We start from the raw sequence: 69,720 nt of genomic DNA, 5'->3' as shown, positions 1-69,720 counted from the left end.
TAAACCTTGATATTTAGGTTAATCTGGTTTTGCTTTGTTTTTGCTTATAATGATAAAGAACCTGTATTCCTCAGAGTATGTGCCTGCCCAGGACTTTTCAGTTACTATTTGATGGCAGTTTCTGTGCTCCCACCCCCAAATATGCTTCATCCTTCTGTGACCACACCCTCCTTCGGAGGGCTACCAGCACTGGCTAAAAAGTATATGGGTTTAATCGTTGTCTTAGGCTTCTTTTTCCCATTTGTTCTCTCAGAATCCTTTAGGCTATATAAATACAGTGGAAAGATTTTGGTGAGTTTGAAGCCCAAAATTCCAAAATTTGTGCTTTTAGTTGGCTCTACTAGTTCCTTGTTTGTTTTGCGGCAGGCTACTTAATTTCTGTCTGAGCCTTTGTTCATTTGTACAATTCAGAAGAGATAGTCATAATGTTTTTGTCAAGTTAAAAGATTATGAATCCGCAAGGAAAAATAAGTCATTATTCAAATTCTTGTGGGCAATAATGGTAGGTTTAAATGCATTTTTGTACTTATAGTGATTGTCCATGGGCTAGCTCACTATAGTGTTTGTCTTTTTGTAGGGAAAGACCAAAGGTTACGGGTTAAGACAGGGTTTGCCATATAGCCTAGGCTGACCTCTTCCAAGTGCTGGGATTACCAGTGCGTGCCACCACTCCCAGTTCTGGGCTTGTCTCCTGAGACTGTCTGATGTAGTGAGAAATTTCTTTTACTTTGCCAACTTTAGAGTTTCTTGTGAAATTGTTTCTAAGCCTGAGTAAACCTCTCTGTGCTTGCCCAAGGAGCATATGAACACTTTAGAAGCTATAGTCTAAGTGTTTGTTTCACGGAATTCATTTAGACTTGAAACCTGGTGGACGATGTGTGCCAGTGGTGAACGACCGGCTTTTTATTTGGAAGAGATGGTGGAGGAATTACAGCTCTGCTGAGAGTTGGCTGAAACAGAGTTTACCTTGTTCCTAGGGGTGTGTGTGTGTGTGTGTGTGTGTGTGTGTGTGTGTGTGTGTAAATAGGCTTTGGGTGATATACAAAAGAAAAACGTACATAAATCTTTACAGTAATACAGCCGACTTAGCAAGACTGGAGATGTTGTGTGTGTCAGGTCCTAGGTTCTATATAGACTTTTATTAGCCAGATCCCTAGAGGAGAAGTTCTGATCTCCTGATCAAATTACTGAAGTTTCAGCATTGTGTAAATTGTGCAACATTTAGATGTTGACTTTACAAATTTAACTTCTAATTATTAGATGTTATCCTAGTGTGTTAAACAGATCTGATGCAAACTAAAGTTTAAAATGCTGTTTTGAACTTAGTTATCCTGAAACTTCAGGCTTTTAACACTGGATCTGCAGATAGTGAATCTTTGTTGGGTTCCTGCTTTAAAACTTAATGCTGAGCCAGGCGGTGGTGGTGCATACCATTAATCCCAGCACTTGGGAGACAGAGGCTGGCGGATCTCTGTGAGTTCAAGGCCATCCTGGTCTACAGAGTGAGTACAGGACAGGCTCCAAAACTACACAGAGAAACCCCGTCTCAAATAGCCAAAAAGAGAGAGGGTGGGGGAGGGGGGAAGGGAGATGATTGTTAAATCCTTCTGCCTTCGAGGACTTGAGACTGAGTAGTTATGGATGTGTTTAGTATATCTGTTCCTATTTTACAACCTAAAAGTGTATTGGCTGCAGTGGACTCCACAATGCAACCTGTTATATCCCTTCAGTTATTAAGTAAAGAAAGTTTTAGGGTTTCTGTGGTTTATAAGTGATAATAAGGTCATCTTTCTCCCCCTTCCTCTGTTTTTAGCCCCTGGCGAATCGTGGACGACTGTGGTGGTGCCTTTACCATGGGTACCATAGGTGGTGGTATCTTTCAAGCCTTCAAAGGCTTTCGAAATTCTCCAGTGGTGAGTGGGTGACTGGTCTTATTTTATCTTCACTGGAAGCCAGGGCTGGTTGATGTTTATGGGTGCATTGGTGGGTTAGAAATATAGCACACTTATTATATATGATTTTATTATTTTGTGTGGGGGGTGGGGGTTGTTTTGCCTGCATGTATGTCTATGCATTGCTTGGTGCCTGATGCCATTGGATAAAATCCCTAGGACTGGAATTACATACAGACAGTTGTGAGCTACCATGTGGGTGCTAAGAATTGAACCTGGGTCCTCTGAAAGAGCAGTAAGTACTCGTAACCACTGAGCCATCTCTCCAGCCCTAATTTATTTTATGAATGTGGATGTTTTGTCTGCATGTATGTCTGCATACCATGTGCATGCCTGGTGCCCAAAGAGGCTGGAAGGTAGCATTGGATCTTCTGGAACTGGAGTTACAGACTATTGTGAATTACCATGTAAGACCTGGGTTCTCTGGAAGAGCAGCAAGTGTTCTCAACCACTGAACTATCTCTCCAGTCCCCAGTTTATTACATTTTAGACCATTTCCTTTTGTTTTTGTTATAGGGAGTAAACCACAGACTCCGAGGGAGTTTGACAGCTATTAAAACCAGAGCTCCACAATTGGGAGGTAAGAAGAATGTTTTCATTTATTCAGACTTTTTCTGCTTACTTGAACTTGAGGCTGGCTATACCTGTTTGCCCTCCTGTCCTGTCTGACTTCCCTTTCTTCATTTGTCCCCATACTGAACTCAAACTCAAGGTCCTGTGTGCCAAGATTACAGGAGTTCGGTCAGCAAATTATTTTTTTTCTCTTTCTTTTTTTATATTAATGATTTTCATTTACTCTGCTTGTCTTAGTATCTCTGTAAGGTTTTTTGTTTTTGTTTTTGGATTGATGCTTTGTTTGGAAAGTTAAGTTGAATTATTATGTTTTTTAAAATCTTATTTGTGTCATTCAGATATTCAATGTTTGTTCTGTTTTAACTTGTCTTGGGGGTTCTTTTTTTGTTTTTTTAAGACAGGGTTTCTGTAGCCCTGGCTGTCCTGGAACTAGCTCTGTAGACTAGACTGGCCTTGAACTCACAGAGATCTGCCTGCCTCTGCCTCCCGAGTGCTGGGATTCAAGGCACGCACCACCACCACCCAACTCAAACCTGTTTTCTTATAGAACCCAGGACCACCGGCCCAGGGGTGGGACCATCCACAGTGGGCTGGGTCCTCCCCATCAATCACTAGTTAAGAAAACACATTATATCTGAGTCTTATGAAGGCCTTTTTCTCAATTGAGGTTTCCTCGTGTCAAGTTGCCATAAGACTAGCCAGCACAACCCCCACAGAAGGGCTGTGTAGCTCAGATTTCTAGTGACAGAAATGATAGTTTCTAGGATAGCATAATGCTGAAGAAAAATGTGATGTAAAGGTCAGAGAGACCAGTTTAACTGTTTGGGTTCTCCAAGGATAACATTAAGAATTGTGTAAAAATCAGGCAAAATATCAGAAGATTATAAAAACACAGCAATTATAAAACTTGGTTACTCGGTAACTAGTAGAAAGGAAATGGCCAAAAATATGTATGGAAATTATGTTCACATAAGATATGACATCAAATCAGAGTTGACTATTTTTCTTAAGTCGTGGTAAAGACTTATTACTTGGGCTAGAGAGATGGTTTGGGGGTTAAGAGCATTGGCTGCTCTTTCAGAGGACTCGGGTTCCATTACCAGCACGCACATGATATCCATACACCAGTCTCTTTCCAGCTCTAGGGGATCTAGGCCCACTTCTGGCCTTGGGCACCAGGCACAAAAGTGGCCTGTATAATTTCTTTCTTGTATTACATTATTACTTACTTGGCAAGGAGGGGGAGGGTGCGTGCGTGTGTGCGTGCATATGTGTGTGTTGCTCAGAGAGCAACTTGTAAGAGTCTGTTCTCTTTCCGTCATGTGGGTTCCCAGGTCATTATGCTTGGTATTCTTACCCCTGGGCCATCTCACTGGTCCTGTTTCTTGGGAATAAGTGCTGTCTTAGCAAGCACTCTGACCCTGGATGACAAGTTTTGAGGTTTCGGGGTTTTTAATTTTGTGGTTTGCTTGTATGTGTACATATACCAACTGTGTGCCTGGTACCCACAGAGGCCAGAAGCATGTCTGGATCCCCTAGAGCTGGAAATACAGATGGGTGTGAGCTGCCATGTGGGTGCTGGGAAGGGAATCCGAGTCCTGGAAGAGCAGCCAGTCCTCTTAAACCCTAAACCATCTCTCTGATGGAGGAAGGTCATTGGCTAATAAAGGAACTGCCTTGGCCCATTTTATTGGTTAGAGGATAGGTGGGAGGAGTAGACAGAACAGAACGCTGGGAGGAAGAGGAAGTGAGGTCAGACGCCACAGCTCTCCTCTCCAGAGCAGACGCCTGAGAGAGACGCCATGCCCCGCTCCCAGGATGAAGCTCTGACCCAGGATGGACATAGGCTAGAATCTTCCTGGTAAGCGCACCTTGGGGTGCCATACACAGATGATTAGAAATGGGCTAAATTAATATGTGAGAATTAGTCTAGAAGAGAATGGGCCAAGCAGTTCCTTTATTAGCCAATGACCTTCCTCCATCATCTCTCCATTCCAAGGATGAGATCCCTAATATTGGACCAAAGATGAGGGGCTCCTGCTGTACTCAGCTGGTCCTGAACACATGAGATCTGGAGGAAGCCTGCGGAGTGATGTGTTTCAGACGTTTGTTGGAGCCCAGTTTGTTCTTGTTAGCATCCTGTTTCCCTCCGTACTGAGATTTTAGAGCAGCGACTCTCAACCTTCCTAATGCTTCAACACTTTAGTTTAGTAACTGTAATTTTGCTGCTATCTGATGCACAGCCACCAAAGGAGACTCGATCCCCAGTTGAGAACCACTGATTTAAAGGATAAATAAAAAGTGACTAGGCCTCCTAAGTCTAACTCCCCGGCATTCCCTGGCTCCAACTAGGTTGTTCATTTGCCTCCGCAGCATGTGCGTAATATGGTCCAGAGCACTGGCTTTCTCTGTGCTCTGTGGTGATTGTCAGAGTAGGTGCCCCGTGACATTGATGAAGAAAGGGAAGGTGAGAAGGCTGAGTTAGGAGAGAGAGGAAGCAGGAGCCTTTGGTTTGAAATAGTGAAACATTGTTTAAACAAAGGTGCTCTATTCTAAAGGAGTGATTTCTGTGATTTTAACCATTTGCAGCTTCTTTTAGGCTTATGTATGTTGGTTTAACTTGTTTATGGTGCTGGAGATTGAAGCCAGGCCTTTGTACATGCTGGGCAAGAGCTCCACCACTGACCTAATCCAGCTCCTTGCCATCCCTTCCCCCAGAAGAGTTGAAGATCTTAGTTAAATTTTTCTCAAGATTAATTTTTATTTATGTTTATTATGTTTATGAATTTCTGTGTCTGCCACATGTATGTAGGTCCTGTGGAGGCCAGAAGAAGGCATCAGGTCCCTGGAGCTGAGGTTAAAGATGATTGTGAGCTAACAGATGTGGGTGATGGGACCCGAACTCCAGTCTTCTGCAAGAGCAGCTAGCACTTTTCATTACTCAGTTATTTCTCAGAGCCCCAAGATTCTTTAATATAAACTTGAGCACAATGGTTATTAGAAAGAGAGGCATACTGAGAGCGTGGGTGTAGACTCTCTAGGAGGCGAATCGTCTTCTCTCTCCTAGATTTAATATACTCGTTAAATAACCAGGGCTGGCTTCAAAGCAAACATACTTGACTGTGATATTAATAATAATATAACAGTAAGGCACAAAAGAAATCTGAACTAGTTGTTTTGTGTGTTTTGTTTTTACAAAACAGGTAGCTTTGCAGTTTGGGGAGGACTGTTTTCCATGATTGACTGTAGTATGGTTCAGATAAGAGGCAAAGAAGATCCCTGGAACTCCATCACTAGCGGTGCCTTAACAGGAGCCATCCTGGCAGCAAGAAGTAAGTGAACATTGCTTCACTGTTTGTCTTCTGCAGCACTGAGGATTGGACCTGGGCCTTGGACATGGTAGGCAGGTGCCTTACATTGAACTACTCAGTCTATTAAATAAACCATCATTTGGACATACCAGTGGGAGTCGGGTTTTTGGAGCAACCTCATCTGCCTTTAATTAATGAAACTTGTCTTTAGTTCCAGCACTCAGGAAGCAGAGGCAGGCAGATTGCTGAATTCAAGGCAGGTGTGTTCTACAGCGTGCGTTCCAAACTGCACAGAGAATTCCTGTCTCAAAAAAACAAAACAAAATCATTCAAATCTGCAATGCATGAAATTGAGAATTGCCTGATTTGGTATAGAATAAATATTTATGGTGATTTGAAAGTAAGAGTAAAGGAATAAAGGACTGGGTTTTTTTAATTTATTATTACTACATTATTTACTGGTGTGTGGGTGGGCACATTGCTAAATGAGGTCAAAGGACAATTTGCAGGAGTTACTTCTCTGCTACCACTTGGGTTCCAGGAATTGAATTCAGTGCCTATACCTACTGATTCCAGCTCACCAGCCCCCTGCTTGTTTGTTTGGTGACAGGGTCTCGTGAGATCCAGAGTGGCCTCGAACTCCCTCCCTAGCTCAGAATGACCTTGAGTACCTTATCTCCTTGCCCCTGCTCCTCAAGTTCGGGGATTACAGGTGTGTGGCCCTAGGGGTATAAATTCTTGCTGGTGTAATACAGTGGTTAAGAACACACTGACCATTTATTACTTGTGTCGCTGGTAGAACGCCAGAGTCTCCGTGCTGTAGTTTCCTAAGTTATCTTGAATTAGCACGGTCTGCCACACACAACTGTGAGGCATAAAGATCATCCTCTGGGCCTTGAGGAAAGAGCAAGTGAATTCCTAAGACTAGATATTTTAAACTTTTTCTTGAAAAAGTCCAGGCATTAATATTAAATCAATTTTCTCTATTGCATTAATTTAATTTGTGTGTGTGCGCGCACATGAGTACGAGAGTTCGTACACGCTACATGTAGAAGTCAGAGAACGATTTGTAGAACGATTCTTTCCTTCTGCCTTGTGGGTTCCAGAAATAAATATTTTATACTTACGGACTACATGATCTTGTTGTTTTGTTGCTGTTTTGTTTTGAGACAGGGTCTTACTATTTAACTTTGTCTTGCCTAGAACTTACTAGGCTGTCCTCAGATTCATGGAGGCCTGCCTGCCTCTGCTTCTTGGTGTTGAAATTAAAGGCGTGAGCCACCCACCAATGCACTATGTGAGCTGATGTTATTAAGGCATGCAAGCAAGAACATGGCTTTGTCCAATATAGCTTTTAAGTTGGTTCCTTTTCTGTTGCTGTGATAAGACACCAGAAGAAAGTTTATTTGGGGCTCACAGTTTCCGCGGGTTGGAATACTTGATGGTGGAGCAGGGGTAGCAGATAGCAGGTGACTGGAGCAGCATCCCGGAGCTTACATCTCAGTCCGCAAGCAGGAGGCAGGGGATGGTGCAAGTCTTTTGAAATCTTAAAGCCCACCCTCAGTGATACCTCCAACAAGAGCACACCACCTAATCCTTTCCAAAGGGTTCTACTACCTGGGGACGGAGTTTTCAAACATATGAGCCTATGGGGCCATGTCATTCAAACCATCACAGCTTTGTTTAAAAAGCAGGCTGTGGGCCGGAGCTGACCTCTCTGCTGTTGTTTGCTGACTGTAGGTCTTGGGCAGTGGAAGAGTTTGAGAATGAGAGAAACATAAGTATATGGATAGCCCTTTCCCTTAAAGTAGTCTTTGTTATTAATGTCTGCAGATGGACCCGTCGCCATGGTGGGGTCGGCTGCCATGGGAGGCATTCTCCTAGCTTTAATTGAAGGAGCTGGTATCTTGTTGACAAGGTTTGCCTCTGCACAGTTTCCCAATGGTAAGTTCTTTCTCTCCTTAATGCTCTAGGTTCATACGCATGGGAATGGCTTCCTGACATTAAGGAAGAATGTTTTTGTTTGGTAAAATGGAGGAGTTTGTGATTTCTACTGTGTTATTAACATGCTATGCTTGAACTTATGATAAGCCCAAATGACATAATGGGTGAGCTGGGTGGTGGTGGCACACACCTTTAATTCCAGCATCTGGGAGGCAGAGGCAGGCGGATCTCTGTGAGTTAGAGGCCAGCCTGGGCTACAAGAGCTAGTTCCAGGACAGGAACCAAAAGCTACAGAGAAACCCTGTCTCGGGAAAAAAAGAAAGAAAGAAAAGAAAAAGAAGAGAGACATAATGGATGGAGGCTAGAGAGATGACTCAGGAGTTACCAGCACTTGCTGCATTTGCAGAGGATCCAGGTTCTGTTCCCTATATCCACTCATTCATTCACAGTTGCCTGTAACTCCTCTAGTTCCAAGCAGATCTGATGACCTCTTCTGGCCTCCACAGGCTCTATACATACGTGGTTAACATACAAGCAGGTTCATGCATATACACATAGACAAAAACTAAAAGTGTTTTAAAGTAGTAGGCCTATAATCATCATGTTTATAGACAACTTGTGACAAAATGCTTTGGCTACTTGATTTTTTGGTGTTCGTCTTTCTTTGTAGACTTCAAGATTTATTAGTGTTCATTTATTTATTTTGAGAAGTTTCTGATCATTTGAAAGCTACGTGGTGATGATGGTAGCTGACCAGACACTGTTGTAGCTGACAGTAGAAGAGGAAGGTAGACAATTTCTGACCTCAAGGACTTACATTCTAGGGATCTAAGACCGACAACAGACTTGGAAGATTATTTTACTCAAAAAATATTACTTGCTTTCAAGAATATAAAATAGGCCAAGCATGGTGACAAATGCCTTAAATTCCAGCACTCAGGAGATAGAGGCAGGCAGATGTCTTAAATTCCAGGATTGCCAGAACTACACAGAGAAACCCTGTCCTAAAAAACTAAAGTAAAAGAAAAGATTATAAACTAGATTCAGAGTTTGGGTGGGGATCAGATTAGAGTTCTGGGAAAGTGAGAGGCAGAATTGTGGATTTGCATAACCACTTGATGGGCGTGAGTGACTGTCTGCTCATGAATGTTCAGGGTTTTTATCTCAGCGTTCAGTGAGTAAATGGAAATGAAATAACCATTGGCCATTAGAAGGAAGCATACAGACAGAAGGATTCTGGTGCTGGCACAATAAAGAGTTTAGTCATGCTGTTACCTCACGTTCACATGAGCTTGGTCCCCAGAACACATTTCAGGCGTGGTGACACATGCCTGTAATCCCAGCACTCTGGATCTCATGGTAGGATAACAAGTTCTAGGCCATTGGAGGACCTTTTAAGGGCTGAAGGGATCAACACAATTGTTATGAGTTCCTCCTATTCTTATAGAAGACATGACTCAGTTGTCAGCATTCACACCAGGCAGCTCTAACTCCAGCTCCAGGGGCTCCAAAAGCCTCATCTGGACCCTGGAGGGCACGTGCGTGCACATACACTCTTAAATAAAAATAAGGCTGGGCGGTGGTGGCACACACACTTGGGAGGCAGAGGTAGGCGGATCTCTGTGGGTTCAAGGCCAGCCTGCTCAGGCTCCAAAGCTATGCAGAGAAATCCTGTTAAGAAATAAAATCTTAAAACTGGTCATGATGGCACATACCTTTAATCCTAGCACTTGGAAGGTAGGCAGATATCTGAGTTTGAGGTCACCCTGCTCTATCTAGTGAGTTCCAGGACAAACAGGACCACACAATGAGACCATGTCTCAAAAAATACATAACAGGGGCTGGAGAGATATCTCAGCAGTTGAGATCACTGGTTGCTCTTCCAGAGGTTCTGAGTTCAATTCCCAGCAACCACATGGTGGCTCACAACTATCTGTAATGAGATCTGGTGGCCTGTAGAAAAACATACAGGCAGAACACTGTATACATAATTAATAAATAAATCTTTAAAAAACAGTAATAATGAAACGAGTCTTAAAGTGAAGGAGAGGGCTCCTGAGAAGCCACCCAAGGACACATACATACATACATACATACATACATACACACACTTATAGACCCACACACATACTAAACGTTGACTTGGCATTTGGGGAAGGGAATAGGAAGAATAATAAGACATGTTGAAAATTATTTGGAGCATGGATAAGATTCAGTTGCAGAGCAAGAAATAGACCATACTGCTAGATTTGATTTCCCTGAGGCACCAAGGGAAAGCTATGATCTTTGCACGATTTATGAGCACACTCTGTAGATTTCAGTTGGTTGATAGATATCTTACTTTACATTGTTTTTTAATCATTTCTTTTGAGTTTGCACTATAATGGTGGTCACATTCTAATTACTTAGTTTTGATCATGTTAGTATATAATAACAGTTTCATATTTTCAGACATTCAGAACTATATGTAACAAAAACTTAATCTTATTCCAATGAGTCTCCTTTCTAGTAATCAAATCTCACCATTTATATAGACGTCGCCTAAAAATGGTATATCTTATTTTTAGACAGGAGTTGTACTTTTGTCCAGGCATGGTACAAGCTAGTAATCTCAGCACAGGTTCAAGGCTAGCCTCTGCTACATAACAAATTTAAAACCAGCTAGGGCTACATGAGACTATAAGACAGTTGTGGGGTGGTTGGGTTTGCTTTTAAGAGTTAAGCAAGGGGCACTGGAGACATGGTTCAACTTCTAAGAATATTGGCTGCTTTTCCAGAGGATTGGAGTTCAATTCCCTGCATCCACATGGCAGCTCACAACTGTTCCATAGGATCCGTGCCCTCTTCTGGCCTTGGAGGGCATGAGACATACATATAATACACAGACATATAAGCAAAACACTCATACACATAATAATAAGTAAATAATTTAAAACAAAGTTCAAGGTCATCTTTCTTTGGCTATTGTCTTAATTAAGATTGCTATTGCTGTGATGAAACACCTTAACCAAAGCTTATACTTTCAAATCACTGTAGGAAGTCAGGACAGGAACTCAAACAAGGCAGGAACCTGGAGGCAGGTGCTGATGCAGAGCCCTTCACCCTCAATCATTAATTAGGAATTGCATTACAGCTGAGTCTTAAGGAAGCATTTTCCCCACTTTTGTCAAAAAAAAGCTTTTCAGATATTCTTTCATTGGGTTTTCTTTGTCTCTTTTAAATTTATTTGGTTTTTTAGATGGTCCTCAACACATTTGTTATTATTTAAGTTGGATTGATGAGTTCTGTTAAACATAACTAAGGGGTTGTAACTTAGTGGTAAGGGGTTGAGCTTTACAGAGGCCCTGGTTTTACCCCTAGTGCTGCCAGAACAACAGCAGAAACAGAAACATACCTAGGGTCATTTAAGTTTTGTCATTAGCTCTGGCTGTCCTGGAACTCACTTTGTAGACCAGACTGGCCTGGAACTCAAAAAGATCCATCTGCTTCTGCCTCCCAAGTGCTGGGATTCTAGGCGTGTGCCACCACCACCTGGCTTGTCCACATAATTTTAAATGGCTACTAAAATGTGTGTCAGGAGGGGCAGGAGAGTTAGTTCAGTGGTTAAGAGTACTTGCTATTCTTTCAGAGGACCCAAGTTCAATTCCTAGCATTCACATTGCGGGGCTCACAACATTCTCTCCAGTTCCAGGGGATCCAGCCCCCTCCTCTGACTTCCATGGTACCCGCATATGTGTACATCGACACACATACAGATATATAAAGCAATTTTAAATTTTAAACTTTTTTAGAATTGTATACAGTGGGACTGGAGAGATGGCTCAGTGATTAAGAGCCCTTTCCTGCTTTTACAGAAGACCAAGGATCAGCTCTCAGTGTGCTCACAGCTGCCTGGAACTCCAGCCTTTCTACTTCCTTAGGTTTCTGCACTCTGGTGTGCACACATACTCATTTTTTTTTTATTAGCTGTATTAAGAAACAGTAGATTTTTTCCCCCCTTCCAGTCTTGACCCAGGGAAACTTACTATAGCATTTGCTTTAAACTGAGGCTGAGGACATAACTCAGTTGGTAGAATATTTGAGTAGCATACACAGAACCCTGGGTTCGCTCTTCAGCAGCACATAAACTGGGGTGGTGTGCATAGCTGTAATCCTATGTAGCAAGTTGAAGGCCTGCCTTCTCTAAGGGAGACCACATGGCAATCAAAACAACAACAAAACCCACTAATTTTTATTTTATTTTATTTTTGTTATGAATCCATCTGACTTTCCTGGCTGTCCTTTCTAGAACACCGGGAAGTCAGTCTGTCCTGTGATAAATCTAAAGGGTCTGCAGACCTCTTGTAGGAACTATGAGATTACAAGGAAACTCCAACTACAGTTGTGGTGTAGCAGCAGCTTTTAAGTTGATCCATTTCTTTTCTACTTCCTAATCGGATGCCTTTTGCATCTCAATTGCAGGCCCTCAGTTTGCAGAAGACCACTCGCAGCTGCCGCCGTCAAGCCAGCTGCCACCCTCACCCTTCGGAGACTACCGACAGTATCAGTAGGACATCCTTCCCAGGAGTCCTGTGCCTGACTGGACTGGAGTTCAGTAGGGTTTCAGAAGATCAAGTTACAGTCTCTTTAAAGCCGTGGGTGGGGCAGTGGTGGCCGAGCGGGCCATGAAGAGACATTTAGCACATTTTTCTATTTAAAAGAGACTCAGAGGGGAGAAAAGATACTGAGTTTATTTATTCACACGTGGATTGCATTTGTGATCAGAATAAATGTCTAATGCATTTAAAGAGCATATATATACACATGCTTAGAAGATAAAGGACCAATGGGCAAATAACAGTGAAACTCGGACATCATTTCCTTCAGGACTCCTCTGCCTGGTATTTTGTGTACAGTTATTCAGACAATAAAAGGTTCCTGGGACTTAACATTTCCTTTTAAAGTTACAGAGTTCTGCCTTTCATGCTGTGCATACTTCAGATAATGCATGTTTATGCCAACCCCTCATCTCACTTGAACTATATATGAGAAGGATTGTGTAATCAGCATGAATCATTTCACAGGGCAAGAATTGAAAGATATGGCCACGTGATCATCCTTTGCTTTGAAAACAAAATGTTGTCTTGGTTTAGCAGATGCTGGATAGCTGGGCATAGTACACACCTTTAATCCCAGAGGCAGGTGGATCTCTGAGTTCCAGGCCGGCCTAGGGTACATGGAGAGTCCCATCTTAAAAAACAGTGATATACTAGACATAAAACTCTTTAGGGCTGCCATCTCTTGATTCCTGGTCATCAAAACAACTTATACCCTATATACCCAGCTCTGTATGGGAATAATTCTTAGAAGGGGGTAGGGTATAGTGCATGCTTGAAAAGAGAGAGGGCAGGTATGATGGCTCACACCTGTAATCCCGTCACTGTGGAAGCTGAGGCAGGAGCATCCAAATTCGAGGCCAAATTTGACAGCAGTCTCAAAAAATCAGAGAAAGAAGAAAATACTTGTTTTAATTGTTTCAAGTCCCCTGCAGCTGGTTTTTCAAACTGTGCTGTGGGGTCTGGTGGAGCTAGAACTTACCCCAGCCTACAGAGTAGTTTCCTGCTTGTGTTGTGAGCACATCTGCCTTTCGGCTCAAGGCTGTACACATAGTAAGTGCTTAGCTACTCCTTTGATTATTTATGGATTATGTGTGTGTGAGAGAGAGACGGAGACAACATATAAAACAGTATTTATCACTGTAGACATTTGTACATGTGTTTCAGTGGCTTGGAATTACAAGCACAGTGTTTAGCCCCTAGCATTAGCTCAGAGTGTTACCGGCCTGATGGTGGCTTTTTGTTTGGTTGGTTTTTTGGGGGTTTTGTTGTTGTTGTTGTTGTTTTTTTGAGACGGTTTCTCTGTGGCTTTGGAGCCTGTCCTGGAACTAACTCTTGTCAACCAGGCTGGCTTTGAACTCCTAGAGATCCGCCTGCCTCTGCCTCCCGAGTGCAGGTGTGCGCCACCACCACCCAGCCTGTTGGCCTGCTGGTTGTAATCTCAGCACTTGGAAGGCAGAGACAGGAGGATGGTGAGTTCAATGCCAGCCTGTCTCAAAACAGTGAAACACTGATATAAACTCTATACCATTAAACAGTAGCTTCTTCCCTTCACCCCTACCCTCGACCCCTGTAATCTGCTGTCTGAATTTGCCTATCCGAGGTCCCTCGTATGCATGGAATCACACAGACTCATTTTGTGCCTGCCTTGATTCACTTAGCAGAATGTTTGCAGGTCCATTCATCCTGGGAATTCTAATTCTTTAATTCTGTGTCTGAGTGTTTCTTGTGTTACTCGTTTGACTATTGATGGTAACAAGCTGTTCCAACTTCCAGCTATGCTGAATTATACCCTGGAGTGCAAATAGCTATTTGAGTCCCTACTTTGAGTTCTCTTGGATATTTACCTAAGCCTAAGATTGCTGGTCACGTAATCGTTCTATCTTTAACTCTGAGGAGCTGCCAAACTGTTTTCCACAAGGGCTGCACCATTTTACTATTCCCAGGAGCAATGCAAGAGGATTCTCTTTCTCTGCTTCCTTGCCAAATGACGCTTGTTATCCTCCCACCCCGTGCTAGGGATTAAACCCCAGCCCTCTTGTCTGCCAGGCAAGCACAAAACCACCGAAGCCTACCCACAGCCACTCTCCCTTTAAAGAAACTTTGTAGCCCTCCTGACGTGTGGAGTGGTATGCCATTGTAGTTGAGTTAGGTTTGTTGTTTTGTTTGCTTTGGATTTTTGAGAGTCTAGTTCACTGTGACTTTGATTTGTGTTTTCCTAAAAATGTAATAAATGTTAGATGTACAGCACTCAGGCTTTCTGTTATAAAATAAGGAAGTTGTATCAGAGCATCCAGATGGCAGGTCAGTAAGTTCCTTTCATGAGAAGTGCAGCTCCTTGCTGGCTTCACGTGTAATGCTGGTATGGTTTTGACGTTTGATTGGGTAACTCTAGGGTTTTCAGTATAGCACACATGAGTTTTTGTTTTGTTTTGTTTTAAACTTTATACTTTTTTTTAAAAAAATTATTTATTATACAGTGCAGGCCAGAAGAGGGCACCAAGTCTCATTACAGATGGCTGTGAGCCTCCATGTGGTGGCTGGGAATTGAACTCAGGACCTTTGGAAGAGCAGGCAAAGCTCTTAACCACTGAGCCATCTCTCCAGCCCTAAACTTTATACTTTATGTATAGGAGTGCTCTGTATGTATACCTGCACACTAGGTAATGAGCCACCATGTGGTTGTTGGGAATTGAACCTCTAGAAGAGCAGCCAGTGCTCTTAACCTCTGAGCCATCTCTCCAGCCCTATTTTTTTTGTTTTAAAATAGTTTTTCTAGGGGGAGGGGAGCAGAGAAAAATGTAGAGTTCAATAAAAATCAATTAAAAAATAGTTCTGCTATATAATCCGGGGTGCCCTTGAGCTTGTGAGCCTTCTTTGTGCCTCGACTTCCTGAGTCCTGAAATTGGAGGCTTTGTTTTTCTTTTTTTTTCTTTTCTTTTCTTTTTGGATTTTTTTGAGACAGGGTTTCTCTGTGGTTTTGGAGCCTGTCCTGGAACTAGCTCTGTAGACCAGGCTGGTCTCAAACTCACAGAGATCAGCCTGCCTCTGCCTCCCGAGTGCTGGGATTAAAGGCGTGAGCCACCATCGCCCGGCTTTTGTTTTTCTTTTCTTTGTGGCACTGGAGAGTCAACCTAGCGTCTTGCTCATCCTGAGCAGCACTCTACTGCTGAGCCATCCGTAGCCCACGAGACAGTTCTTGACTGTGATAGATTTTCTAGAAATAACTATAGATAGGTGAGAGGTGAAAGAAAGAGCCAGTTTTTTTTTTAATTATATTTTCACCACATGCAGAGCATGAGATGGAAAACTGGATAAAACCTTTTTTGGTGGTGTTTCCAAGGCTTCCTGGTTCTTGGAAAATATCCTTCCTTCATCCATCCTGTAGTCAGCGGAGGCTTTCTGTCCCAGTGCTGCTTCTTGAACGGGTACGGGCAGCTTGATTCTACCACCAACCTTTATAAAGACTGGGAGCATACTTACCTAATGTGAGTGCAGCCCAAGATTGGTTCTGAGCACTGCGTAAGGCGGGTGTGGTGGCACATGCCTGTAATCCCAACAGGATCTTCTCTGCTACATGGTGAGTTCAAATCCAGCCTAGAGTACATGAGGCCTTTTTTCAAAAATAAAGTACTGCTATGACCTTTTTTGGTAGCTATTCTAAACTTGGTAGGGCCCAAGATAAAAGGCGCATGCCTTTAATCCCAGCACTCGGGAGGCAGAGGCAGGTGGATCTCTGTGAGTTCGAGACCAGCCTGGTCTACAAGAGCTAGTTCCAGGACAGGCTCCAAAACCACAGAGAAACCCTGTCTCGAAAAACCAAAACCAAAAAAAAAAAAGAAAGAAAAAGAAAAACCCTATCTTAAACCCGCCTCCCACAAAAAGATTCTGAGGTTCTGGTTCGCTGGGGCTGAAGGATCAGCTATGATTAACAAGACACCAGAGCTACTGAAGTGAAGCCTTTGCTTTACTGGGACATAGGTGCTGGTTGCTGGAGCTGAGAAGTTAGTGGTGATTGAGAAGAGAACAGCAAGCTGGGCAGTGGTGGCGCACGCCTTTAATCCCAGGACTCCGGAAGCAGAGGCGGGCAGATCTGTGAGTTTGAGGCCAGTTTGGTCTACAGAGTGAGTTCCAGGACAGGCACCAAAGCTACACAGAGAAATCCTGTCTCGAACAAACAAAACAAAACAAAAAAAAAGGACCAGCAAGCCAGGTATGTTGGAGCATACCTTTAATCCCATCACTTGGGAGCCAGAGGCAAATGGATCTCTAAATTTGAGGCCAACCTGGTCTACAGAGTGAGTTCCAGGATTACACAAGGAACCCTGTCTACGAAACAAAACAAAACAAAAACAATAAAGAGAGAACCAGCGTTGTTGTCTTCTGGGAAGTGTTCCCTAAAAGAACACTGAAGCTGTTTTGCAGAGTGACCAAGGTTGTGCCTTGCACTAGCAGCCAAACTTGGTTGTAGGAATCATCCAGGTGGTACTGGTTTTGAAGGTGTGATGGGGCCATGGAGCACAGCTGAGGCCTGGCACTGTGAGAGGCCAGGAGAGGCCGTTGGTGAAGGGACAGACTCAGCGACAATCGAAAGCCCAGGATTGAAGGGCTCATGCAGAGAAGAGGCTTGCTACCATGAGGAGAGCCTAGGAGAGGCTATTGAGGAAAGTGCAGCCTAGTTGCAGCAGAAGACCCTGGCATTTTGGAGATGCCAGTACCACAGGATGACCACCCAGATCAGCAGCAGGAGTGGAGCCCGCCGGAGCTTAGATACAAGTTGTGTGTGCTGCAGAGGGTAGAGCAGAAGAAGTGACCCCAGCCCTTGGAGGAGCCCAGAAGACTGAGTGAATCCCAGACATTGAATGTGGAGTTATTTGTACAATTGGAGTTTGTTTTGCTTCATTCAGGTTGTGACTCTGCCCTGGTTCTTCCCTCTTGAAATAAGAAGGTATTCAATTTAATTTTGATGTTTACAGAAGCCCGCAGCTGGAAGACTTGGAATTTTTTTTCTTTTTAGACTTAGAACTTTTAACAGAGATTTTGGATTTTTAGAGAGATTGGATATTTTGAAAAGACTGAAGGGCTTTTTTGTTTGTTTGTTTGTTTAACAAACTAATTTATTTCTCAGAATTAAAACCCTCTTGAGCAGCTTCCCTGGTGTGCACTGAGATCCAACTTCTTAGGCCTCAAACTCAAAGTACTGTGGGTCAAAGTAATGGACGCGGACACGGACATAGCCCTCTCTGCCCCTGTAGCTCTTGCCATCAGGATGGACGGCAACACTGTTGATGGGTCCAAAGTGGCCCTTGACTCTCTCCCAAACTCCTCTTCAAAAGCCAGATGGAAGAAGCTGGCTTCAAACTTGCCAATCCTGGTGGAGGTTCTGGTTATATCCTAGGCTTCCTGGCCACCTCCCAGCACCACATGGTCATAGTTGGGAGAGAGGGCAGTTGAGTTGACAGGACTTTCTGTTCGGAAAGTCTTCTGATGTTCAAGACTCGGGGAGTCAAAGAGCTTAGCTGTGTTGTCCTTGGATGCAGTGACAAACATAGTCATGTCTCTAGACAACTGGATGTTATTGATCTGCCAGGAGTGTTCCTTAGCATTCACCAACACCTCCCCAGACTTGGCACTGTACTGGTTGAGCTCTCATGGCCTGCGAGGATGCACGCCCTCAAGGGTCCCCAAATGGCACTAGTGATCTAGGAGTCATTGCAGGGGGTCTTCACGTAGGGCTCATTGCTGTTGATCTGGCTTGGATCCTGTAGATCAAAGAAGTTCATGAAACACTGGTACCCCATCTGCTTGTCTGTGGAAAACATGATGATGTCGCCCCCAAAGTCAAAGCTACACAGACAGCTGAGTTGGTCTTCAGTAGAGCCAGCTGCTTCCCTGTTTCACAATCCCAGAGATGACAGCTGAGCCAGTAAGGACATGCTTGGTGTCCTGGTCAGCATCCACACACCACACGGCTCCAGTATGGCCCATGTAGGTGCCCAGCCTCTCGCCATTCACAGAGTACCACACATTGACCATAGGGTCTTTGGCCACGGTGAAGAGGAGGTCTCCTTCGTGGTTGTACTTGATCTGTGTGATGGACTGTTCATGGCCCTACAGTAGGATGGGCTTCATCCCAGCAATGACAGAAGGAGAAGCAACGTAAGCAGGACCGGACCTGGACTCAAGACTGAAGTTTTAATGTGTTTGTGAGGACTGTGGTGCTTTTAAAGTTATTTATGTCTTATATTGTAGTATTAATATCAATGTGCCATCTTGGAAATAAATGAGGAAGATTCTAATTAAGGAGATTTGTTTGTGTGTCACGTTGACAAGGGGTCAGTAGCTCTAAGAAAATAGTTTTGTTTTAGATAACTATAGACCTAAAGGTTGTAAAGCTAAAAGTTTCTGGTTTATCTTTCATTCAGATTCAGTTATGTTAACATCTTACTTAACCATAAAGCAATGTTCAAAACCAAAATTCACATTATAGTTATTAAACTATGGACTTTTTGATTTTTTTGTAATATTCTTTCCTATTTCAAAATCAAATACAGGACCCTAAATTCCATTAATTCATGTCGTGGTCCCTTAGTCTGTTTCTTAGTCTTTCTTTGTCTTTTGTGACCTTGACGCCTTGAAAAAAAAAGTTTTTTGTTTTTTTTTAAAGATTTATGTATTTATTATGTATACAATATTCTCAGTATTCTGTCTACAGGCCAGAAGAGGGCACCAGATCTCATTACAGATGGTTGTGAGCCACCATGTGGTTGCTGGGAATTGAACTCAGGACCTTTGGAAGAGCAGGCAGTGCTCTTAACCGCTGAGCCATCTCTCCAGCTCCCCCCAAAAAAGTTTATAAAGACAAAGTTGTTTTATTTTACTCGTCTGTTTTGCCTGCACATATATGTGTTCGATGTACTTACCTAGTACCCTCAGAGGCCAGAAGAGGGTGTCATCTGTGATCCCTTAGAACTGGAGTTACAGTTGTGAGCGACCTTGTGGGTGCTGGGAACTGAACCTAGGTCTCCTGAAAGGGCAGTGAATGCTTTAACCTCTGAGTCATCTCTTCCAGTTCTGATGCTTTAAATTTTTTTTTCAAAAATGTATGTGTGTGTGCTTGCATGTATGTCTATGTACTATGTGCTTGTCTGATGTCTGCAGAGGCCAGAAAAGGATCTTAGATCCCCTGGAACTGGAATTACCCAGTTATGACTCACCATGAGGGTGCTGGGAACCAGACCTCCACCCTCTGTTAAGACTAGCAATTGCTCTTAATCCGTGAAACATTTCCCCAGCCCTGACCTTTATGCTTGCTTTATGTATTTATTTATTTAGATTTGTTTGCTTGTTTGGGACAGGGTCTTTCTATGTAATCCTGGCTGTTCTAGAACTCACTATGTAGACCAGGAAGTCTTACCTTTGCCTCCCAAGTGCTGGGGTTAAAAACATGTGGCACCTTGCCCTGCTGCTTTACGCTTTGGAATTTTTTTTCTTAGATTTATGTGTACGAATGTTTTGCCTAAGTATATGTGTGTGTGCTACCATCTAGTGCCATCTGGGTAAGAGGGCATTAGATCCCTTGGAACTGTAGTTACGGATGGTTGTGAAGTCACCATATCTGTGCTAGGAACCATGTCCTCAGAAGTACAAGTACTCTTGACTATGGCGCCATCTCTCCAGCCCTGAACTTTATGCTTTGGAAGAACAGTAATCTGTTGTCCAGGGCAATCTCTGCTTGGATTTGATGTGTTGTACTCACATCACAGGGAAGGGTGGTGCAGAGATGACACTCCTTTTCTCAGTACGTGCTGATGGCAGTGGTACCTGTGTTAATTGTTTGGCATAAGTTCTTGCTTCTCCCTTGTAACCAATGATGGTAAGATTATTTGAGATGTGAGTATATTGTTTTTAACTTTTGCCTGTTAACTTTGATATGTGCTGTTATAAATACAGTTTTCTGTTTATTTCATTCCTTCTACATGTACTAATTAGAATTATCTTTTAAGGAAGAATTGGTACCCGTTTACTTTCTCATTTTTACCTGTATAAGCTCGTGGAGATTTATTTCACTTGGGGGCTATGTTCCAAAACTATCATTATTTATTTGTGCAGGTTGTTCTAACTTTGGCTGTCGGAAACTGCTTCTGGTTGACTCTTTTGGGGGGGGTGTTGGTTTGGGTTTCTTGAGACAGGGTTCCTCAGTATAACAACCCTGGCTGTTCTAGAACTTACTTCATAGACCAGACTGACCTCATATTCAGAGATCTGCCTGTCTCTGCCTCCCAGTCGCTGGGATTAAAGGCGTGCGCCACCACCATCTGGCCTGGTTGACTCTTCTTTAAGCATTGTTAGAATTCTTTCTGTGTAGGTTCTGGGCGTGGGAGGTGAGAATGGGGGTCAAGGGACAACAGGAGAGTAAGTCTCTTCTGCTGCCAGGTGGATTCCTAGGACCAAAGTCAGGCTGTCAGACTCGGCAGCAATACCTGCCCCTGGCTGGCTCTTACAGCCTTTCGACGTGACTGCATTTATTCTGTTTTTTTGAGAAAGCGTTTTTTAACAAAATCTCAATCATTTGATTTTACCAATAAAGACTTGGGGTGAAAACCTGCTAGCTCAGAGAGGCAGAGAAAGCACCCAGCTAACCTTCCTCCTCTGCCATTGTCATTGTCCCCTAAGCCTCTCTTCTCTCCTGTCCCAACCAAACCAGTCTCCTCAAACTCAATGTCCCTCCCTTCTACTTCCTCTGTGTCTCTCTATCCATCCTTCTGATTCCTTTTTACGCTTTATGGTTTTTTTGCTTAATAATCTTATGTTCACTTCCTGTCAACTTGCTTGCTCTGTTGCTTGCTCTGCCTCTTGGCCTATGGTTGACTTTATTTAACCCTGTTTATAGTATTGTATTACAACACAAGCACAAAGTTTTTGGATTAAAGGTCTGTGCTAGGATTGAGCCACACCACAACCTAGAAACAGATTTTTCCAGTAAATAATGCAATCTTAGGATTCACAGTGTGATCAGATATCTTGCAACAAAGGGTTTCTCTGTGTAGCCCTAGCTGTCCTGGGATTTGCTCTATAGCAGGCTGGTCTCAAACTCAGAGACCTACCTGCCTCTGCCTCCTGACAACACACCACCATGCCTGGTTTAACATAATTTTTTCCCCAGTAATGGGCCTTGAATTTAAGACTTGACACATAACTAGATAAGAACTCACCTAGCTGTATTCTCAGCTGGCTCAGCCACTCTGCTATTTCTGTGAAGAGATATCACAACCAAGGCAATTCTTTTAAGAAAAAACGTTTAATTGGAGACCTGATCGCAGTTTCAGATGTTTAGTTCATTATCATTAGGGTGGCACATAGCAGTCATGGTGCTGGAGATGAAGCTGAGAGTTCTACATCCTGATCCGGCAGAAAGGGACACACTGAGCTTGGCATGAGATTTTGAAATCTCAAAGCACAAACCAGCAACACACCTCATCCTTCTAATTCTTTCAAAGCATCTAAATATATGGGCCTACGGGGGCCATTTTTATTCAGACCGCCTCACCAGCCCTCAGTTTTTCCATTATTTTGGTTTTTAGCTTTCTTATTTTCACAACCACAACATGCTCTAGTATGGTGGTTCTCAACCATCCTAATGCTGTGGCCCTTTAATACAGTTTCTCATGTTGTGGTGACCCCAACCATAAAATTATTTCATTACTATTTCATAGCCTTGATACTACTATGTATCATAATGTAACTGTGTTTTCTGATGTTCTTAGGTGACCCCTGTGAAAAGGTCACTCAACCCTTAGAGGAATCACGACCCTCAGGTTGAGAGCACTGCTCTAGGATCATTTTCTATATTTCCTGACCCAACCCCTAGAATCAGTCTCTAATAAAAGCACTAGTGCCTTTTATTGGGGGAATAAATAACAGGATGCAAAGTCTAGGTGCCTGTTGTTCTATGCAGTCCGGAGAATCAGGGTGGCCATGTTCTGTTTCAGATGAGTGAGTTCAGCAGGCATGCAGCAAGCAGGGTGGGAGAACCAATAGCAGGGAGCAGATGGACAGCCGATCACCGTCAGATCGGGCACTTAGAAATCGGCAGCCCTGGCTGAAGTAGCGGGGGTCAGGAAGCAATGATAACCTCAAAGGAGAGCTTACAAACACCCAGCAGGAGCTGACTGGGGAGGTCAGGAGTCAGTCGGGATTCCTGACCTAGCTGCTTTTCCTGGATAAGTTTCCCCACCCTTCCTTGGGAATTTTTATCAGATGGGATAAACAATAGTATTTTTTTTTTCTGCTGTTGTTGGAATAGCTTATCTTTAGGCTGTTTAAGGACTCGGTGTTTTTAGTACCCTTAGCTGCTTGTAGTTTTTCCTTCTCCCCTTTACTTAGTTAGAAGTAGGGCGAGGCAGCAGCCGCCTGACCCAGGACAGGGTAAGTTTGGAGGACATTTTAAACACATTTGGATTGGAGGTGGAGGGGCCACGTCTCCTGAGCCAGCTTCTTGGTAAGCTTTACCAATAGCATAATACACACAGGTGCTCTGTTGTCACTGGGAAGTCCCTGCTACTTGAGCCTTTCCCTGCATTAAGTTAGGACAAAAAATCCCAGCATCTAAGACGTGAATCACGACCATCAAGAGGCAGAGGCAGATGCATCTCTGAGTTCACGGCCTGCTGGTCCACATGGAGAGGTCTAGGTCAGCCAGGCTGCATTAGTGAGACCTTGTCTCAAAGGTCTCAAAGGAGGAAGGAGGGGGCTTGGGAGTATAGTTCAGTGGTAAATCATCTGCCTAGCACGTGTGAGCCTCTCGGTTCCATCTCAAGTGCTGGGGGAAGTTTTATCTTTAGATAGATGATGGAGATAACAGACTTCCTAACTATTGTTTTACTTTTCCTGGGGAGACACAGTAAGCGCACTGTGGACTGGCCAGAGAAACTTACACAGCTCCACAAGAGTGTCCTCTCCCTAACATGGTTACTACTTCTTTTCCTTTTTATTTATTTATTTATTTATTATTGGTTTTTCAAGGCAGGGTTTCTCTGTGTAACAGAGCTCTGGCTGGCTGTCTTGAAACTCACTCTGTAGACCAGACTGGCCTCAAACTCACAGAGATCCATCTGCCTCTACCTTCCTAGTACTAGGATCAAAGGCATGTGCCACCACCACCTGGCTCCTATTTTATAACCTTGTGAACCCTGTTACTTTGAGCTGTGGTGCCTGAACCACATCGGGCAAGGGTCTGGGGATTAAAGACACACAGAGACATGGGTCACTCTTTAAATAAGAACGCCAGGGGGCTGGAGAGATGGCTCAGTGGTTAAGAGCATTGCCTGCTCTTCCAAAGGTCCTGAGTTCAATTCCCGGCAACCACATGGTGGCTCACAACCATCTGTAAAGAGGTCTGGCGCCCTCTTCTGGCCTTCAGGGATACACACAGACAGAATATTGTATACATAATAAATAAATATTTTAAAAAAAAGAAATAAGAATGCCAATTTTATTGTGTTCCAGGGCAGCTTATATAGGGCTCTCCTTGACTAATGGCCACACCCTAACTCTTGAGATTTTTCATATCCAAAAATCTGAAAACCACTCCCCTGCCATCAGGAACTCCTGAGGGTCTCGGAGCAGCTGCAAGCATAGGAAAACAAGTTGTTTACTCTGGCAGGCAAGGGGTCATAGAAAATTCAGGGTCTGAGGGTCTATGGGTCTGCAGCCCCTAACACTGAGCTACCTAAATTGTATGACTTTCCTCTATGAGCGAATGTTTCCATCTCTAGGGAATGGCTACACATCCCTTCCTCTGTGGCTTCTACAAGGAGCTGGCACAGAGGAAAAAAATGTAGTGATGTGGTTCGGTCAATAAACTGACACACACAAGGAAAGTTCAAGTGACATCTAATGAGCTCCAAGCTTACAGGGCAGGGATAAGAGCATAGCTCAATGTCAGCCTTCAATACATAAGACCCTGGATTTGATCCAACGTGGATAAATACATATTATCAAAGAGTGGTGGAATTCCAGAACTCCTCAGGCTGATGCAGTATTGCCAATTTGAGACCCCTTGGGCTACATAGTAAGATTAAAAAAAAGAAAAGTTACATATTATTTCAATAGCTAGTGAGACCTAACCAGCCTTAATGAACTCATTTTAAAAAAAAAAAATTAGAAACTTTAGGGGCTGGAGAGATGGCTCAGAGGTTAAGAGCACTGATTGCTCTTCCAGAGGACCTGAGTTTAATTCCCAAAACCACATGGTGGCTCACAACCATCTGTAATGAGATCTGGTGCCCTCTCTGGCCTGCAGGTATACATGTAGGCAGAACACTGTGTACTTAATAAATATTTTTTTTTTAAAAAAAAGTAACAAGTCTAGCCTTAATGAACTCATTTAAAAATAGAAACTTTAGGAACTGGAGAGATGAACTCAGTGGTTAAGAGCACTGGCTGTGCTTTCAGAGGGCCAGGGTTCAATTCCCAGCACCCACATGGCAGCTCACAACTGTCTGTAACAACTGTAACTCCATTTCAGGGGTTCTGATACCAATGCACATAAAGTTAAACACACACACACACACTCTCTGTAGGGTAGGGAGTGGTTAAGAGCACTTGGTGAGGATCTGGTTTGGTTCCCAGCACCCAAATGGCGATTTACAAGGCCTGTAACTCCAGTTCCAGGGGATCCGGCTCCCTCTTCTGGCCTCTGCAGGTACTAGGCACACATATGCGCAGGCAAAACACCCAAACACATAAAAAGTTAAAAAATAGTAACAAGTAAACCATTAAGTAGGTAGTGTGGGACTAGATGTCCAAACATCAGGGAGGAGTTGCTCCAGACACCATTCACACAACCACAAATTGATGCAAAAGCAAGAGGATTTTTATTCTGTCATGACAGGGCCCTTCAGGTTCGGGATATGAAGGACCTCCATAGCTGTTACAGCCCATCTTTTAAAGCGAAAAGCCACAGACACAAGGGGGGAACCTGTAGGTTGTTTTCCAACTCATTGGATTGGCTTATTCAAAGGGTTACTAGCAATGATTGGTCTGTTCCAGGGCAGGAGATTAACTGTGTGGTCAGGTGATAAGGGAGAGCATCTCTGTGGTCTTCCTGACCTTTGGTTCAGTGACTAAATCAATACATCAGGAACTGAGTCAACATCTGTGGGTTGTATTTGCCTCAATTCCCAAAATGGAGTTACGTTTGAAGATTATTCTTAAGGACACAGGGGATGAGCAGTCCAGTATGGGGGGGGGGGGCGACTGTCCCTTTTCCAAGATAGAGTGAGTGTAAGGTTTTAGAAAAATGTCTTAGGGTTGAGGGAGCTTAAGAATGCATTTAGAGTCTTTCAGTAGGAATATATAGATATAACAGAACAACAGAAAAGACCCTGCTCCTGGCACAAAACTCTAAAGATCACCGTGTGTCAGATCACAGAGGAATGGGGTGACTGTTTATTAGGCGACAGAGAAACAGCATTACAACTCCTGTATTACAGGCAATTTGTCCAAGATGTCACACAAGAGTGAGATTTCAGACACAGACCCTTCCAGTCCAGGTTCTGTCCCCTCATCCTGCTGACTGCTCAGAGGATGGGGAATCCACAAGAAGGGTGGCGAAGGGTGACCCACCACGCCACCGTCCTCGGTCGCCAGGTCTGAACGAGGGGACGTGCGCTGCTAGGGAGGGGGACAGCCGGTGTGACCCAGATTTGCTGGGGGTGGTGGCCGCCCGCAATCCTCGGGGGGCGGGGCCCACGGTGGCGCGTCGCCTCGAGGCGGAGCCTGCCGGGGCCCGCGGAGCCGCTCGTCTTCCCGGCGGGTGAGCAACTAACCGCTCAGGAGCCATGGAGAGCAGTGGGCCCGGTAGCCGCGGCGGCGCGGCCCAGCGGCCGCTGCACTCGGCGCAGGCGGTCGATGTGGCCTCGGCCTCCAGCTTCCGCGCCTTCGAGATCCTGCACCTGCACCTGGACCTACGGGCCGAGTTCGGGCCTCCGGGCCCGGGCCCGGGCAGCCGCGGCTTGAACGGCACGGTGGTGCTGGAGCTGCGCTGCTTGCTGCCCGAGGGCGCCTCGGAGCTGCGGCTGGACTCACACAGCTGCCTGCAGGTGACGGCGGCGACGCTGCGGCGGGGGCAGCCCGGAGATCAGCAGCCGCTCGCGGAGCCCGTACAGTTCCACACGCAGCCCTTCTCGCACTATGGCCAGGCCCTGTGCGTGGCCTTCCCGCAGCCTTGCCGCGCCGGCGAGCGCTTCCAGCTGGAGCTCACCTACCGCGTCGGGGAGGGACCCGGGGTGAGTGCGCGCCGTGCGCCAGGGCCACAGGCCTTTCCCAGCCCTCGAGCAGGACACCTGGTCCTGCTTCTGCAGCTTCCGCAGGAGATTCCCCAGGCGCCGACTCTGCTTCCTCCCCAGTGCCGGCTCTGGATTCTGCTCCCAGGTCCCCACTCTAGGCTCGGACTTCTCCATCTGGTGCTATGTTCCTCCTGCTGCTCCTTCCTGCCTCCCTGGTCTGTGGATTTGTCTTAGATTGCCTCTATCACACACGTGCTAAACCACTTCTCCGCTATCCTGTGTATCTTCTCTGGATGAGAAACTTCATACACAAAGTTTATGTCTGTTTTTTTTTATATATATATATAATTATCTTTGATGGAGTCTGGACAGTGTTGGTTAGTTAGCTAGATGCTGACACGGCCCTTTTTTTATCCTGCCCTGAAGCCTAGATCATTAATTTTGCTTCCTCCTTTGAAATCTTACTTTGAAGCCGTGTGGTGGTGGTGCAACGCCTTTAATGGCAGGCAGAGGCAGGCGGATCTCTGTGAATACGAGGCCAGCCTGGTCTACAAGAGCTAGTTCCAGAGTTCGAGGTCAGGCTCTAAAGCTACAGAGAAACCCTGTGTCGAAAAAACAAACAAAAAAGAAAGAAAGAAAGAAAGAAAGAAATCCTGCTTTGGACTTAAGGTTCTGAGCAAGAATGAAAATGTGTATCTAGAGTAGGCTAGGCTCTATAGTAATTTGGTCTTCGCTGTTGATCAGTGAAGTCTTAAGGTTTTCAGAGTAAGACAAATATTGGAAGTTAAGGGTACCATACTAGGAGAGTGACAACCTTAGTCTGGATTACAAGGTTCACCAAAGCTTCCTGCGACTATTGAAACTTGCTTATCAGTTGCTCTTCGAGCTGTCCCAAAGAGCAGTTCTACTTCCTCCTTCTAAGGCTGAAGGAATAAATGAGTCTTGCAATAGAACTTGTTTGGGAAACTGAAAGTCAAAATCACAGGGTACAACCTAGCCCCAAAGGCAAAGGAAAGTCTTCTTCGGTGCTGGAGGGAAGTTTGGCATCAGGAAATATCTTAGGGTCCTCTGCTATATCTTTTTTTAAAAGATTTATTTATTATAAATAATATATATGTATATACATACATAAATACACACACACACAAGTGTTCTGCCTGCATGCAGGCCTGCATGGCAGAAGAGGGCACCAGATCTCACTATAGATGGTTGTGAGCCACCATGTGGTTGTTGGGAATTGAACTCAGGACCTCTGTGCTCTAAACCTCTGAGCCATCTCTCCAGCCCTCCATCTTAGGTTCCTCTGCTATATCTTAATTCCTAACTTTCAGTGGGAGCTAGAAATAAGCAGGATGGGAAAACTGAACCCTTGCTAAATTTGCCCACTCTAAAGATGACACCTAAAACTAAACAGACATCATGACTGAGGCTGCTCCTTGCTTTACAAAGGATTGCCCTTTGGGCCATGAAGGACTTCGCTAAGGCATTAATGTGCTTTTCCTTTGCAACCATCCTGATGAGAGTTCTTAGCCAAGCACTGCAGCGCCTCCTCCCAGAGTCCACATGGTCTGGAGTGTCTGTACTCACAGGCTTCTTCATTGCATCATTCTGTTTTCTGATACCAGCCAGGCAGGATGGCACATTCCAGGAGTCCCAGTACTTGGGAAACTGCGGCAGGAGGATTGCAAGTTCAAAATAGCAACGAAAGGCCGAGTAGCAGCGTAACTGAGCAGATAGCACCCATGCCCTGCAGTTTCCACGCCCCCGTTAGCTCAGTTGAGTCAGTACATGCACACTAGTTGACGCTGCTACCATGGCGACACAGGCTTTACAGGGGATCTTAGGGTTTTTTGTTCTGTTTTGTTTTGTTTTGAAGCATACTTCTTTTTCTGCTTCCCGATCTCAGCCAAAGCAGCACATTGTAGCTAGCTGCGCATCCTTTTTGTTGTTGCGGGTGGGGGTTGACCAGTTTTGACACGGTGTTTCTCTGTATTCTGGTCTCAAACTCAGAGATCCACCTGCCTCTGTGTTCCGAGTGCTGGAATTAAAGGCGTGTGTCACTATGCTTGGCTAGCTGTGCACCTTTGGGGTTCTCTGTGACAGTTTCTCAGACTTTTTTTTTTTTTTTGTAACCTTACCGATTTGGAGGGGTGCTGTTCAGGTGTATTATAGAATGCCCTTCTATTGGACTATTGGAATTTTTCAGACATTTTCCCTGTGAGTAGATGAGAATTGTAGAGGGGAAATTCAGAGGTAGCCTGTCACTTTGATCACACTGTATTGAGTCTGTATTCATGTGCCTTCTGACTGTTGACCTCAGTCACCTACATTACTATGTCAGTTTTTTCTACCGGGTCACCTCCGACCTTCCACACCACACTGTATTTATTGGAAGACTAATTAGATTTATTACACTTGGACAAAAACAGGCAAAGAAAAACCCAGTATCCAATGTGGCTTTCTTCTGCTCCTTTAACATGTTGCAGATCCTTATTTTCAAAGCCCTTTCTCCCGCCTGCTCAGACCTGCCTCCTACCAGCCTATCCAGAGCCTACGCAGTTCCCAGAGCCTGCATCCAGGCCTGCCTCCCCACCCACCTGCTGGAGAAGGGCTTCTCTTCCCTTTCAACATCTGACTCTTGCTTGTCCTTAAAGGTCTAATCAGACTTTACTTCACCTGTGAAACCTCCCTGGAATAGTGTAATCTCAGATGGGGACACACACATGGACAATTTTATCTATGTTGTATATAATTTCCTTTTGCTAAGGGCAAAAGTTAGGTTTGTCTCTTTTCAAGGCAAAGCCTCAGCTTTCCTAAGTAAGAGAAAGCCACATCAGTTATAAGCTTGGATACTCAAAAAGGAGATCTGGAGTAACCAAGGAAACTCAGTTGTGCCTTGGAAACTGTCTCCTGATGGTCAGAATGCCAGTCTGTGATTGAATATCCTTGCGCTGCCGATGGGTTGTTCTGCTGTATCAGATGCTAAGGTACCCGGATGTCTTACCATGCCTGTATTAAGGAAAGTTTGCATCCCACTTCTGGGCTTTTCTAAAGGGTCATTGGGAGATTTCTTAAAGGGGAGAGCCAGTCTACCCAGATATGTGAGCGAATCGGAGTTGCCTTACTACACGATGAACTGACTGCCTCAGAAGTATTCCTAGAAAGAAACCTGGGCATGGCATGTGCTACATGAAGACCCTGTCAGAACAAAAACAAATGAGCAGCAACAAAAATCAACCCCAGAGCCGGGCGGTGGTGGTGCATGCCTTTAATCCCAGCACTCGGGAGGCAGAGGCAGGCGGATCTCTGTGAGTTCGAGGCCAGCCTGGTCTAGAAGAGCTAGTTCCAGGACAGGAACCAAAAAGCTACGGAGAAACCCTGTCTCGAAAATAAAAAAAAAAAAAAAAAAAAAAAAAATCAACCCCTGACTCCTACTGGTTCTGCTCTTCTGTCAGAACTGCAAAATACTGGTTAGATGGGAAACTCGTACAATGAGAAGGGACACAAAGGAGGATGCAATCCAGTGAGAGGCCCTGATGGGATTCCTGAGATGCCATGGGGTACCCTGGGCAATGCAGTGTCCGCCCTGTGATGTGGACATGAGACCATGGCATCTTCCAGGGTAGATTAAATACACAATAGGAAAGGACATTCCCATCAGGGACAGAGTGGCTGGCAGCAAGATCTTAAGGATTACCTGAAAATGTCTTGAGTTCAGCCCGCTCCTTTCTCTGTGATCTGTCTGTTCTGAAACGCCCCTCTGTTCCCTTAGGTTTGCTGGTTGGCTCCTGAGCAGACAGCAGGAAAGAAGAAACCTTTTGTGTACACCCAGGGCCAGGCGGTGTTAAACCGAGCCTTCTTCCCTTGCTTTGACACTCCTGCAGTGAAGTGCACGTATTCGGCTCTTGTCGAGGTAAGGTGACTTAGCTTAGTGTGTCTGCCCTTGGGCTTATGAATGAGAGACGGCTCAACAGTTAAGAGCACTTCCTGCTCCTCCAGAGGACTCTGGTTCTTAGCATCAACATCCAGTGACTTACAACTGTATGATTCTGTTTCCAGGGGATCCAGTACCTCTGGCCTCCATGGGCACCTTCATCTATATGCAGGTGCCCACACGCAGACACACACATACCTACATATAATTAAAACATAATAAAATAGGGGCTGGCCGGGCGGTGGTGGCGCACGCCTTTAATCCCAGCACTCGGGAGGCAGAGGCAGGCGGATCTCTGTGAGTTCGAGACCAGCCTGGTCTACAAGAGCTAGTTCCAGGACAGGCTCCAAAACCACAGAGAAACCCTGTCTCGAAAAACCAAAAAATAAATAAATAAATAAATAAAATAGGGGCTGGAGAGATGGCTCAGTGGTTAAGAGCATTGGGTGTTTCCTCTAGAGAACCCAGGTTCATTTCCCAGCATCCACATGGTAGCTCACAACTGTCTGTAACTCCAGTTTCAAGGAATCCTTAGCACCAGGCATACACATGATGCACATATATAAGCATGCAGGCAGAATACCCATACACTAAGATAAAACAAAACAAGGGCTGGGGCGATGGCTCAGAAGTTAAGAGCGCTGACTGCTCTTCCAAGAGGTCCTGAGTTCAATTCCCTACAACCATATGGTGACTAACAATTATCTGTAATGAGATCTGGTGTCCTCTTCTGGCATGTAGGCATACATGCATACAGAATACTGTGTACATAATAAATAAATAAATCTTTAAAAAAAAACTAAACAACATAAGAAAATAAATGTTTTGCTGGGCGGTGGTGGTGCACGCCTTTAATCCCAGCACTCGGGAGGCAGAGGCAGGCGGATCTCTATGAGTTCGAGACCAGCCTGGTCTACAAGAGCTAGTTCCAGGACAGGCTCCAAAACCACAGAGAAACCCTGTCTCGAAAAACCAAAAAAAAAAAAAAAAAAGAAAAAGAAAGAAAAGAAATGTTTTAGCCGGGCGGTGGTGGCGCACGCCTTTAATCCCAGCACTCGGGAGGCAGAGGCAGGCGGATCTCTGTGAGTTCGAGACCAGCCTGGTCTACAAGAGCTAGTTCCAGGACAGGCTCCAAAACCACAGAGAAACCCTGTTTCGAAAAGACCAAAAAAAAAAAAAAAAAAAAAAGAAAAGAAAAGAAAAGAAATGTTTTGTTTTGTTTTTTAACATTAAAAAAAAAAAAGGCCAGACATGGTAACACATGCCTGTAATCCCAGCCTTTGGGAGGCAAAGGCATAAATAAGAATCATGAGTTTATGCCAGGTGGTGGTGGTGCACACCATTGATCCAAGCACTCAGAGGGAAAAGGCAGGCGGATCTCTTGTGAGCTCAAGTCTAGCCTGGTCTACATAGTGAGTTTCAGCACAGCCAGGACTACATAGAAAAACCCTGTCTCAAAAAGAAAAGAAAAGTCATGAGTTCAGTGTTAGCCTTGGCCAACTAGTCAGACTCTGTCTCAAAGAAAGAAAGAGATAGAGAATATAATTTTAGACGTATCAGGGTCCCATTTTGGTTGATAAATTATTTCATTGATCCAGTGTATCTGAAATCCAGAATCTGGAAAATTCTTCCCCGTATAGCTTTCCATCTTCAGACTTTGTTTTTTGAGGCAACATCTTACCATGTATCCCTGTCTGGCCTGGGACTCGCTGTGTAGACAAGATTGGCTCAGACCCTCAGAGAACCTCTGGCTCCTGAGTGCTGGTATCAAAGCCATGTTGTACTATGCCTGGTTCATTGACAGAAATTCTACACCGTCCAAATGCCATCAGCTTTCCTGTTCTCCAGGATGAGCTTGGAAATGTTACCATCACTGTTCAGTTTCTGATCCTACTGTTCAAGTCAGTCAAAAGGATATCTTTTTGGCCAGGTGGTGGCGAGGCATGAGTTTGAGGCCAGCCTGATCTACAAGAGCTAGTTCCAGGTCAGGCTCCAAAGCTACAGAGAAACCCTGTTTCATAAAACAACAACAACAACAAAAAGATACCTTTTTGCGGGGCTGGAAAGATGGCTCAGAGGTTAAGAGCACTGACTGCTCTTCCAGAGGTCCTGAGTTCAATTCCCAGCAACCACATGGTGGCTCACAACCATCTGTAATGAGATCTGGTGCCCTCTTCTGGTCTGCAGCATATATGTAGGGAAAACGCTGTATACATAATAAATAAATCTTAAAAAAAAAAAAAAGATACCTTTTTGCAGGCTTGGTGATACATATATGTAATTCAAACACTCAGAATGTGTGTTGGGGAGGACACAGCACAACATGGACACCATCAAACGTTCCAGGGCTTTGTAGCAAAAATTTGCCTTGGAAAGGACAAAGCAGTAGACGAAGACTCTCCAAGTGAGGCTTCCTACACTTACTCTGTCGCCAGGTCCCAGATGGCTTCACAGCTGTGATGAGCGCAAGCACTTGGGAGAAGAGAGATTCGAATAAATTCTTCTTCCGGATGTGCCAGCCCATCCCCTCCTACCTGATAGCTCTGGCCATCGGAGATCTGGCTTCAGCTGAGGTTGGACCCAGGTAAGAAACACCTGACAGGCCACCTTGGATTTGACCCCAGGGCAGTGCCGAACTGTGTCTGTTGTCTTCAGGTCCTAAGGAGGCTGGTGGAAGTTCTTGGTTTTCTCTCTTCTTCTTCCCCACCCCTCCTTTTCCCCTCCCTCCATGTCTGCCCTGAGACCACCGCTCCTGCTAGTGTAGTTGTTCAGCCAAGTGATGCTGGTGCCCAGGCGGTAGTTCCAGAAGACTGATTTTGACTAGTAACTTGAAATGCTAAGAGCCCTTCTAGCCCCTGTAGTAGATCCCTGCATCAAAGCCCTTTTTTCTCTAGCACTGATTTCTAGAAGTAAACGACTTTGATCTCTCTCTCTCTCTCTCTCTCTCTCTTTCTCTCTCTCTCTCTCTCTCTCTCTCTCTCTCTCTCTCTCTCGATTTTTCAAATCCTGGAACTTGCTTTGTAGACCAGGCTGACCTCGAACTCACAGAGATCCGCCTGCCTCTGCCTCCTGAGTGCTGGGATTAAAGAAATGTGCCACCACCCAGCACCCAGCTTTTGTACAGTTTCTTCAGACAAGAACTTCAGCCATGAGCTGGGTATAGTGGCACAAACCTGTAATCCCAGTGATGCTGAGACAGAAAGTCTCAAGTTCAAAGCCAGCCAGGACCATATAGAATACTATAGCCTGTCTAAAACCTAGAGAATAGCCGGGCAGCAGTGGCGCACGCCTAAATCCCAGCACTCGGGAGGCAGCCTGGTCTACAAGAACTAGTTCCAGGACAGAGAAACCCTGTCTCAACCCCCTTCCCCCCCCCCCCCAAAAAAAAAAACAAAACCCTAGAGAATAGGTTTTTCTGATTTTCATATCATCTGCCTCTGCAGCTTAATCCTGCTGTGAAAGGATCAGAGGTAGGACTGCAAAGCACAGGCCCCTCACTTGACTTTCTTGTTGTTTCTTAGCTCTGAAGATCGTGGTGTCTTCCCTAAGATTCATTACGAGCCTCATGTTTTACAGCAAGGCTCTGCAAAACTAGTGGTATCGTGAATTACATCAGCTCCTAGCTGTCAGGTAGAATAATACACAGGATCCCATTGGTACCTTCTTCCAGCACACACATTCAAAACAGTGCTAATCCTGATTGTTTTGGTGTGCTGGGGGGTCAAACCCAGGGCCTTAAGCATGCTAGAGACACGTGGTTATCTACCCCTGAGCTAACCCCAGTATTACAATGGCAGTCTCAAGATAGCTTGTTGCGTAAAGGTGCTTGCCACCACACCTGATAATCTGAGTTCAACCCTTGGGACCTATCTACCCAGTGGAACTAGAGGACTCCCCCACCCACATTGTGCCGAGCACATGTGTGCATGGCACATATGTATATATCATACAGTCACATAAATACACATAATAAAAGTTTAAATGCTAGTAGTATAGATGTATACCACCTCGCTCTCTATATCTTATTTTTTTATGAAAAATTTGAATTATAGAAATTTGAAGGGACCGTATGTTAAACATTGTAAACATACCTGTTTGGCCATGCTAGTTTTATTTATTTATACATGGGCTTGTTTTTTGTTTATCCTAGACTTTTTTTTTCCTTTTGGTTTTTTTTTTTTTAACTTTATTTAACTTCATTTCATGCACATTGGTATAACGATGTGAGATTCTCTTGAACTGGAGCTACAGACAGCTGTGAGCTGCCATGTGGGTGCTGGGAATTGAACCCGGGTCCTCTGGAGGAGCAGTCAGTGCTCTTAACCACTGAGCCATCTCTTCAGCCCCCCTGGTTTATTTATTTATTTATTTATTTATTTATTTATTTATTAAAGATTTCTGTCTCTTCCCCGCCGCCTCCCATTTCCCTCCCCCTCCCCCCCTAGACTTTTTTTTTTTTTTTTTGAGACAGGGTTTCTCTGTGTAACAACCTTAGCTGTCCTGGAACTTTCTCTGTAGACCAGGCTGACCTCAAACTCACAGAGATCTGCCTGCCTCTGCCTCTTGAGTGCTGGGATTAAAGGCCTGTACCACCACTGCCTGGCAACATCTACATTTATTTGTGTGTGTGTGTGTGTGTGTATGTATGTGTGCATGTGTGTGTATGCATGTGTGTGTGTGTGTATGTGTGTATGCATGTGTGCACACATATGCATGCATGAGCACGGTGATGCCCATGTGGAGATCAGAGGATAACTTGCTGGAGTCACTTTTCTCTTTCCACTGTGTGGGTCTCAGAACTCAGGGCATCAGGCTTGACAGCGGGCGCTTTTAACTCCCGAGCCATCTCTCTGACCTTGTTCTAGACCTTTTAAAGGTCAGTAAATCATAGTGCCCTCTGAGGAGTGAAGCCCATTCTAGCTTTACTATGAAGTAAAGGCACAATACCATTTGGCACCTAGAAGAACTGGCATCTTTTCCATTAGTATTGATATGTTTCTCAGAAGAGAGTTTTTTTGTTTTTGTTTTTAGATTTATTTATTTTTTTTAGTATGTACTGGTGTTTTGCCTGTATATACTCCATGTTAGGGTATCAGATCCCTTGGAAATGGAGCTACAGGCAGTTGTGAGCTGCCATGTGGGTATTGGGAATTGAACCCAGGACCTCTGGAAGAGCAGTCAGTGCTCTTACTCCCTGAGCCATCTCTCCAGCCCCTTAGAAGACAAATTTTAATCCCAGGTATTCCATTATCAGATTTTTGTTTTGTTTCTTTGTGTGTGTGTGTGTGTGTGAGAGAGAGAGAGAGAGACAGAGACAGAGACAGAGAGAGAGAGAGAGAGAGAGAGAGAGATAGGTCTCATTGTGTAGCCCTGTCTGTCTGGCTTCCCTGGAACTCTCCATGTAGACCATGTTGGCCTGGAATTCACAGAGGTCCACCTCCCTCTGTCTCCCAAGTGCTGGGATTGAAGGGGTGCATCACCACCGCACCCAGCTATTATCAGAATTCTTTCATCTATCCTATAAATAGGAAGAAGGAAGTGTGTCACATTATGAAGGCCTCTTATATTCTGTGTTTTATAGTTGCTACTGTTTTTTTTTTTTGGTTTTTCGAGACAGGGTTTCTCTGTGGCTTTGGAGCCTGTCCTGGAACTAGCTCTGTAGACCAGGCTGGTCTCAATATAGTTGCTACTGTTTTAATTTGTTTTGAAATTTGTCTCACTCTATAGCTCAAGCTGTCTTGGAACTCTCAGCAATCCTCCTGCCTCAGCCTCTTCAGTGCTGAGTTTTGGGCCCGAGCCATATGTTCTGTTTTATTTCATCTTCACTCCTGCAGCACTGAGTTCTGTGTGGAAGCCATGGATTTCATGTCTTGTCTGGAGGAACTGACTGGCACCTCCTCAAGGCGAGCTTAGATTCTCATACCCGGCTGTGATGAGCAGCCTTTGGGGCTGAGTGACTGGCCACGTGGCCACATCGCATTGGCTCAGATATGGGACCAAGGATGGTGTTCTGCAGGTGGCTCATGTAGCTGCAGCAGCATTTTCTAAGCATTCTTCTGCCTTTTTTTGCTTAGGAGCCGGGTGTGGGCAGAGCCCTGCCTAATTGAAGCTGCCAAGGAAGAGTACAATGGGGTGATAGAAGAATTTCTGGCAACGGGAGAGAAGCTTTTCGGACCCTATGTTTGGGGAAGGTGTGGTATCAACTAAATGATGTGTTTGTGAAACCGAGTTTCCACCTTCCTGGGGCTGCTTCCCTTCCATCTGTCTCCTAGAACAAAGCTTCCCTGTCCCAGAACCCTGGACGGGAGGAAGCGAAGAGGAAAGGATGAACCAGGCTCTGAGTGGCTGCTAACGGGATATGGGAGGAATAGTTTTTGAAGTGCTGCCAAGCTAGAGGTGGGGAGAATGGAGAAACCCAGGGCCTTTGTGAGCATAGCTTTCCTCTTTGTGGGGGGTTACTTCATCTACTTCGAGCTGCAGGCTTGAAGATGCAGGCTGGTCTTCATGACCCCAAGTTGGCCTCCAGTGAGGTAAGTATGATGGAGGTGAGGGCATGCTCACTGCGGAGGAGAGGGAAGCAGGGCTTGGCTGCCTTTAAGAGAACAAACACAAAGGCAGGGGAGCTTCCTGGGGAACGACCCAGGGATCCAGGGGAACTTCCTGGGGAAGGGCCCAGGGATCCAGGGGAGCTTCCTGGGGAAGGACCCAGGGAACCAGGGGAGCTTCCTGGGGAAGGGCTTCATTTTCAGCCCTGGACCTGAGTTATTCTGTCGCTTTAGTGGCTGCAGCCCTGGCTCTGAAGAAGACAGGGATGTGAGGTCTTCTGAGGAGTTAGGGCCTCCTGTGACCTCCGGTTTCTTGGCAGGTACGATTTGCTCTTCATGCCGCCATCCTTTCCATTTGGAGGAATGGAGAATCCTTGTCTGACTTTTGTCACCCCCTGCCTACTGGCAGGGGACCGCTCCTTAGCTGATGTCATCATCCATGAGATCTCCCACAGCTGGTTTGGGAACCTGGTTACCAATGCCAACTGGGGGGAGTTCTGGCTCAACGAAGGCTTCACCATGTATGCCCAGAGGAGGATCTCTACCATCCTGTTTGGTAAGGCGCTCTCCTTCTAAAGCACCTGGCCCCATTCTTAGTGCCATCTGCTCCTGTAGTTTCACGGTGTAGGTGGGCATTGAAGGGAGGAGGAACTTAGGCACAAATCTCAGGTGAAGGACCTTCAAGGGCTAAATCTACTTGGAACTTTTTTGTTTTTTAATTAGTTAATTGTTGTATATGCGTGATCATATGGTATGTGAGTACACCTTTATGCCAGAAGAGGGCACCAGAGCTGGGCCCTCTTCAGTCCCAGCACTTGGAAGGCAGAGGTAGGAGGATCTTTATGAGTTCAAGGCCAGCCTGGTCTACAAGAGCTAGTTCAAGGGCAACTAGGCTGTTACACAGAGAAACTCTGTCTTAAAAAACTTTAAAAAAAAAAAGCCGGGCAATGGTGTGGTGGCGTGTGCCTTTAATCTCAGCACTCAGGAGGCAGAGGCAGGCGGATCTCTGTGAGTTCGAGGCCAGCCTGGTCTACAAGAGCTAGTTCCAGGACAGGCTCCAAGGGTACAGAGAAACTCTGTCTTGAAAAAACAAACAAACAAACAAACAAAACAAAAAACAAACCTCAAAAGCTTGAGAAGCTTGGCTGCTGTCTCATTCATGAATTAATAAGATTAATAAGAGGCTGCTATTTATTATATGTTCTAAGTAGTAGAACAATTATTATTATTTTAAAACAAGTTGTTTGGCAAATGTAGAAAAACATAGATTTGTAACTTAAGCATTCAATACAATGAAAAATATAGTCTATTTACTTTCTCTTTTTTGGTTTTTCGAAACAGGGTTTCTCTGTGTAACAGTCCTAGCTGTCCTGGAACTAGCTCTTGTAGACCAGGCTGGCCTTAAACTCACTGAGATCTATCTACCTCTGCTTTGCAAGTGCTGGGATTAAAGGCATGCACCACCACTGCCCAGCTTTGTTTTCTTTATTTCTTTACTTATGTTTTTAAAATTCTATGTAGAGGGGACTGGAGAGATGGCACTGACTGCTCTTCTAGAGGACCTGGGTTCAGTTCCCAGCACCCACATGGCAGCTCACAACTGTCTAAAGATTCAGTTGCAGGGGATCTGACACCTTCACACCAATGCATATAAAATTAAATTAAATAGACCATAAAAAAATCTTAAAAAAAAAACTCTATGTAGGGCTGTGTCTGCTTGAGGGTCAGTGTGCTCGAGAACAAGTGCCCTTGGAGGTCAGAGGTATCTGCAGCAGACGCAGCGAGAACAAGTGCCCTTGGAGGTCAGAGGTATCTGCAGTAGACACAGTTTTGAGCGGCCTGACATGGGTGCTACGAGCCAAACTTGAGTCCTCTAAAAGACCAAAAATCATCTCTCAACCCCTTTTAGTTTTTGTTTTGTTTTTATTGGTTTTTGTTATTTGAGACAGCTCTCACAGGGCTGGCCTGGAACTCACTGTGTAGACCAGGCTGACCTTGAATTCACATAGACCACCTCTCTACCTGCCTGAGTGCTGAGACGAGAGGTCTGAGCCATGACACCCAGCGCTTGGGACATTTTTGAGTCAGTTCTTGGGCTGAGGATACAGTTCATTTGTTTAGTTGGGAAAGGGCTTGCCAGGCATGCACAAAGCCCTGGGTTCAGTCTCCAGAATTGGGGGCAGAGATCGCAAGCAAGGTCCTGCTGTGTAAGGCTCTTCTGGTCTGGAACTCACTATGTAGAAGAGAGCAGACTCAGCTCTCCTACCTCGACCTCCCATGCTGGGACACAGCTATGTGCCGTCATGCCCAGGTCCGTTTCCATATGTAAGTATGAAAGACTGAACATCTATGGGTCTTGTTTGTTTCTATTTTGCATCCTTGACAGGCTTGGAACTGACATAGAACAGAGATCCACCTGCCTCTGCCTTCTGAGGGCTGGAATTAAAGCATGTGCTATATTATTCCTGGCTCACACCTATGGCTTTAAACCATGATAATATTTTTTAAATAACTTGTACTGGGTGTGATGGTGCACACCTTTCAACCCCAGCACTTGGGTGGCAGAGGCAGGCAGATCTCTGTGAGTCCAAGTCTAGCCCAGGCTACAAAGCAAGTTCCAGGACAACCAGAGCTGTTAAATGAGAAATTCTGTCTCAGAATAAAACAAAAATATTTTTAATTCTCAAAGAAATAAACAAAATAAAATAAAGTCATTAAAGAAAAAAATTTAAAACATAAGTTAAATTAGGTTTTAGGCTTGTAATATAGCCCCTTTGGTAGAGAGATTGCCTAGCATGCACAAGGCCTTGGGTTTGGTCCTCAGCACTGAGAGCAGGGGACTAGATATTAATCAAGTTTAATAGCTCAGTGGCTGGGTGCTTGCCTAACAGGAGTCTCTAGGTTTTGTCCCAGGCATAAAATTAGGCATGATTGGGCTGGAGAGATGGCTCAGTGGTTAAGAGCATTGCCTGCTCTTCCAAAGGTCCTGAGTTCAATTCCCGGCAACCACATGGTGGCTCACAACCATCTGTAATGGGGTCTGGTGCCCTCTTCTGGCCTGCAGACATACAGACAGAATATTGTATACATAATAAATAGATAAATATTAAAAAAAAACTAGGCATGATTGTTCATGCCTGTAATCTCTAGAAGATTCAGAAGTGGCCTACATAAGACTCTGTCTCAAAAGAAAAGAATAAAGAAGTATTTTGACAACCATTGTTTTAAAAAAGATTTATTTCTTATGTGTACAGTGTTCTCAGTATTCTGTGTGCATGCATGCCCGCCGGCCAGAAGAGGACACCAGATCTCATTACAGATGGCTGTGAGCCACCATGTGGTTGCTGGGAATTGAACTCAGGACCTCTTAACCTCTGAGCCACCTCTCCAGCCCCAGACCATTGTTCACATATACATGTCAGCACACCTCAGATGATGTCAGTAAGGATGACTTTGTTAGAAACACCACCTCTGGGTCTGAACATGGCAAAGACTTCCGGGTTCTTTGTGTAACAGCACTGGTCGTCTTGGAAGTCAATTTTGTAGATCAGGCTAGCCTCAAACTCACAGAGATCCACCTGACTCTGCCTCCCAAGTGCTAGAAGAAAAGGCATAAAGACTTTTAGTATGTTTTATCTTTTGCTTCCCCAAAGGTTTGAACAGAGTTGTACTCTTATTCAAAGTACAAAGAGCAAGATTTGTTTGTGAATGTCTTTTTCAGCCACTAAGAATCCTGTGGCAGGGCTGGAGAGATGGCTCCGTGGTTAAGAGCACTGGCTGCTCTTCCAGAGCTCCTGAGTACTATTCCCAGCACCCACATGGCAGCTCACAGCTGTATGATGCTCTCCTGGTATGCAGATGGACACACAAACAAAGCCATATACTCTTTCCAAAAAGAAAGAGACAAGCAAAACCAATCTGGACGTGGTGTCAGATCTCTGACCTCAAGGCCAGAGGGGACTACAGGGTGAGTTTAGCTCACCAGAGCTAAAGTACTAGAAAATAAAAGCACAACTTTATTTTCCCATTATACAGAAGAAGAAAACTGAGGCTTGGGGAGGCTCAGAGTCAGAACATGTAGTAAGTGGCAGAGCTGAAGAGTGTGCAGGCATGTGCATGTTCCCAGTGTTTATGTGGCGAAGGAAGGCTCTCTGTAGTTACTTCTCTATCATATGAATCTCGGTAATTGGTTGTAGGTAACAGGGCTTGGTGACAGGCCCCTTTACCCATTGAGCCAAGTTACTCCTGTACCACACACAGACAGGGTTTCTCTGTGTAGGCCTGGCTGTCCTGGAACTCACCCTGTAGACCAGGCTGGCTCCAAACTCAGAGAGATCCACCTACCTCTGCCTCCCAAGTGCTTGGGTTAAAGGTGTGCACCAACACCCCACACTCCCACTTCTTTTCTCACTGTGTAACCCTGGATGTCCTGGAACTCACTATATAGACCAGGCTGGCCTCAAACTTGCAGAGAGCTACCTGCCTCTGTCTCCCTGGAACTGGGTGAGAAAAGGCCTATTCTACCACACCTGGCTTAGATTCTTTTTTTTTTTGATTTTTTGAGACAGGGTTTCTCTGTAGCTTTGGAGCCTGTCCTGGAACTCCCTTGGTAGACCAGGCTGGTCTCGAACTCACAGAGATCCGCCTGCCTCTGCCTCCCGAGTGCTGGGATTACAGGCGTGCGCCACCACCGCCCGGCTCTGGCTTAGATTCTTAAAGTTTGTGAAGGTGACAGTTTTCTTTTGTGAGACAGGATCATCAGAGAAAAATATTTTAACTTTCATAGAAACCAAGTTGTTACCTAAAAATAAAAATGAACCAAACCAGACAGTAGTGGCGCACACCTTTAATCCCAGCACTCGGGAGGCAGAGCAAGCAGATCTCCATGAGTTCGAGGCCAGCCTGGGCTACAAGAGTTAGTTCCAGGACAGGCCCCAAAACTACAGAGAAACCCTGTCTTGAAAAACAAAACAAACAAACAAACAAAAAAAGTACATTACTGTTGGCAAAGAAAGGTTCCCCTATCCTTATGGGTCATGTTAGCCAAACCTCTATAGCCCAAAGAATCTGAGAGTTAGGGGCTAAGTCACTTTGGTCTGTGTCACCCTGGAACATAATGCCTTGTGCCTCAGACCCCAAGGGGACAGCACAGTACCTCTGTCAGGAAAATGCGGACATGGCGAACTTGGGGTCTGTGGTTTGTTTTTGTCCAGGAGCTGCTTACACGTGCCTGGAGGCCGCAACAGGGCGCGCGCTGCTCCGGCAGCACATGGACGTCTCCGGAGAGGAGAACCCGCTCAACAAGCTGCGGGTGAAGATCGAACCAGGTCCAGAAGGCTCCTCTGTCTCCCCCCTCCAGTAAATTACGCTCGGAACCCCAAGTTAGTCTGAGCCACGTGTCGGAATGCTTTCTTTGAGAAGTGGGCCACTGGAGTGCCCTGACCAGCCCAGCCCTTTCAGCCACTAAGTTTTTAGTGGGGGTCATTGATTGTGCAGGCGCTCTCCACTCCTTTTCTCACCATCTCCTGAGTGAGGCTTCTGAAGAGTGCTAGCATTATCTTACAGAGGACACGCCCAGGACTGGGCAATCCCATGACTTGCCCGGGGTCGTGCACCCTGCAGCTCAGAACTTCCTGCTTCCTAGCCTTTTCCTTTAGTCCCACGTGTGATTAACCTAAAACCCTCTTGTACAGCCGGAGCTCGTGTTCTTTGGTGCCACTGGTTTCAAAGCTAACTCCTTGTACCCTGGTAATTAGCTTTAGTCCAGGACAGTTTAAAAACAATGTGTGGGAGGTTAACTGTGTAGGTGGTGACCACAGGACTTGAAAAGTCTCCGCATGTCCAGCCTACGAGTTAGCTGAAGGTTCTGCCCAAGGGAATGTGCTAGCCCCTTTGAACCACTGGACTCCCTGGCCTTTTCTTAGATCCTTAGTTACTGGCCCTTTGCTCTTACCTTTGAAGTGCTATGGGAGGCCAGCGGCGACCTAGAAACCTTGGCTGTACCGCGTGCTGTGTGTGCAGTTCCGACAGTTAGCTTGTAATCTGAAGCTGAGAAGCCCAATACAGATGGATGCTTACAGTCTGCCTGCTCTCTCCTCTGCCAGGCGTTGACCCTGATGACACCTACAACGAGACCCCCTACGAGAAAGGTTACTGCTTTGTCTCATACCTGGCCCACCTGGTGGGTGACCAGGATCAGTTTGACAAGTTTCTCAAGGTACAGTCAACTCTCCATGAGGGGAGAAGGACAAGGAACAGATAAAGCAGCTGGGCCAGAGTGCAGGGGTAGGGGCAGGGGGCACAAGAGGTAAGGGGTCAGAGAGGGCCTGAGAGCTGGGGGTGGTGCTCTGCTCCCCAGGATGGCCGGAGAACGCTCCAACCATGTCCCTCCTTACAGGCCTATGTGGAAGAGTTTAAATTCCAAAGTATCTTAGCCGAGGATTTTCTGGAATTCTACCTGGAGTATTTCCCCGAGCTGAAGAAGAAGAGAGTGGACGCCATTCCAGGTAAGCAGGGAAACTGGACTGCTGGCTTCCCAAAGAATGAGCAAGGTGAGATGGGAAAATATCAAGTCATAGGTTCCTGTTGGAGCAGCATTTGGAGAGCCAGCCCAGGACCCCAGGCTGCGGAGGGGGCTGGGAGGAGTCCCACGGTAGCGCACATGCCTAGTGTGGACAAGGCTCTGGGCTCAATCCCTGGAAAGAATGGGTTGGCGGGGACTCTTACTTCCTGGGCTGACAGTGTGGCTCAGCTGGTAGAGCACCTGCTTGTCATGTATGGCGACCTGGGTTTGACCTTCAGCTCTGAAACACAAAAGCAAATGAAAAGCCTGTTTTTACTTAAGCCCGAGGCAGCCGATAGGCGTAACTTGAAGTCCTGGTTTCCGTGGCAAGTTCAAGTCAAAGCATAAAAAAAGCAAAACCTTTGGGCATGACTATGACCCCAGCTCCCAAGTGCTGGGAGCCAGAGGATCACAGTGAGTTCAAGGCCAGTGTGAGCTACATGAGACCTTGTCTCAGGACCAAAAAGAAACAGAGATAGGCTGACTTCTTGGCCTTTTCCAGAAGATTGCTGTAACCTCTGCTGCCCAAATCAGAAGCAGGACAGCAAGAGGGGCCATCACCTCTGCTCTGAGCTCACAGTGAGATCTCCTTAAGCCCTGTGAGCAAAGAGAAATCCTGGCAATTGCTCTGACGTCAGCAAGGGAGGCACTGCTTCCTCAAACAGAGAGGATGTCCCCGCCGTGACCCAGACAGGCCATTAGACACACCCCTTGTCGGGATGGGAACTCTGAATCACTCTGGTTGGTTTGGTGAAGTTAGTTTCAGCCTTGGTCGCGCAGTGCAGTTGGTTGGAGGCCCAAATTTCAAGGTCATGAGACTGTAACGAACAATAGTTAATAATTGCTGTGTGCTTACTATGCACCAGGCAGTACACTAAGCTTTTAATGTGTATTTGCTCATTTAATCTTCACAACTGTCAACTAAGGTGAGGCCTAGCACCTCCATTTTACAAACAATTGAGGCGCCAAGAAGTAAAATAACATGCTGGTGGCCTCCCAGACAGTTACGGCAGAGCTAGGATGGGCAGCCAGGCTTGGGGCCCTGGTGCTTATGCACAGTGCTGTGGTGACGGAGAGACATGAACTTGACTGCAGCTAGGAGCCGTCTGTCACCTGGACAGGATGTTAATTTTAAAGTAAAAACCAGTTTCACATAGAAGTAGGCATAGCTCAGTCCACTGTGGCAGCCTCCAGATGCCATCCTAGCTAGGAGCCTGCTGGAGCAAGCAGCACCAAGTGTTCCCAGGATGATTTGGAATGGGGAGAGTACCAGCTCAGGGAATTAGGGAATTGCTCGGGAGTGATGACTGGTGGGAGAGTCCTGATCGTGTCTTCTTTTCTTTTACCTGGAAGGTTTTGAGTTTGATCGATGGCTGAACACCCCTGGCTGGCCCCCCTACCTTCCCGACCTCTCCCCTGGGGACTCACTCATGAAGCCAGCTGAAGAGCTGGCTGAGCTGTGGGTGACCTCAGAGCTAGACATGCAAGCCATTGAAGCTGTATCCATCTCTACCTGGAAGACCTACCAGCTCGTCTACTTCCTAGATAAGATCCTGCAAAAGTCCCCTCTCCCACCCGGTAAGGACCGCAGGTTACCTCCTTAACCATGCTGAATCCAGGCTTCTTGGGTGCAGAGCTTCATGTCAGAGGCCAGAGCGATTCAGAAGCGATCCTGCCTCTTAGAGACTCTGGTGTAGAAAGGAGACTGGTTCCTCATAGGAATACGTCATGGAATAGTACAGGTTAATACATGGTGTCACTGGGGTCAGATTAACAAAGCCTGGCGTTCATGAAGACTCAGGTTCTGCAGGGCTCTCCGTAAGCTGTTTCTATTAGACCATTTAATCCTCCTGGTTACTCTGTGATGAAGACGCTGTGATCTTAATCCCCAGGTAATAGAAACTGCATCAGAAAAGCACCGCTGATCCACGCAACTGATAAATGGTTGGGCTAGGATTTGAGCCTCGTCATCCAAACTCCTTTTTATTTAAAAGTTATCTTAAAGGTTTATTTTTAGTTAAGAGTATGTGTGTAGGCGGGCGGTGGTGGCACACGCCTTTAATCCCAGCACTTGGGAGGCAAAGGCAGGCGGATCTCTGAGTTCGAGGCCAGCCTGGTCTACAAGAGCTAGTTCCAGGACAGGAACCAAAAGCTACGGAGAAACCCTGTCTCAAAAATCCAAAAAAAAAAAAAAAAAAAAAAGAGTATGTGTGTATATCTGTCCCGTGTGTGTGAGAAAGCACAAAGGCCAGAAGAGGGAGTTAGATCCCCTAGAGCTGTGGTTACAGGTGATTGTGAACCTTCTGATGTGGATGCTGGTAACTGAACTTGAGTCCCTGGGAAAGCAACAGGCACTCTTAACCACTAAACCATCTCTCCAGCTCCAGCATCTTACCCACCGGTGCCTTGTTGTTGCTCAGTCAGAGATAACAGTCATCAGGTCCCGTGAGAGTCACCTTTTAGCACACTGTGGTTTGCATCCTCAAAATCATTAACTGAACAAGCCCAGGTTTCAAAGCTGGATTCAGATTTATTACAACAATGGAGGAGAGATCGTGGGGGAAGAGCAGAAAGTCTAGGGTAAAATTAAGGGGGACTAGAGCATCCCTGTGCCCGATACATCATCAGGATGAGCGATGCTAAAGGTAGGGGAGCCTCCTTGATGTTCTGGCCAGTGCTTTTTGAGAGCACTAGGTTAGACACTTAGTGACAGAGAGCCTTCTGGGAGCTGGGCGGTGGTGGCGCCACCCTCAGGAGGCAGAGACAGGTGGACCTCCTCAGCTGGCCATTAACAACAACCCATTGCTTTCTCTTTTCTAGGGAATGTGAAAAAACTTGGAGAGACATACCCAAAGATTTCAAATGCCCGGAACGCTGAGTTACGGCTAAGATGGGGCCAAATCATCCTTAAAAATGACCACCAAGAAGAGTTCTGGAAAGTGAAGGAATTCCTGCAGAGCCAGGTGGGTGATCGCATCTCTGGTCCCCTCACAGACTGTGGACCTTGTAATCATACCTGAGGTCTTCCTGTGGGGGTGTGAGAGCCCAGTTGGTCTGCACTTCAGAGGAAGTGGGGTCTGGCCTCTAAGGGTCCTCCTAATCACTCTGCTGTTGGTGTGATCCCCTGAGGCTTTGTCCTGGGGGACGAGAAGTTTGCAGGCCTGGGGAGCTTTGTGGAGATGAGCTGGTGAAGCCAAAGAAAATGAAACTGGGCAAAGGGCAATGCAAAAGGACAAATGAGGTGAGTGAAGGGTGAGGTCCCTGCTCTCTGGAGGAGTTCAGGGACTTGGTTCAAACACCAGTGGATCCTTGTGAAAGACGCCACTGAGCATCCTCTGACTCCAGAGCAAGGAGGGACTGATTGGATCCAAAGCAATGCCCAGGTGACTTCCTCTGTAGTGCAGGCTGGGTGAAGAGGGGACTGCACGTCCATGGGAGGTTTTTTGAGTGGTCTGGTCGGCTGCCAAGCCCCCGGGTCTCAGGAGCTTGCCACATAGCTGCCATACAGTTACGTGAACTTGACTTGGGGTTTGGCTTCATTGTAGATACATGCTCTGGTTTTCTATAAATAACTGCCTCCAGCTTTCAAAGTTTGCAGTCCCTTTGTGTCAACCCATTTCATGTGTTTGTGCTTGTAGATGGTTCCTTGTTACCATGAGTTAGGGTTCATTTCTCTGCCTGGGATCATTCTCTACCCTCTAGAATATGCCAAAATCAGTGGTTCTGGGAGAGAAGCGCTTCGTTCCAGCCCTGACCCCACACTGAGGATAGGTGTCTGTGCTTCTTACAGGGAAAGCAAAAGTACACCCTCCCACTGTATCATGCCATGATGAGTGGCAGCGAGGTGGCCCGGACCCTCGCCAAGGACACCTTTGCAGCCACTGCTTCCCAGCTCCACAGCAACGTGGTCAACTACATCCGGCAGATCCTGGTGCCCAAGGGCAGTTAGAGGCTCCTGTCAGTGGTCTCCACCTCTTCGGCTTCACGTGTTTCCTGAAGAATTGTTCCTTCCCAAATTCAAGTTCTCAAGCTTGAAGCTTCTGTTCTCTTAGATCGCCTGTCTGTCCTTTGGCCTTATGTGTCTGTGACACTGGGGTCTCTGCCTTGGTGGGAACTTCTTTCTGGTCCAGAGAGTCCTGAGATTAGAAGGCCCTCCATGCTCCCTATAGCCCAGGCTGCAGAGAGTAAATTTTCATTCTTTCAAATAAACATTTTTAAGCAAAAAGTAGGTAAGTTGGAGTTATAGACTGAGTCATTTATTTCTGTCTTGGGGGGGGGTTGTTTGTTTGTTTGGTTGGTTTTGGTTTTTTTTTCAAGACAGGATTTCTCTGTAGTTTTGGAGCCTGTCCTGGAACTAGCTCCTGTAGACCAGGCTGGTCTCGAACTCACAGAGATACGCCTGCCTCTGCCTCCTGAGTGCTGGGATTAAAGGCGTGCACCACCACTGCCCAGCCTGTTTTTTTTTTTTTAAAAAAAGAGATGTTCTGTGTGTGCGTATGCTTGTGCTGTGGTGCACGTTAGGAGGTCAGAGGACAACTTGTGGAAGTTGCTTATCTTGTGCTACCGGGTGAGTTCCAGGGAGCCAGCTGAGTGACAAGTACCCTTATCCACTGAGCCATCTCTCCAGCCCTGGGTTTTGTGTTTTTTTCTGGCCTGGAATTCACTATCTAGACCAGACTCAAACTTGTGGAGATCATCCTCCATACTGAGTGCTGGGATTACAGGCAGAAGACAAAGTCCACTGTTAAATTTCTCCTCTTGGGGTCCCCTTTGTGTCATTTGTGCATGGTTGCCTACAGGCATAGGGTGTTCTCAGGCTTCCTTTGTCTTCCATCACATCCTTGGAGCTTTCTGGGCCTCCCCTACTCCAGCGCCTCAGTAACTATTGTAATGGTTGTGGTTGGCAGGGTCTGCTGATTTCCTGGCTTCAACACGGAGGCTGAAGCAGTTAGCATCTTGGGCTTGCGAGTAGGATAACGGGAGGGTTTGAACAAACACTGAGATACATTTGTCTCTGCTAAACACAGGGACCTTTGATCCTGTCTCCAGCTTTAGCTTTGCCTTCCCTATACCACGGTGGAGAAAGCCAGGTGGTAAACAGGACGGTGTTCCTGACTCTGTGCCCAGCCTCACCAACAGCGGAAGCTGTGAGCTACAGGACAGGGATTTGAGGGCCCAGAAGATCAAGTAACGGGGTACTGGCAGTCACTTATAAGCTGTTGCTGATCTTAGGACTGTCCCATTGCCCCCCTGACCCCTATCTTTTACATCTGTCCTGTCAGCCCTGAGACCTGTCAATATCTTTGTTTGTTTGTTTTGTCTGTTTTTGAGACAGTTTCTCTGTGTAGCCCTGGCTGTCCTGAAACTCACCTGTAGACCAGGCTGGCCTCCAACTCACAGAGATCCACCTGCCTCTGCCTCCCGAGTGCCGGGACTAAAGGTGTGCGCCACCACTGCCCAGCTTCCACTCACATTTCGTAGCATGAACGTCAGGAGTCGTGTGTCCTGTCTCACTCACATCTTGGCTCTGCTGGAGTCCTGTGGGATCTGCTTGTGCTCTTACAGGACAAGGGGACAGCAATGCTCTTGTTACCCTCCCCTCCTGAAGATGAAGCTATGCCTCTGAGGCCATGTTCAGCATATAGGCAGGCTGCCGTGCAGGCCCATTGTCTCCCCTGTTCGCCGTAGTCTGGGAACCTTCCAAAGTACTGCCCTTAATCTAATTCTTTCTCATTTTTCTTCCCCATTTGGCCGGTGAAAAATTAATGCCCTGAGGGATGGGCTAGCTATAAGGTTTCCATAGCTCTGTTTCTCTGGGTAGAGGCCCCATGAAGGCAGGGGGGCTAGCTGATGGTCTCATTCTCTGCATCTTCCTCCCCACTTTGCTCTGGAGACCCAACCAGGTGTTCTTGGGTGAAGGAGCACATGAGCAGCCCTGAGGCTAAGAACTGGTTCTCCTGCATTCCAGGGTGCTTGACTGGGTAGAGGGTGTGTCTGCCTCAGGCTGCTTGGGGGAGGTCCCCTGAAGGGCCAGGGAAAATCCTACCCAGAGCCCCTGGCTCTCCAGCAGCCCTGACCTGATGGAAAGGGGCCTGTAGTTTTGAAGATTGATACTGTGGGGATAGGAGTGGGTTGTGGTCCTCGGACAATGGGGCACCTAGAAGCAAAAGGAATCACCTTTTGTTTGAGGACCATCTGAGGGGTTGATTGTCCATAAACAGAGTGGAGAGGGGAGAAGACAGATAATATCGCGCTCGTGTGTGTGTGTGTGTGTGTGTGTGTGTGTGTGTGTGTGTGTGTGTTTCCAGGCAGGGTCTCTCTGTATAGCCCTGTGTGTGTGTGTGTGTGTGTGTGTGTGTGTGTGTTTCCAGGCAGGGTCTCTCTGTATAGCCCTGGCTATCCTGGAACTCACTTTGTAGATCAGGCTGGCCTCGAACTCAGAGATCCCTCTGCCTCCCAAGGGCTGGGATTAAGGGCACCACCCCTTCCCACCAGATCCTGTATTTAAATGCAGAAGAAAACTGATGATTTAATGTGGAGAGCTTGCTGAACTCATAGTGTCCTAGGTCGGCTCCTCAGGCAACAAACAGCTGGAGCTGGAAGAGATCTAAGGAATTATAGAGTCCTACACCCTCATTCTTTGCTAGTTTCTGTTTTTGACTTTGAGATAGAGTCTGCTGTAGTCTAAAATAGCCTCAGACTCCACATGTAGCTGAGGCTGATCCTGAGCACGTGAATTTCAGAGGCCACCATGTGCATCTTTATGTGATGCTGAGGTTATACCCAGGGTTCTGTGCAAGCTAGGCAAGCACATCCCCAGCCCAACCTACCCCTTTAAAAATTAAACTGTTATCATTATTAGTATTTATTATTATGGGGTGCATCCATGCCACCTGTGCATGTGGAGGTCAGAGAATAACAGTGGAATCGTTTCTTTCCTGTCTTTACATGGAATCTAGAGACTGAATTTAGCCCATCAGGTTTATGCTGCAAATACTTTCAGCCATTGAGCCAGCTTGCCAGCTCTTTGTTTTTGAGATAGTATTTAGTCTTACTAAGTAGCCCAGGCTACCCTGAAACTCAGTGCACCCACCTCAGCATTTTGAGTAGTTAGGATTCTAGGCACATGCCTCTGGTTGGGACCCCTCCCTTGTACCGACATGCAGAAATTGACATGATCTCTGACCACCCACATGCAGATGCTGAAATATGAATCTCCTACCTCCTCCTTGCCCTGCTGGTACATCTACTCAGGGATTGCTAGCAGGGTCTGCCAAGCCGGTCCTTTGTATTTAAGTTCCCCAAGAGCTATTGATTACACAGGACTCAAGTTGGTGGCCAGAGGTACTGCATGTCAGACAAAGGCCCCAGCAACATGGTCATTTCCCTAATCCAGTGGCCTGAGCAAACTATTTACGAAGACAACTGTGCATCATTGTTTTCTTTCTATTTATTTGTTTGTTTGTTTGTTTTATGTAGACAAGGCTTGGCCTCAAACTCACAAGGTTCACTAAGGCCAGGAGTGCTGCGACTAAAGGCATGCACCACTGTGCATGTCCAACACTGATTCTATATACTTTAAAAATTATATTTATAGCCAGGTCTAGTGGCACACACCTTTAATCCCAGCACTGAGGAGACAGAAGCAGGTGGATCTCTGAGAGTTGGAAGCTCATCTGGTCTATATAGTGAGTTCCAGGATAGCCAGGATGCCAGAACTATAGAGAGAGACCCTGTGTGTGTGTGTGTGTGTGTGTGTGTGTCTCCATAGATAGATAGCTAGATAGACAGATAATAGATAGTGTGTATGTGTGTGTGTGTGTGTTTAGAGGGCACCACTGCAGAAGTCAGTTCTCGCCCTTTATCATGAATAGGACACAGGTCATCAGGTTTGGCAACAGGCACCCAAATTCCCTAAGCCATCTCTCAGCCCTACATTGCTTATTGGATGTTTTTGTATGAAAATTGTTATGTTTAATACATTCTAGTGCTAGTTAGGGCAGTTTACATCTTTAATTCCCGCGCTAGGGCCTATCTCTTGAGTTTGAAGCCCTATGTATAGACCATATGTATAGACTCCTATACATAGTGAGACACTGTCTCAAAAAACAAACTATTCTGGGAATATAACCCATTTGTAGGACGCTTGCCTAGGAAGCTCTGGGTTCAACTTCCAGCATCTCCTTTTTTGTTGTTTTTTGTTTGTTTTCAAGACAGGATTTCTCTGTGTAGCCCTGGCTGTCCTGGAACTTACTCTGTAGCCCAGGCTGGCCTCAAACTCATAGAGTGGCCTGCCTCTGCCTCCCGAGTGCAGAGTTTGAAGTCCTGTTCCACCCAGCCTCCGGCTCTTTCTTTTTTAAGTGTCTGGTAAAAAGTATATTAACATACAACAGTCCCTTTTTGTCAGTAATAACGCAAGTGTTAGGCTTTTGACCACTAGAGGGCAGCAGGCAGATACTGATGGACTGCGTCGGGAAAGGTTAAGCCTTAGCCACGTGAACTCCAGCACCTCCAGCCGACCTTAGACAGGGAGAGAGCCACAGGCACCACGTTAGACCTTTGAAGGTCTAAGTGCCCGGTGTTTCCCGCCACAGCAACCATCGTGCTCGGGAGGACTCCAGACAGGCAAAGTGCTACCAGCTCTGTGGCTGGCTAGACTGGCCGACTGAAACCACGCTGGAGCGTGAATGTGGCCCAGTGTGATGCCTAGTCGTTTTCAGCACCCCAGTTGCTGTGGAGAATATCCTTGAGCCTCTGTAACTTTTACTAGGCCGTTTTGTTCCCAGACCTCTCTAGACAGTTAGATGCAGCCGTTCTGACCCAGCCACCGGCTCAGATTCCTCGCCTTGCTTTCTCCTTCCTAGTCCGGCCCTGGCCAGGTCCCTAGGAAGAATTTCCCCGCCTAGATAGAGGCCTAAAAAACAGATGCCCACCCCAGCAATGTTCCCGCCACCTGCCCAGTCCAGTACCCAGGGCCCAACCCCAGAGGGTGCGGAATGACAGACTCTGACAATCATTAAACAAGCCAGGCCTGATTTCCCAGCACCGCCTGCTAGGATCTGGGCCAAGTGGCACGGAATATGCAAATCACCTGGGACCGGGAGCCCAGTCTGAAGGAAATCCCCTGCATCCAATAAGCCACCAGCTCAGGTTACAACTGGGGACGCACACTGAAGACCTGGCGGGGAGGAGCCAGGCGCCACTCTATTTAGGGTGGGGGAGCGCGTTGGCCACACTCATCACTGCTACCTGGCTGAGCTTTTCAGCCGCCTAGATTTCTTCCCTTCTCGTGGCCTCAGAAGCCTGCTCACCCGCCTGCCACATCGAACCCTGACTCTCGGTAGGGTCATATTCCCCAACTCTGGCCCCGGGAACGGTCCAGTGGATTTACAGTTCTAAACTTAATTACTCCAACTTGGAGCTTCCTAACCTGAGTGTTAGGGCTGTGGGGGTGTTCCGGGACTGATCAGAGACCAGGTCAGTGTCTTGGAGGGACAGGGTGGCTTCTTTGGTTCAAGGGCCCAGGTGATTTGTGGAGGGAGCCCCAGCAGAGTTTGTCTCGTAGTTCCAGCCTGCTTGAGATTATTCTTTAATTTTTTTGTTGTTGTTGGAGCGGAATCTCCCAGTTTGGCGCCCGGCTGGCCTGGCGCTTCTAGGCTCAAGAGATCATACAGCCTCAGCTTCTCAAGTAACTGTTTCTTCGGGGGCTTTTTGAAAAGAGAATATGACTGTCTACAGCAACACCGAACTCCTTCCTGCCTCTTGGCTGTTGCTGCCCAGGCTTGGCCAGAACTGAGTAATGGAAGTGCCCTGACCAACTTGTCTCCTCTTCCCAGGGGGCCTCATGGCAGCCACCTGTGAGATCAGCAACGTTTTTAGTAACTACTTCAACGCCATGTACAGTTCAGAAGACCCCGCCCTGGCTCCCGCTCCTCCATCGACTACCTTTGGCGCCGAAGACTTGATGTTGACGCTGAACAACCCCCAGATGTCCCTGGGAGGTCCAGGTGAGCGCTGTGCAGCGGGGTATCTTGAGAGACAGCACACTCGCCTGAGAGGCTCTTGGCTCAATGGGTAGGGAGGAAGATCTCCAAGGGAACCCCCGGGCTTGGGGCTGGGGAGGATTTATTCATTTATTTGAGTAGTGCTGGGGCAAGAATCCAAGCAAGACCTTATGCATGCTAGACTGTGCTCCCAGCCCCTGTGAGAAGCCTGTAATGGCTGAGGTGGCCGGGAATAGAGGGACTGTCACAAACGACAGAGGACAGCACTGAAACCGGGGGCATCGTGACTGTGACTATTATTACCCCCCCCCCCTTACACGGCTATGGGAGGGGAGGACCCCAGACAAGATCCCAAAGGGACATAAAACTGGCCTGTATTGACCCTCTGACTGCGCTCCTCCTTTCAGAGAAGGCGAGTTGGTCAGGGGAGCAGCCCCAGTTCTGGTCAAAGAGCCAGGTTTTGGACTGGATCAGCTACCAAGTGGAGAAGAACAAGTACGACGCCAGTTCCATCGACTTCTCGCGATGCGATATGGACGGGGCCACCCTCTGCAGCTGTGCCCTTGAAGAGCTAAGACTGGTCTTTGGGCCTCTGGGAGACCAACTCTACACCCAGCTTCGGGACCTCAGTAAGTCCAGGCCAGGGCAGTGAACAGGGAGGATGGGCCTCGGGAAGGACGGACTCCGGGCTCCTGGCTGGAGGGCACAGCCAGCGAGCCCTTGCCCGAAGTGGTGAGTGACCCTTTCCTGCCTCCGCCAGCCTCCTCCAGCTCGTCAGATGAACTCAGCTGGATCATTGAACTGCTGGAGAAAGATGGCATGGCCTTCCAAGAGGGTCTAGGAGACTCAGGCCCCTTTGGTGAGAACCCATTTTCTTTTCTTTTCTTTTTTTTTTTTTCTTTCTCCAGCTTGTCTTGTCCTATCTGCAACCCTTCCAATGTGCTAGATCTATACTCTCTCAACTATAAAAAAAACTTGATAGCCAGTTCTCGGGGCCCCTGGGTGGTCTCTCTTGTCCTTGCTGGTCCCCTGGCCCTCTCTAAGCTCCAACTTCTTTTTCCCAGATCAGGGAAGCCCTTTCGCCCAGGAGCTGTTGGATGATGGCCGCCAGGCCAGCCCCTACTACGGCAGTAGCTATGGCGCTGGAGCGCCCTCGCCTGGGAGCTCTGATGTCTCCACTGCAGGTGAGCGGACTGGCCATGCCTCAGTCTCCCTTCTCCAAATGTCCCAGAGTGCACCTAGTTCCCAGAACGATTACCTGAATCTGAAGACAGGGTAAGCTCGTCCCAACACTCAAGTTGATTTCTCCACCCCTAGGAACCGCTACTCCCCAGAGCTCCCACTCCTCTGACTCCGGTGGAAGTGACTTGGACCTGGATCTCACTGATAGCAAGGTCTTCCCTAGAGGTGAGTTGAGGGTTGATCTTGGGGGGGGGGGGGGGGAGTCCTGTTCCACAGCGTCCCGCCACTCTGTCCTGTCTTCCTCTCTGCTCTACTGTGGTTTCTATAGAAAGGCTTCCCATTGACACCTTACGCTCACCTTCTTTTGACCTTCCAACCCCTTCCCATAGATGGCTTTCCTGACTATAAGAAGGGGGAACCCAAGCACGGGAAGAGGAAACGGGGGCGCCCCAGAAAGCTGAGCAAAGAGTACTGGGACTGCCTAGAGGGCAAGAAGAGCAAGCATGGTAAGTTATAGGGGCTGATGGGACTGTGGGCGGAGCTTCTTACCTTTGTGAACAGTTGGGAGGCTCCATGGCATTAGCGATCACCTCATTACAGAGGCCTGCTTGGACTTCGAGAAGAGGGGAGACCGAGGATCCTAGGGGGAAGCTCACAGAGAAAATCCAGGCTTCCTATACACACCCCTTGCTAACTTTTTATACTTGGCCCCCTGTCTTGCTTGACGGAGCTTTCCCTTGCTAACTTTTTATACTTGGCCCCCTGTCTTGCTTGACGGAGCTTTCTGGTGGTGAGGAGGCAGCTGGTGGGCGCTCAGACCGGCTCAGTCCAGTGGGCTGGGCTGGCTGGGACTCCAGGCACAGCCTGCCGAAGGGGCCTCAGGCTTTGTGTGTTCCAGCTGCTCTGAACCACCTGGAGGTCACCCCAAAGGTCTTGTTTGCCGCCTCTTTCACAGGCCTGCACGTACACAGTCTTGGCCTGCTTTCATTCTTGTCCCGAGGGGATGGTTTTTTTTCCCCCAGGAAGCTGTTCCTTGGTCCTCTAGGCTACAGCCATCTCTCTGTCCCCATGTGTGCCAAGTTCCCACCAACGTTGGTCCTCATTGATCCATGAGCCACTCAGAAAGGAGTATGTGTGTCTATCTTAGCCAGATGTTTGAGCCTTAGAGAATTGTATGCTCTGTGCAGTCTGCCTAGCACACGGCATTTTGGAGCAAAGAAGGCAGCAGCCACTACAGCGGTTCCCTAAGAGGACCTTGCCCAGGGAGTCTAAAAGGGACTGTCCGCTTGGCTCTTAGCACTGGGATAGGCAAGGCCAGATGGCCTGGAGGAGAGGGGCACCCAGGACTGATAACTGAGGGAATCTTCCCTTGTAGCCCCCAGAGGTACTCATTTGTGGGAGTTCATCCGAGACATCCTCATCCACCCTGAGCTCAACGAAGGCCTCATGAAATGGGAGAACCGGCATGAGGGTGTGTTCAAGTTCCTCCGCTCGGAGGCCGTGGCCCAACTCTGGGGCCAAAAGAAAAAGAACAGCAACATGACCTACGAGAAACTGAGCCGGGCTATGAGGTAAGCTGGGAGCTGTCACCCGTCATCTCTCAGGGACCTCTGTTTGAACTCTGCTGTCTTCTCCTAGATTACCCGCGACAAGCGTGAGGGCCCACAGGGCAGAGTTGGCTCACTGGTCAACCGAAGTGTGAGGAAAGCATTAGCCAGACACCTGAGCACACTTAGCTTCAGCTAACACATCTGTGTTTTCTGCAGATTTACTCTAAGACACTTGGAGAGTGATAGAGCGGTGTATTTGCAGTGCAGCCCCTTGCCCCTTGTGCCAGGGGCTGTCCTGACTAGTTCAACAGTTCCAGTGTCCCCTCCATCCCTGAGCTCACGCACCTTCATGAAAAGCCCCAGGCGGTAGCTGGAAGGCACAGAGAAGCTAATGCAGAAACAGGTGCAGGGCCATAATTACAAACCAGTGTGGCCACAGCAGGTGGGATGAAGGCAGGCTCAGGGCAGCAAAGCCAGGGGAAACCTCAGGCCATAGCAAGTCTCCTCTGACCACTGTCTTCCCACCCAGGTACTACTACAAACGGGAGATTCTGGAACGGGTGGATGGCCGGCGACTCGTCTACAAGTTCGGCAAGAACTCCAGCGGCTGGAAGGAGGAAGAGGTCTTAGAGAGTCGGAATTAATGGTCAGGACTGGACCCAGAACCTGGCTCAGACACAAACTTGAACTGAAGCCTTTCTGGAAGGACAGGCAGGCCGGAAGGCCCCCTCAATGTGGATGTGTTCCCTGTGTTGCTGTGGAGAGGAGGAACCCGGAAAGTGTGTTGTATCCTGAAGTGCCTGTGGCCTCTCCTCTCCCACCTTTTGGAATTACAAGCCTCAGGGTTTGAAGTGACCCGATCGCTGACTCTACAGCCCTCAGCCCGGGACTCCAGCTCCTTCCAGTCCCAGCAGAGGAGACCCACCTGCAGATGCCTGGGCTCAACCAAGGAGGCTAGGGAGATCGTGGGAGGAGAGTGCAGGGGCAGAAGGGACAGGGTTGTGTTCTCCAGCCTTCCTTCCTGAACTGACTTCCTCCTCTCGGCCCAGTACTCAGGCTCCACAGGCGGGGGTCCGAGCATCCCTAATTTATGTGCTATAAATATTCCAAGTGTATATAGAGAGCTATTTTTTCTAAAGCATTCCCCTCCCTGCTCTTTTCCCACTGAGTGCTGCTGGCCGGATTTGATTGTTCTAGGTCTCCTAACTAGACCAGCGTGAAGTGGGGTGATGCCAGACCCCTCAAGATGGGGTTCCTGGATCCCTTTTCCTGTGAATGGAGGCTTAGACCTCCAATAAAGTGCCTTCTAGGCTTTTTCTAACCTTGGTCTGAACTGTGTATTGAAATTTGGGGCTACGGATTGGGTGAGGTGTGGAGATGGGAGGGAGAAGAGATAAACATACAGAAGATATGGGGAGGCGGGGAATGGATTTCTGGATAGCTGGAGGGTTGATTGGAGGCTGAGAGGAAAGCAAAGAAATGGGGGAGGCGGCTCCCTACTTCGGAAGCACTCAAGGCTCCCTATGGCACCAACCACGTGCTCAGTGACCTTGGCCAAATCTGTCTTCTTCAGGGCTGCTCCTCTTACAACAGAGTTTGGATCTGGTGTCTTCTCAGAAGTCTAGGATAGCAAGTCCAACCTTGCGCGCAGCAGCCTTTGCACTCCAGCCAATTTGGCTGCGTGCTGAAGATCTGTAATCTGAACCCTAACTTTTTGTGACTGACATGAAATCACAGATATGATCTTGTAAAGTGGAAAAGCAAAACAAAATGGAGATGAGAGAGAATGGGAACTGATCACTGTTGATAGCCAAGTCTTTAGCCTCACCCCTCCCCTCCACTTAGTCTGATTCCATCCCCTCCCAGATAGAGATTATCCCGTGTAGATGCAGAGACAAGATTCCATAGGTGTTCCCAGGCTCCACCCTTTATCTTGGGCTTGGGAGCATCTCTCTCTTGCTTTTTTGGTTGTTTTGTTCTTTTTTTTTTTTTTTTTTTTTAAAACATGGGTTTCTTTTTTTTTTTTTTTAATATTTATTTATTTGTTATGTATACAATTCTGTGTGTATGTCTGCAGGCCAGAAGAGGGCACCAGACCTCATTACAGATGGTTGTGAGCCACCATGTGGTTGCCGGGAATTGAACTCAGGACCTTTGGAAGAGCAGGCAATACTCTTAACCACTGAGCCATCTCTCCAGCCCGGTTGTTTTGTTCTTATTTGGAGATTTGAACTGTACTCAGAGGTCTGGCCATGCTGTTGTCTGTCTGTCTGTCTGTGGTGTTAATAACTTACTAAACTACCTCATGTGCACATGCACAAAGTGAAGTCCTGTAGGGCAGGCATGGTAGTTCAGTTGCCTGTAAGACCAGCACTTGGAGAATAGAAGCAGGAGGATTGCTGTGAGGTTGTTTTGTCTGTTTGTTTTGGGTTTTCGAGACAGGGTGTCTCTGTATAACAGTCCTGGCTGTCCTTAAAGTTTGTAAGAGGCTGGCCTCAAACTCATAACGTCTACCTGCCTCTGCTTCCTGAGTGCTGGGATTAAAGTTGTGCGCCACCACTGCCCTGCCGCTGGGAGTTTTAAAGTCTGCCTGGTGACCAAAGTTCCAGGCCAGCCAGGGTTATGCAGAGAGACCCTGTCTTAACACTCCTGTGCTCCACCCCCACCACACACACTTAAAAACCCACCATGCCATCTGTAAGTGAACTAATTAATGCCTAGTTGCCTTGGAAATGTCAGCTTATTCTATTTCCCCCAAGGAGTACAGATAAAGGAATCTTGAAGGAGCATCTGCTTGTGTTCTGTCTGGAAATGGGGCTTGCTCTGGAGCAGCAATGAGTCCTTAAAAGGATAGGGAGGTTGGTTGAAGAGACTAGTGACAGTTGTGAAAGACCCTAGGGTCTTCCAAAGCCATTTTGGAACAAGTCCTTACATCTGGGCAAGAATGGAGGTTTCGGCAGGCTAGGTTTCACGGTGTTGTGGTCACCTCGCTGGGGAAGCTCCGGCTCCACTTGGCCAAACAATGACCTCATTTGTGTGTTCTGCACACTGCTAGCTTTTCTCCCGACCTGCCTCTGGAGTCCTTCCTTCCTTAAAGAGACAACCTCTTGCTGATGAAGATCCCTTAACCAAAAATAGCGGGCTGGGGGGAAAGGGCATCCTTGCTCAGCTTCCCTAACTCATCAATTGTCTCAGCTCCCAGGAGACCTCCAAGCCCAGATCTTTGGGCAAGAGGGCTGACATGCCTGCCGAGCCTCAACATTGCTGAGGCAGCTGCTCTCCAGACCTTTGTTCTGCCCTCCTCAGCTGGTGTGGTGCTTCCCTCATCCCGCTAGCACAAGGGGTCCATCTCATAACCATCCAAGAAGACCAGACATCCCAGTTCTTTGTTAGGAGCAAAAGTTGGCCCAAGGTCACTCACTGGTCAGGTGTGAGTAGGGACCAGAAACCCAGCATTCCTGCCTGGGCCTGGGTAGCCTTTTATGATACAGTGTCTCTGTAACCAAACCTGTCTTGAATTCCATGCTGTAGCCCAGGAGAGCTAGCACTGGTCCTTCTGTCTCAGCCTCCCAAGAGATGGAATTATTTGGGGTTTTTGTTGTTTTGCTTTTTTTTTTTTTTTTTTTGAGATAGGATTTCACTCTAGACCAACAGACTAACAACTCCGAGTTCAATATGAAGCTCAGGCTGGCCTTAAACTTTTTGATCCACTTGCTTCAGCCTCTAAAGGCTGCCATGCTCAGCCTCTGGAGAGCATCGCTCACCCAGATCTTTCTCCTCAATGTTTCTCTCTCCCCTTCATCTAATAGGACTTGTGTGTCCTGTAGATTGCTAGGCTGGCCTTTCTCAGCTCTCTGGGGAAGTCAGAACACTTACCCCAAGTCTCACCAGCTCAGAGAGACCATCCAGTCTCTGCTACCTGCCCTGGGTCCTCTAGGTGTGTCTTGGGTAGGGCTGTTTATGTGCTGCCCTGAGCTGGTCACCTCTTATCAACTTCTGGGTAGGTCAGAGAGAGGTCAACCCTCCAGGGCTTGGGTGTGCCCAATGGGCCTGAGGGGCTGGGCTGGCTGCCAGGCCTCCCCTGAATGGCTCCCAGAAGCCCACAACCCCACCCTTCTATTCTAGCTCTGCTGCAACTCCTGGAGGGAGGTGAAGAAGTGGAAGCTTTTTGGGTTTTGTTTTTACATTAATTTAATGAAGGATGGTTATTTCATTGAGTCTTTATCACCGGAAAAGGGTTAATTTGCTGACTGCTATGCTGGGCCTTTTGGCTTCAGCCAACACTGTGCATCTCAATTCTCCCAAAGTAGGGACTTTTTCTGGTTTATTCCATCTGTCCGTTTGTACACTTCTGTCCCTTACCCCCAGCAGCAGCCCCTCGAAACAAGCTTACAGTGTCAGACCCTAGCACAGAGAAGCACTTCATAGGCAACTGTCAAATGGCCCTGTGATTGTCCCTGCCCTGGTAGCCCCTCAAGAACACCACTCATGCCACAGAGACAACACCGACACTCCACAATCACACAAACCATACACATACAGATCAAATCACACACACCACTCACACTGGCATACGGTCTCACCCTCAAACAACCCATCGTATGCATTTGCACTACGTACTCACACTCACAGAGGCCACAGAGTCTGATACACTGAGGAATCTGCACACACACACATACACACACACACACACACACACACACACACACCTTCCTTACACAGCCGCATGCACTCACAACCAGACTTGGGCCCCTGCTGTTGAGATCAACCACCCAGACTGTCTACCTCAGACTTTTGTTTACACGGCTCCTGCCTTCCTTGGGCCAAGTGGCCCCTTCTTCGAAGCACTTTCTGCTCTCCGTCTAAGTAGGATTATCCTTTCCCTTCATTGAAAATGGAATTCTTTAGTTTTAGTTTTGTTTTTCCCGAGACAGGGTTTTTTTGTGTAGCCCTAGCTGTCCCGAACTCGTGCTGGAGACCAGGCTGGCCTCAAACTCACAAAGATCCGCCTGTCTCTGCCTCCAAAGTGTGGGGATTAAAGGTATGCACCACCATTGCCCGACCCCAAAATGGAATTTTTTAATTTACAGACTTTACAGAGCCTAGGGCAAAGTGAAACCTGGACCCTCCCTTAGAAACTGGGCAAAGTGTCTCAGGCCTGTACTCCCAACTCATGGGACGATGGGGCAGACAGACTCAAAACAAACAAACAAATTATTAAAAAATTCAAAAAAGTAAAAAAAAAAAAAAAAAAAAAGCAAGGGCTTTACCTCAGACATGCATCCATCCTGCCCAGGTCTCCCTGCCCCGCTGGCCTGTTAGGTGCTAAACCACCTGCCATACCTTCTGCTACAGTTAAGTTTCAACAATCAGTGAACATTGAGTAAGTTGTTAACTTTTTTAATGGGGGGGGGTGTCAGAACAACAAGAACAAATTAAATCAATGCCTTCCCTTTAATAGTTCAGGAGATCCAGCAAGCTGAACCTCTGCAGCCAATGAACTACAATGTCACCAAGTAGCACGCGCGCACGCACACACACACACACACTCACTCACAATCATGCTGTTCCCCAAGTCGTCAGCATCACTTGTGCACAGTACTTCCCCAGCATGGGGACATGTCTGCTTTCCACTTAGTTCTGCACTCTGGGATTGTGCTTGATGCCCCCCTACCTGACAGAGTGACGGGCTTGCTGAGGACGTTGTTAGAGACATGGCTGACGGTGCTGAGGGCCAGAGGTAGTTGTGTTTTGTGAGTATTGAAAAACAGGCATCTCTTTCTATTCTGAGTGTTTGAGACGGGCACCCAGAGACTCTTTTACAATGACTGGGAAGTATGACATTGTTCTCATCTGCAAGATCATTTTGTTTGTTCGTTTTTAGACAAGTTCTCTCATCATAGTCCTGGCTATCCCGAAATTCACTGTGTGGACCAGGCAGGCCTTGAACTCACAGAAATCCACCTGCTCCTGCCTCGAGAGGGCTGGAACTAAAGGGATGTGCCTGCTCACAGCTCAGGACCATGTTTGAGTCAATGTAGTGTATAGCATATTATGGCTCCTCAGCACACTGGAGGGACTACACAAGCAACAGCATCCGAAGACACCACCAGGGCCTTGCGGTCTTGCCTCTTCTTGCTGTGGGAGGAGTTAGTAGACTTATCCGACTATACAATAGCACTTCATATATCCTCCCCACTCATCTTGACGCTGTAACTCCTTTAGAGAAGTAACCCAGGAAGAACAGAGGGCCATGGGTGGAGCCCAGGGAACTTCAAAGTCATCGCCCTACCACTCGGAGCAAGTGGGAACTGAGATGTCAGAGAGGTTCCCAAGCAACAGAGTTAGGAAGTTAGGGAACCAGGGCTTGAATCATGTCCCGGCGCCTTCCCACAGCTCCACAACTGACCGCTTTGGCAGGTGCTAAGCAACCAGTTCCACCGTTAGATACAAGATGGGCAGTTTGGGGGATTGCTCTAGTGATAAAAACGCCAATCGTGGAGTAGGTTCAATCAAGGCAACTGGGCAAGGCCCCAAGGTCCCAGGGGAAGGATGAGAAGAGAGCTCTCGTGAGATGCTTAAGGCAGCCTGCTGGGGAATGCCGCCTGCGTCTCAGCCTACAGCCCTGCTGCTGGTGCCATAGCTACGTGCAGAGCTAGGCTGGGCAGCAACTAGAACAGCTCAGCTGCCCGTTACTGGAACCAGCATGTGGAGCTGATCCAGGAAGCCACGCCCAGTGTCCCGCGTGACTCAGTCTCACCTGCCCATCTCCACACCTGTAGTCTCTGTGACCCTCTCTACAGGGCTGACGGGAAAGCCTGAACAAGGCATGCTGGGATTTAGAGTCCTTGCATCTCCAGCCAGGTTCCAAGAGCCCCTACAAGCACGGCCGGGGGGGGGGGGGGGGGGGGGGGGAGTAGAAAACAGCCATTACCATGGAGATTGCAGACTGGCATCTACTCTCTCCCCTTTAATAGCTGAAACATGACAGTAACTAAAAACTAGAAAATCAATCTCCTCCTTCCTCCCCCCCCCCCCATCTCTCAGGGCGCCGTCCCCCAACTCCTCACAATCTCCTGTAGCTGAGGTTAGTCTGGAACTCAGTATGTGGTCCCGTGGTCCTAGTGCTCTGAACACATCCTGATACTTTTGCCTCCAAGCTCTAGGACTACAGGTGTGAGCGACCACACCCAGCCATATTGCTTTTCATACATCAAATTGGCAAAGAATAAAAAGAATGTTGACGTGGGTGTGGTGGCTAACATCCATAATTATAGCAGTCAGGAGGTAGCAATAAATTCAGGGCCAGCCTGATCCACAGGCAAGCCATCCAGAGCTACCTAGTGAGACCCAGCCTCAAAAGATAAAAATGAGCCGGGCGGTGGTGGCGCTCGCCTTTTATCCCAGCACTCGGGAGGCAGAGGCAGGCGGATCTCTGTGAGTTCGAGGCCAGCCTGGTCTACAAGAGCTAGTTCCAGGACAGGCTCCAAAGCTACAGAGAAACCCTGTCTTGAAAAACCAAAAAAAAAAAAAGATAAAAATGAATGAATGAATAAATAAATAAAAACAATACAAAGTGAATGCTGCTGGGTTTGGTGCACATACTTGCAATCCCAGCTGGTACTCGAAGCTGGACATTCAGGGCCATCTTTGGATACCTAGCAAATTTTAGGCCAACATGGCCTTAGACACTTTGGTTAAAAAAAAAAAAATTAGCATGATGGCAGTCACCAGTAATACTTCACTTGCAAGCAGAGGAGAGAATCCCTTCAAGTTGTAGATTGGCTGCCAGGCCTACATAGAATTCCCAACCAGACCGGCCAGGGTTACACAGCTAGACCTTGGGGAGAGGGTGGGGGAAGGGTGGGGAGAGGGAGGGAAGAGGAAGAAGAGGAGGAGGAGAGAAGGGAGAAAATGAGGGAGGACGGAGAGAGGAAATAGATATCTACAGGTTTTGTGAGACTTCCATTTATTTGTCTCAGCATCTTGTGGGGTTTTCTTTTTTTTTTTTTTTTTTTTTGGTTTTTCGAGACAGGGTTTCTCTGTGGTTTTGGAGCCTGTCCTGGAACTAGCTCTTCTAGACCAGGCTGGTCTCGAACTCACAGAGATCCGCCTGCCTCTGCCTCCCGAGTGCTGGGATTAAAGGCGTGCGCCACCACCGCCCGGCTGGGGTTTTCTTTTTTAATTATTGTTTGTTTGGTTTGGTTTTTTGAAAGATAGAAGAAAAAAAAAAACAGGGTGTCTCTGTGTAATAGTCCTGGCTGAACTCACTTTGTAGACCATGCTGGCCTTGAACTCACAGAGATCCTCCTGCCTCTGTCTCCCAAATGATGGCATTGAAGGCATGTGTCACCACTGCCTGACTGGCCCTTTGATTTTTATTTTGTGTGAATGTACTACACGTATGTATACTTGTTCTTATGTTGTGTGTGTTCAAGTGCATGTACATGTGTGTGTGTGCCCATGTGTAGACGTTAGGTGTCTTCTATGGAGCTCCACTATATATAATATTAATTAATTTTTTAGAAAGGGTTTTGACAAGCATTTTGGATCCTGGTTGTGGGTTTCTCCATTGATGGCATAAGCCAAATTCAACCGAATTAATAAAACCAGGCTTGATAAACAGAGGAAAGTAATGCTCAGGGAAGCAGGAGAGAAATCGCGTGGCAGGTCGAGGGGCTGGGTCTTAAACACCTTATGGGCGTGGTCCTGAGCAAATCAGGAGAGAAACCTGAAGGTGGGATCTGGAGAAAGAGAGAGATGGGACTGAAAGAGGAGCTTCCACCTAAAAAGGTCTCTATATTTAGTATTGGCTGTCCTAGAACTCACTCTGTAGACCAGGCTGGCCTCAAACTCACAGAGATCCCCTTGCCTCTGCCTCCTACCACCAGCCTGTGCAACCACCTTATCTTTGGAAGCAGTGTTTCTCACTGAATTTGGAGCTTGGTGATTTGCCTAGACTAGCCAAAGTAGCAATGTTTTATGTCTTGGGCTCAGTTTTCTGCCTCTCCCACAGCACTGGAGACCCAGAAGGCAGGCCTTCTCAATCAATCAGGGCACTATTGATATTCCCGACTAGAGGAGTCTTTATTCATGGGGAAGGGGGCATGTGGTGTACTGGGCATATAGTTTGAATGGCAGCATACCAGGCCTTTACTGTCAGAGGCCTCTATACAGCAACTTCCAATCCCAGATAGTCAAACTGTCTCCAGCCGTTGTCAAATATCCCCAGGATGCAAGAGACTCTGCTCCCAGAACCACTGGTCTAAATAGAATCCCTCGAGAGTATAGGACTTTGCTGGCTCTCTCAGAGGCAAAAGATTCTGTTTTTCATTTTCTCACAAAAAGACAACTGCCCTTCTCCCAGAAGCTTCCCATGACACCCAACCTTTCCTTCCCTCCATTCCCCTCTTCTCCCCCATGCTCTTCCTTGTCTCCAGGGAAAGGGTCCAGGTGGGGCCTCAGGCCTTCCTTAGCATCCTCTTCTTCTCAAGACTGACTCACTCAGGGAGGCTCCCTACAGCCTCCTGTCTTCCTCTGGAGCCCCCAGAGAGGCCTGTGGGGAAGAGGCCATGAATGAGTTCTAGAGACTGTCTTCTGGCATAATAGCCCTCATTCAAGCCTTTAGCACTTTGTTCAAGATGCTAGCAAAATTCCTTCTGCCCGAGGGTGTATTTTCCCCTTGCTCTGCTTGGAGAGCCTGCTCGCCTGGTCTCTTCTCGCAGGCGCCTGTCTTGCCTTGAGTTCTAGGTTACCCTGATGCACTGTGACCCCAGCTCTGACCTCTGACCGGTTCAAGAAGAGCTGTAATTTGTTATGAGCAACGCTCTTTTCAGCTTTCTGAATTCCAAACAGAAATACAGCTTTGGTTCACTCTTACTATGAGACAAGGTTGCCCTGACTGGCCTAGTACCCTCGTTGGCCTTGAACTCAAACCAGTCCTCCTGCCTATGCCTCCCAAATGGTGGTCTTGATTATAGGTATACACTACCGCATACAATTTTTATGTGGTAACAGGCATTGACTATAGGACTTTGTGCTTATGACTCAAGCACCCTACCCACTGAATTCTGCATACATCTCCAGGAGATGGTTTTTCTTTTTTCTTTTTTTTTTTTTTTTTGGTTTTTCGAGACAGGGTTTCTCTGTGGTTTTGGAGCCTGTCCTGGAACTAGCTCTTGTAGACCAGGCTGGTCTCGAACTCACAGAGAGGAGATGGTTTTTCTGTTACTGCTCTGATGAAACTATAAGAAAATAAAAATTAGCAGGATATCCTGGTTTGCAGTCTTGTATGTCTGCAGTCTAGAACCATGTATGGCGGTGCATGCCTTTAATCCCAGCACTTGAGGACAGAGGCACGTAGATCTCTGAGTTCAAGACCAGCCTGGTCTACACTGTGAGTTCCAGACAACCACAGCTACACGGTAAGATCCTGTCTTGAGAAAAACAAACAAACCAACAAACAATAGCAGAAGGGCTCCTGGGAGTTTGTTGCCATCCTGGGTAAGATAGTGACTTTCAGGCCAGCCTGGGCTACAGAGCGAGACTGTCTTAATAGAAAAGTAACTGAGCTCAGTGTGGTGGTGAATACTTGTACTCCAGAACTCCACTTCCTGCTTAGGCAGGAGGACCACGAGCTAAAGTCCGAGTCGAGCCTGAACTATGAGAATAAAATTACCCTTAAAAAAAAAAAAGCAAAAAAAAAAAAAAAAAGCAAGCTGGGTATGGTGGCACATGCCTGTTACCCCAGTATTTGCTAGTAGAGGAGGAGGGAAGATTGGGAGCCCAATATCACCCTTCACTAGCCACTAACTATGTCGTGAGTTCAAGGCCAGCCTAGGCTAACTAAGGAAAAAAAGTTGCATACCACTCTCAGCTGGAAATGGGAAAAAGAATAATCAGTGTCAGTTGGGTGTGCAGAAACAAGCTTGAATCCTGGCCTTAGGAGGCTGGGGCAAGAGAATGGCCTGCTTCAAGCTTATCTTCTTGGAATGTATAGTTCCACCCCGTGTCTCTAACTTGTGTGCTCGGGCTCAAGAACACACACACACTTTCCTGTTTCCCATACTAACCTAGGGTAACTAGGTTAGCCTCTTTGGAACACTTGAGAATTTAAGATATACCTGGCTGCTGAGTAGTGGTGGCGCATGCATTTAATTCCAGCACTAGGAAGGTAGAGGCAGGCAGATCTCTGTGAGTTTGAGGCCAGCTCAAAAAAAGAAAAAAAACAAAAACAAAAACAAAAAAACTGAACAAGATATACATGCCCTTTGACATAAGTACTTAATTTCTAATGATTTTGCCTTCAAAAATGTTTTTTATTCCTGTTTGTTTGTCAAGAGAGGGTTCTCTGCATAGCCCTGGCTATCCTAGAACTCGTTATGTAGACCAGGCTGACCTGGAATTCACAGAAACCCTCCTGCCTCTGCTTCTTGAGTGCTGGGATTAAAGGCGTGCATTACCATGACCTAACTATTTTTATTTATTTATTTTTGGTTTTTTGAGACAGGGTTTCTCTGTAGCTTTGGTTCCTGTCCTGGAACTAGCTCTTGTAGACCAGGCTGGCCTCGAACTCCCAGAGATCCTCCTGTCTCTGCCTCCTGAGTGCTGGGATTAAAGGCGTGCGCCACCACCGCCCGGCGACCCAACTATTTTTAAAACATTAATTATTAACCCACTCTAGCCAGTCTTTTTTAAAATTAACTTATTTTATGTTCATTGGTGTTTTACCTGCATGTGTGTCTGTATTGTATGTATTTCTGTATGTCAGAAGCCCTGGAACTAGAGTCACAGACAGGTGTGAGCTGCCATGTGGGTGCTAGGAATTGAACCTGGGTCCTCTGGAAGAGCAGTCAGTGTTCTTAACCACTGCGCCATCTCTCCAGCCCCCCCCCCCCCCCACTGCCCGACTATTACAGCTTTTTTTCCCCCTTGGGTTTTAGAGACTGGGTTTTTCTGTAGCTTTGGTGCCTGTCCTGTAGACCTGTCCTCTTGTAGACCAGGCTGGCTTCAGACTCACAGAGATCTGCCTGTTTCTGCCTACCGAGTGCTGGGATGAAAGGCGGGTGCTAACACTGCCCGGCCCTACTATTACAACTTTAAAAAAATAAAATAAAAACATGAGAGGGCTGGCGTGATGGCAAGCGCCTTCAACCCTGTCACTTGGGAGATACGGGGCTGGCAGATCTCTTCAAGTTTGAGGTTAGCTTGGTCTATGAGGTCTATGAGATCAGTCGGGACTACATGATGAGACCCTGTCTCCAAACATCATCAAAAAAAGGGGGAAAAAAGGCGCGGGGCAGGGGAAGATGTAAAGATGGTTCAGTGGCCGAGAGCGTGCACTGTTCCTGAAGAAGACCCTGGTTAGGGTTCCCCGCAGCTCACAACCCCTGTAACTCCAGCTCCAGGGCATTGGACGCCTCTGGCTCTGTGGGTGCTGTACAGGTACGCGCTCCTTTGCAAGTACTCTCGGACAAGTACGCACACGCCACTAAAAACAAAAAGTAACTGGGGAGGGAGCGGTTCCAAGATAGGGTCTCTCTGCAGCCCAACAGTGTGGCTGTAGGCACTCACCGTGTAGACCAGGCTGACCTTGAACATTGGAGATCTGTGTGTTTCTCTGCCTCCTGGGTGCTGGAATTAAAGGTGTGTCCCACATGTCTGGCTATACCGTAAATCTTTAAAAAAAAAAAACAGAAACAAAAACTGTGTAACTCTGGTTGGACTGGATATATATCGAGACAGTGTTTCTCCGTAGCTTTTGGTTCCTGACCTGGAACTAGCTCTTGTAGACCAGGCTGGCCTCGAACTCACAGAGATCCGCCTGCCTCTGCCTCCCGAGTGCTGGGATTAAAGGCGTGTGCCACCATCGCCCGGCTGGAACTCGATATATTGATCTATAGGCTGACTCTAAAACTCTTGATCCCAATCCACATAGTGAAAAGAGAGAATGGGGGGCTGGAAAGAAGGCTCAGCAGGTAAGAGCAGTGATTGCTCTTCCAGAGGACCCTGATTCAATTCCCCACAGCCACATCGCCTCTCACAACTGTCTATAAGAGTTCCAGGGGACCCAATAACCTTGAACAGACATACACGCAAGCAAAGAATCAATACATATAAAATTAAAGTAAATAAATCATTAAAAGAGAGAGAGAGCCCATTGGTAGTGGTGCACAACCTTAATCCCAGCACTTGGATGGCAGAGGTGGTCAGATCTCTGAGTTTGAGGCCAGCCTGGTCTACAGAGTCAGATCCAGGACAGCCAGAGCTACACAGAG

The 69,720-nt window shown here is 46.9% G+C and overlaps 3 protein-coding genes and 1 pseudogene across 4 annotated transcripts in view; 3 read left to right on the top strand and 1 right to left on the bottom strand.

The window, feature by feature from the left end:
- The window catches only part of Timm17a (translocase of inner mitochondrial membrane 17A), a 13,519-nt gene extending 811 nt beyond the window's left edge, over positions 1 to 12,708 (top strand). Inside the window, exons 2-6 of the mRNA XM_041649157.1 lie at positions 1,814 to 1,913; positions 2,469 to 2,532; positions 5,729 to 5,857; positions 7,670 to 7,780; positions 12,242 to 12,708. Of these exons, the coding sequence (XP_041505091.1) occupies positions 1,814 to 1,913; positions 2,469 to 2,532; positions 5,729 to 5,857; positions 7,670 to 7,780; positions 12,242 to 12,330 (493 nt within the window). The 3' untranslated portion in view covers positions 12,331 to 12,708. The remainder of the gene's footprint in view (positions 1 to 1,813; positions 1,914 to 2,468; positions 2,533 to 5,728; positions 5,858 to 7,669; positions 7,781 to 12,241) is intronic.
- Positions 12,709 to 17,479: 4,771 nt separating this feature from the next.
- On the bottom strand, positions 17,480 to 18,507 carry LOC121446210 (annotated as a pseudogene).
- A 7,663-nt stretch (positions 18,508 to 26,170) lies between these two features.
- On the top strand, positions 26,171 to 47,925 carry LOC121446485 (arginyl aminopeptidase). The gene is made up of 11 exons (XM_041649135.1): positions 26,171 to 26,666; positions 30,439 to 30,579; positions 33,036 to 33,184; positions 36,675 to 36,791; positions 37,466 to 37,701; positions 42,359 to 42,472; positions 43,250 to 43,362; positions 43,543 to 43,651; positions 45,061 to 45,285; positions 46,528 to 46,670; positions 47,498 to 47,925. Exons 1-11 carry the CDS (start codon positions 26,220 to 26,222, stop codon positions 47,654 to 47,656), a joined length of 1,953 nt encoding a protein of 650 aa, XP_041505069.1. The 5' UTR covers positions 26,171 to 26,219; the 3' UTR covers positions 47,657 to 47,925.
- Positions 47,926 to 52,893: 4,968 nt separating this feature from the next.
- On the top strand, positions 52,894 to 57,591 carry Elf3 (E74 like ETS transcription factor 3). 2 transcript variants are annotated; one of them, XM_041648545.1, is made up of 9 exons: positions 52,894 to 53,047; positions 53,544 to 53,714; positions 54,119 to 54,340; positions 54,472 to 54,570; positions 54,776 to 54,895; positions 55,029 to 55,118; positions 55,283 to 55,399; positions 56,269 to 56,464; positions 56,973 to 57,591. In XM_041648545.1, exons 2-9 carry the CDS (start codon positions 53,552 to 53,554, stop codon positions 57,085 to 57,087), a joined length of 1,122 nt encoding a protein of 373 aa, XP_041504479.1. In that variant the 5' UTR covers positions 52,894 to 53,047; positions 53,544 to 53,551; the 3' UTR covers positions 57,088 to 57,591. The 2 variants fall into 2 exon arrangements, with proteins under 2 accessions (XP_041504479.1, XP_041504481.1); XM_041648547.1 differs by lacking the exon at positions 52,894 to 53,047 and adding an exon at positions 53,053 to 53,184.
- The last annotated feature ends 12,129 nt before the right edge of the window (positions 57,592 to 69,720 follow it).

This window comes from Microtus oregoni, unplaced genomic scaffold (genome assembly GCF_018167655.1).
Source record: "Microtus oregoni isolate MIOR12 unplaced genomic scaffold, Mior012 000003F_ref0000135, whole genome shotgun sequence".
NCBI classification, from domain to species: domain Eukaryota; kingdom Metazoa; phylum Chordata; class Mammalia; order Rodentia; family Cricetidae; genus Microtus; species Microtus oregoni.
Note: the sequence above shows the minus strand (reverse complement) of the source record. Positions and strands in the feature narration are given on the sequence as shown.

Coding starts and splice junctions, on each gene's coding strand:
- LOC121446485 (XM_041649135.1), top strand. CDS start 26,220: ATGGAGAGCAGTGGGCCCGGTAGCCGCGGCGGCGCGGCCCAGCGGCCG. Junction 43,652..45,060: donor GAGAGTGGACGCCATTCCAG/GTAAGCAGGGAA, acceptor TTTACCTGGAAG/GTTTTGAGTTTGATCGATGG. Junction 45,286..46,527: donor AAAGTCCCCTCTCCCACCCG/GTAAGGACCGCA, acceptor TCTCTTTTCTAG/GGAATGTGAAAAAACTTGGA.
- Elf3 (XM_041648545.1), top strand. CDS start 53,552: ATGGCAGCCACCTGTGAGATCAGCAACGTTTTTAGTAACTACTTCAAC. Junction 54,341..54,471: donor CACCCAGCTTCGGGACCTCA/GTAAGTCCAGGC, acceptor TGCCTCCGCCAG/CCTCCTCCAGCTCGTCAGAT. Junction 56,465..56,972: donor AAACTGAGCCGGGCTATGAG/GTAAGCTGGGAG, acceptor CTTCCCACCCAG/GTACTACTACAAACGGGAGA.